The following is a 59,254-nucleotide window of genomic DNA, read 5'->3' as shown; positions in this document are numbered from 1 at the left end:
CTGGAAAAGGGATTCTTGCATTGCAATCATGAAAATCGTATCAAGCATATGCAACTACTAACGAGTCATACCAGTGATCATAGAGTTCACATTAAATGCTGCTTTTATTGTCTCAGAAACAATCAATGAATCAAAAGACCTAAAGAAACCACTGATAATGATGCCATTAGACGCTCAAAAAGCCTTTGACGTAGTTTGGTTAGACTCGCTCTTTGTGAAATTAAACAACTATCAAATCAACGGTCAGCTGCTCGCTGCAATTATGAACTTTTATGATAATGCAACCTGCTCGGTTAAATTCGACAACCACGTATCCAAACCATTTGACATACAGCAAGGAGTCCGACAAGGTGGAGTAACCTCTGCAACCCTATACAAAGTATTCAATAACCAGCTACTAGAGTCCTTTGGTTTGGTTTGGTTTGTTTTTGTTTAACGTCCTATTAACAGCCAGGGTCATTTAAGGACGAGCCAGGTTTTGGAGGTGGAGGAAAGCCAGAGTACCCGGAGAAAAACCACCGGCCTACGGTCAGTACCTGGCAACTGCCCCACGTAGGTTTTGAACTCGCAACCCAGTGGTGGAGGGCTAGTGTTAAAGTGTCGGTACACCTTAACCACTCGGCCACCGCGGCCCCTAGAGTCCTTCTCCAGTAATAACCTTGGCGCAAAAATAGGGCATATTCAGTGTGCTGCACCAACATTTGCAGATGACACAATACTATTGAGTCACTCTCCATCAGAAGCCCAGACAATGCTCAACGTAGTAGATGATTACACGACAGAAAATAGATATAAGATCAACCTCCAGAAAAGTGGTGTAGTCCCAATAGGCCACCCCGTAGACGAAATACAGCTCAATATGTACTGTGAACCGCTCAACATCCAAGAATCAATATCACATCTCTGAATTACTAGAAACTCCACAAACAAGAACCGTACTGATGAACATATCTCAAATGCACGTCGATCAACATATGCTCTCCTTGGTGCGGGTATGCATGGAAAGAATGGGTTATGTCCAAAAGTAACAATTAGAATGTGGAATGTCTACACCATACCAAAACTTATATATGGCATGGAAGTACTTCATATTGCAAGAACTGAGATAAATAAGCTAGAGCTCTATCAAAAATCTGTCCTACGTGCACTACTAATTAACCCTGCCAGACAACACTGCTGAGGAGGCACTCTATATACTTTCTGGCTGTCGTCCTATTCAAGCCACCTTAGACATCAAACGCCTAATCCTATTTCATCAACTTATCTTAGACAAAACCTCACTGGAGTCTCAAATCATCGAAAGACAGATAGCAATAAAAAAAGAGAAAAGCAGCAGTTGGACTATCCTTATAAAAGAAATACTGAAGAAGTATAACATCTGCACCATCTATGATGCTTTTCACCACTACATGTCAAAAAACGCCTGCTAGTTCATGACACCATCAACACATGGTGGAAAAATACCATCACCGATTCAGCATTAAGAAAATCATCCCTTAAGTACCTACACAGCACTGATTGGTCATTTGGAATGATCCACCCACTAATAACTGCACCTAAATCGACAGTCAGTGAAGGGAAAAAAGTCATCATTTAAACTAGACTACTAACCGGAACATACAGACTGCAGACAACTAAAGACATTTTTAATCAACATGGAATCAACTCAACCTGTCCACTATGCGGTAAACAGCCTGAAACTAGACAGCACTTTATCGCAGAATGCGAACAACCAATGTCAATTAGGAGCAAGTACAAAGACAAAATAGAGCACATTTTAAACATCAAAATAAACAACGCTGAAGACTTCACATGGCTGATAATCAACCATAGACTATGGCTAAAGAACAGGAAAATATGTGTCAAGAGCCTAGAAGACCATGAACTGTGTGAAACAAGCTTGAACTTTGTACACGCACTGCACATGAACAGGATGTTGATCACTGAGCATGGTATTCCGGACAGAAAAGCAACTAATCACTAAATCTACCTTCCTATAGAAGTTTTTAATCAATAATTTTTTAGAGGGAACACTAGTAATAGGGTCAAACCACAACGAAATTACTCCAAAGAGCAGAAGAGCCCTACGGAGGTGAGCCGATCTTCAACGGCTGGAAAATACAACAGAACAGAACAGAACAGAATGGCTGCCGCCTGTGTTGGCATGCTGCAAACTAGGCCTGCTTATGATCTCATTCTTGTTATGTACATACTTAGAAGTTATCAAAAACATATGTTACATTTATTTGTTGGGATGGGAATCTTCTATAGCTTACTTATTTCAATTATTTAAATGTTATTGCTTAGAACAAAGTGCAGATTGGCCACTACAGGTAGGTACGGTGGATACTTCACCTGTGCCCCAATTTGGCAATCGGCAGCGACAGTTGGATTAGTCACAGTTGAGTGGCTCTTTTAATTGGCTCCTAGGGGTATTCTACTAATTAGTGTCACTGACCATAGCAAATATACCCTTTGTTGAGCCTGGGTATTGGACAACACATAGACTAATTACAGTGGTGGTCAAAATGTGAAGCGTCAGAGGATCACGTGATATGGTGGACAGGTAAAGTCGCACAGGTATGGAGCTCCACTGAAATTCTGTCCATTACGCCTTATCTCAAGACTTTTTTTGGCTGATTGCTATGATATTTAGGATGGTAAGGAAATTCAGTGATGTATGAACTGTCCTTTAGACGATAACATACCATTCTATGGGTAAAAACAGTTGAAAACGTAAACAACGTAATTCCGGTGTTCAGCCACCCGTGACCGTGACCAAAGTGAGTATGTCAAACGTACCCGGTGCCACGTATTCAACGAGTAGTGCTATGGCTAATGCACACAATGTACTTTATAATCTGTGTTATCAGCCCAGCTACCCAAATACTACCAGTATGACACCTTCATTGCCTCCCACACTCCCACAGCAAAATATGTCTGGAAACTACGCTCCAATCCAAACCGGGAATGTGACTCTGTCTCCACAACCGGTACCCTCATCTCCCGTCCCACCACACTACAGCCCCCCACCTGCCCCGAACTCAGACCCTGCAATAGCCGATATTTACAACCGACTCACCAAACTTGAACTTTTACCCAAAATATATGATAGACTGAACTCAATTGAGAATAGATTTGCGCAGGTTGACAAATCAATAAATGAAATCAGGAGTGAATTAAAGGAACACAGGGAGAAGTTGACTGGAATTGACTTTCACCAAACACTTGTCGAGGAGAGAGTGAGTCACATAGAGCAAATTCGCAATGATCAAGTGTGGGAGTGTCAGGAGATGAGCAAATCCTAGCTCTCCAGTGTAGATCCTAGCTCTCCAGTGTAGATCCTAGCTCTCCAGTGTAGATCCTAGCTCTGCAGTGTAGATCCTAGCTCTGCAGTGTAGATCCTAGCTCTCCAGTGTAGATCCTAGCTCTCCAGTGTAGATCCTAGCTCTCCCGTGTAGATCCTAGCTCTCCAGTGTAGATCCTAGCTCTCCAGTGTAGATCCTAGCTCTCCAGTGTATATCCTAGCTCTCCAGTGTAGATCCTAGCTCTCCAGTGTAGATCCTAGCTCTCCAGTGTAGATCCTAGCTCTCCAGTGTAGATCCTAGCTCTCCAGTGTAGATCCATGAAGGATAATTTGTTATTCGGGGTTTACCGGAGCAGCCAGGGGAGGAAAACACGGAGGGGGTTGTAAAAAACTTTATCCAGAGTCAGCTAGGGATCGAGTCTGATATGAAATTCAGTGTTGTACACAGGTTACGGCCCAGATCCGACGGGAAACCGAGAACGATTGTAGCCAAATTCGAGAGCAGAAAAGACCGTGAGATAGTTATGAAGTCGGCCCCAGATAAACTAAGGGGCAAAAATGAGTTCACCGTCAATGAACAGTTTCCCGCCGAGATTAACGAGAGGGGTAGAGAGCTCATTCCGATCATGAAGGAAGCGAAACGCCATGGAAAAAGGGCTTCGTTGAGAGTGGATAAGTTATATATCGACGGGCAACTCTACACTCAAACGTTACATCCCCAATCGCAGTCACAGCAGCGTCGGCCGCCATCCCAGCATCGTTTTCCATCTCATCATCAGGACCAAACGCGCAATACCGTTCCGCCGGGAGCAACAGGCCATCGTTACTAGGGACGCGTCACAAGAGGTCCTGGTGTAAGTCACCATGGTAACCATGGTGATGTGTATTCTGACTTAAGACTCACTTGTCTGAATGTTTTTGGTATGAAATCAAAGTTGCTTCTGCCTGAGTTTAATGATATAATTACAGCTCATGATATTCTTGTATTTGTCTAAAACTAAAACTGATAATTTTGATATTCTTGAAATGCCTGAAAACTACACATATTTCATGAAAAACAGATATGATTTTAAGAAGAAATCTGGTGGAATTATAATTGTTTACAAAAACAAGAGGCCCAGAGGGCCTGTATCGCTCACCTGGATTTCACGAGATATGAAACAAGAATGATGATTAAATAAATTTGTCACTGGTATTGCTATGTCAATATATCATATGCATTTTATATGGGAACGTGAGGTTTTTATGCCAAAAACTACATTAATTCATGAAATGAAATTGACTTTTGGCGCAACCTAATAGGGAATCTGCTACCACACAAATGTGAGTTATATCCATTGCTTTGTTTCAGAAAAGAAGTTGTTTAAACCAATTGACCCCTTTTGACCCTGCCCTCTGCACCCCTGGGGGGTCAGTTCCTTCCTTTATAAAATTTTGAATCCTTACCAAAAAGGATGCTACCAGTCAAACATGAGCAGTTTATGAGAAGTTGATCATATCAATTTAGCCAAATTGACCCCTTTTAGCCCCACCCCTCAGTCCCCTGGTGGGGTCAACCCTAAGATTTGTACAATTTTGAATCCGCACCCCATGACCATGCTACCACACAAATGTGAGTGATATCCATTGCTTAGTTTCAGAGAAGAAGTAGTTTATATCAATTTAACCAAATTGACCCCTTTTGGCCCCGCCTCTCAGCCCCGAGGGAGGTCGGTTCAACTATTTGTACAATTTTGAATCCCGATCCCAAAGGGATGCCCACAGTCAAATATGAGCAATATCTTTTGCTTGGTTTCAGAGAAGAAGTTGTTTATATTAATATAGCCAAATTAACCCCTTTTGGCCCCGCCCCACAAGACCCATGGTGGGTCAGCCCCATCAATTGTACAATTTTGAATCCCCACCCAATAGTGAAGTTACTAGGCAAATATGAGCAATATCCTTTGCTCGGTTTCAGAAAAGAAGTTGTTTATATGAATATAGCCCAATTGACCACATTTGGCCCCACCGCTCAGGCCCCTGGGGTGTCAGCCCCACCATTTGTACAATTTTGAATCACCACCCCATAGTGATGCTACCAGGCAAATATGAGCGATATCTATTGATCGGATTTAGATAATAAGTTGTTTATATCAATAAAGCTATATTGACCCATTTTGGCCCCACCCCTCAGGCCCCTGGGGGGTCAGCCCCACCATTTGTATAATTTTGAATCCCCACTCAATAGTGAAGTTACTAGGCAAATATGAGCAATATCCTTTGCTCGGTTTCAGAGAAGAAGTTGTTTATATAAATATAGCCCAATTGACCACATTTGGCCCCACCCCTCAGGCCCCTGGGGGGTCAGCCCCACCATTTGTACAATTTTGAATCCCCACCCCATAGTGATGTTACCAGGCAAATATGAGCGATATCCATTGATCGGATTTAGATAATAAGTTGTTTATATCAATATAGCCCAATTGACCACATTTGGCCCCGCCCCTCAGGCCCCTGGGGGGTCAGCCCCATCATTTGTACAATTTTGAATCACCACCCCATAGTGATGCTACCAGGCAAATATGAGCGATATCCATTGCTTGGTTTTAGAGAAGAAGTTGTTAATATCAATATAGCTATATTGACCCATTTTGGCCCCGCCCCTCAGGCCCCTGGGGGGTCAGCCCCACCATTTGTACAATTTTGAATCCCCATCCCATAGGACTAGTGATGCTACCAGGCAAATAGGAGCAATATCAATTGCTTGGTTTCAGAGAAGAAGTCGTTTATATTAATAGAGCCAAATTGACCCCTTTTGGCCCCGCCCCTCAGACCCCTGGGGGGTCAGCCCCACCATTTGTACAATTTTTAGTTGCCACCCCATAGGGATGCTTCTGACCAAATTTGGTCGAATTCTGATTAGTAGTATAGTTATGAAGAAGAAGTCAATTGTTGACAGACGGACGGACGACGGACGACGGACGCAACAGTATGGCATAAGCTCACCTTGGTCCTTCGGACCAGGTGAGCTAAAAAACTAAAACAATTTTTGAAGTTCTACTCTACAGACTCTGAATGCGTTCAATGGGTCAAATTATCTGAAAAAGTAACAAATACTGAGGGCGACTTACTTTTAGGCTGTACTTATATACCACCCGAAAACTCTCGGTACTCGTCTCCAGATTAATGAGATTGAAAATGAGTTACACGAACTTCAAGATATTAATGTAAGTAACACTATACTGGTTGGTGATTTCAATGCCAAAACTGGACAACGTCCAGACTATGAAATACCTGACGACGACTTTGTAGATATTATAGATATAGATAATAGTGATGAGTTACATTATTATCTTCATGATTATGAAACTTTATCTGTCTTTAATATTCCACTGCAACAACATAGCCAGTGCTCATCCAGACTAAATACCTATGGATTTAAACTACTTGACCTGTGTAAGAATAACAATTTGTATATTGTAGATGGTCGGTAAAGATAAACACCTCGGTAAGAAAACCTGTGGTGACGTCAGTGTTGTTGACTACCTAATCGTATCGTCAGGGACATTCCCCTATATAAATGATATTGAAGTTGCTGAATTTGATCCGACAATATCCGATGTGCATTGTATGTTACGTTTTACACTCAGTGGGCTTTTGATGACTCTGATAATATGTTTATTGGTCAAGGTCAAGGCTAAGGCCAAGGTCAAGGTCAAAATCGATACAGAACATGGAAGAATGATAAGAAAAATGAATTTATTCATCATGTACAAAATTGTTCTGTCGATAAAGTAAATCATATAAACGATGCACTTAATGTTTTGTCTGATAAAACTTCGGTCAGTAAGTCTGAAGTAAATGATATGATATTTCCAAGTTGTTCCGAAGCTCGGCTTCCGATACTTTCGGATTAAAACAAAACAATAGAACATGCAATACATACAAAGATCCTAAGAATAAACCATGGTTTACAGCTGACTGTCAAAGAAAAAGGCGTGCATTTTTTAATGCAAAACATAAATATGAAAATCAGAAAACGAATAATAACCGAGTAAACATGAACAAAACGTCTAGAGATTATAAAAAAGTCCTTAAAAAGAGCTATAACTCATATAGACATAACATTGAAAATAAGATACGAACCACGTCAAAAACAAATCCCAAAGAGTTTTGGAATATTTTAAATTCATTCAACAAATCTAATTATGATAACAATGATGCTGATATATCCTTAGATCAGTTTTATGAATATTTTAAGAAATTAAATAGTTCTGATGAAGATGAGGATGATGATGTATTCATTATTCCAGATATGAACGTAAATATGTTTGACTTTATACTAAATAGTGATGTAACCCAAAATGAAGTTAGACAGGCTATAGTTAACCTTCGTAATAATAAAGCGCCTGGTATTGATAATATATTAAATGAGTATATAAAAAGTACACAGTCTATACTACTTCACATATATGTGAAACTTTTTAATATTATACTGAACTCTGGCTGTGTACCAGAAGCATGGACAATTGGCGTGATAAAACCTATATACAAAAAGAAGGGTGATGCTAAAAATCTTGATAACTATAGAGCTATTACACTAGTCTCATGTCTTGGCAAAGTATTTACTTCTATTTTAAACTCTAGACTAAACAGACTTTCAGAAGAAATCGATCTAATTTCTAATGTTCAAGCTGGATTTAGGAAAGGCTACTCTACAACTGAAAATATATTTATCCTTCATGCCTTGATATCTATATACTTTTCAAAGAATAAAAAACTGTTTTGTTCATTTATTGATTTTAGGAAGGCGTTTGATACTGTTTGGAGGGTATACGTAGGTTTATGGAAGAAATTACTAAAGAATAATATTACAGGAAAAATATTTAAAGTTATGATTAATTTATATGCAAATACTAAATCTTGCGTAAAAACTAGAAATGGTATGACCAATTTTTTCATGTGTTATGTCGGAGTAAAACAAGGCGAAAATTTCTCCCCATTTTTGTTTTCAATATATTTAAATGATTAAGAAGAATTTTTCATGCAAAATAATGTTGACCAACTCAATCATATTGATTATTTATTTCAAGAGCGCATGGGTGTATTTGTTAAATTGTTTATCTTACTCTATGCAGATGACACGGTTGTTATGTCAGAAACAGCTGAAGGTCTAAAGAATGCTTTCCATGAATTTGAAACTTACTGTACTATATGGGAACTTAAAGTTAATCTCAATAAAACCAAAGTGGTTATCTTTGAAAAAAGAAAAAGTAATGCACAAAATATTCGTTTTACTCTTTTTGGTGATCAGAGCTTGATACACAGGATAGTCACTCTTTTCTAGGATTGTTATTTCATTATAACAGCAACTTCTGTAAAGCAAGAAAAAACTCGTTGAACAGGCTCAAAAAGCAATGTATGCATTATATAAGAAAATTAGAAATATCATTTTATCAATTGACCTTCAATTAAAATTGTTTGATGTATTAATATCCCCTATCCTTTTGTACTCCTCTGAAATATGGGGATTTGAAAATACCAATATGATTGAGAAATTACATGTACAGTTTTGTAAAAAAGTTTTAAACATACGTAGATCTACACCAAATATGATGATTTATGGGGAAACCGGCAGGTATCCTCTAAATATTGAAATTAAATCAAGGATGCTAATGTTTTGGTATAAACTGATTACAAGTGAAAATAAATTGTCTAGTTTAATGTACAAGCTTATGCTTAATTTACACGAGATGATTTTGTTGATTTTAAATGGATTTCCCATATCAAGAATCTACTCAATTACACGGGACTAAGTTATGTATGGTTACAGCAAAAAACTTGCACTGTGAATAAAAATTACCTTAGAGTAAACTTTAAAGCTATTTTACATGACCAGTTTATACAACAATGGTATAACGACATTGAAAGTTCCAAACATATATTATATTTAAAAATCAATTTCAGTTTGAAAAATACTTAATTAGGCTCAAACCAAAAGATAGAGTAACTATATGTAAACTAGGAACCAGTAATACATCTCTGCCCATAGAGACTTGGCGATGGACTAGAATCCTACGTGAAAACAGAATCTGTTCGCTATGTTTAAATGGAATTGGAAACGAATATCATTATCTGTTTACATGTTTAAATACTTATGTCAGTCAAATTCGTAGAAAATATATACCTATTTATTATACCTCAAACCCATCGGTTCACAAAATGAAAGGATTGATATCAATATGCAACATCAAAATATTATCAAATCTGTCCCTGTTTATACAACTACTAGAAAGGCATTTAAAAAATAATATATGAATTTACACATCATATTGTAAACTTTTTTATGCATATACTATTGATCATTTTTGCTAAATATAACATTATTGTAGTGTATATGATGGTTTGATTGTTATATCATGATTGAAGGTATCTGCATGTTAGTTGAATTTGTATGTTAAAATATATGATAGCACTAAGATGGAATTGTAATATTGTGGTAGTAAATGGTATGTTGTATATGATAGTGTACGAATTATTGGCTATGAATAGTGAAATGTCGCGTCTATCGTTGTACGAGGAGTTGAGGAGTGTAGAAGATGAATAGTGAAATGTCGCGTCTATCGTTGTACGAGGAGTTGAGGAGTGTAGAAGATGAATAGTGAAATGTCTCGTCTATCGTTGTACGAGGAGTTGAGGAGTGTAGAAGATGAATAGTGAAATGTCGCGTCTATCGTTGTACGAGGAGTTGAGGAGTGTAGAAGATGAATATGTGTGCTTTACTGTCAATCATATCATTGTATTATTGCATTTCTTATCGACCTCTTGTCGCGCACAATATAAAGTGCGCCTGAGTGAAATGAATTGAATTGAATTGATTGACGCACGGCATGCAAAAGTCGTGCGTCAAATTAAATTTTGCTGCGTCATTGACCCGAGGTCTCGGGTTAATGGATGCCCTGAGTAAACCGTTAATTAAAAACTGAATATGTCTTCCACTCTCGCCAGCCGCCCTTTTGTGATCGAACTACACCTGATGGAGGCTTGATTTTTAAGAACTTAGTACAGAACTGAAGATCTAGCCTGGTGTAAAATGTTGCATTACATATGATCATATAGGGACGAATTCTAAAGGTAAGTGGATCTAATTTACATCATTGTTAATAATAAAAAAATAAGGACACGTTGCAGTTTAGATGTTAAAATGTAGATTGTAGCTCTATAAAAAGTACATGTTTAGTGAAATGTGATTAGCATGAGTGGCCTATTGTCAATCGTGTAACTGTAAGGCTTCTTATATAGTACTTAGTACATAGTCCGAATTTTCTGACGATCTTACTACGTAGATACGTCAGAACTTCTTACATACAGAAAATGAGCAATTTTTCCGACCTACCCTCAGGTCGGCGTTTGAACAACATTTACTCCATTTCCCCTCAATCTGACACATACAAGGTATACATCAATTAAAAGGTAAGATAAAGGCAGCTTGAAAGGCGATATTAACATCAGAACCCTTCGGATTACTTATAGTACTTAGTAACGTTACTGCTCGATAGCTAGGCCTTTTGCCTCATTACCTTGTATCGCCCTGTCCTCCATCAATATAGCTTTGCACTTCACTTTCGGTTAGACTAAGACTACACCGTGAGCGGGTGCGTACCGACCGTACTGCCCCGGGGGTAACAATTTCTGTCCGGGGGACGAGTAGCGGTGCATCCTCTGAATCAGCCATCACGCTAGTGTTTACCTTACATTGCGCATGCTCGTTTTACCGGATGTTGATAAGCACAACACAAGGTTAGGATGTTTGCGATGTAGGATGCGATTGAGATAAGGACATTGTAAACATTTGACCATCTCCAAGTTACACTGATCCTACAGTGACTTATGTATAAACAGTCCGTTCGTGGAGATCCCCTGAACGAAAATATTTGTATGAATAAAAACAGGAATGGGCTATCTACATCAGTAAAAACCAAACTGAAAGTAAACAAATCGAAAGTAAACCAGGAACGTATTAATTAGAATATATGTGCTGGTAGAATGTATAACTATTGAAGATATATACAAGTTTTAAAACCATGAATTGTCTACCAAAATACTGACGGAATACCACTGTCGCTACTATCAGTAGCATACATACCAAATATACTGCTCACGTAGCTATGTACCTGATAATGGGTTATTCTCCCAAAACATGGCAGTTTGAGAAATTTTGTCCCAGCTTTCGTATGAAAGCATTTTTTTCGAAAATGATACTGAATTTCAGTGTGTGCAATTACTTATCATTCTCACTCTGACGAAAGTGACGCAATACATATAGTAATAAAATTAATTTGACAAAATGAAACAAAATTACACTCCTGGATTAGTATAATGTTTTGTTGTTTGTAATTAATGTAATTAAGCACGTCAAAATATTGATGTGAATACTTATATGAAAAAGGGAGAAACTCGGTCTTACGGTTAATGTTTCATAGCGTCAAAGGCTGAATTTTGTCACTTATGATTGAAGCGTGATACATTCCAATTCTTTATTAATCTTGAGAATTACATCTCATCGACATAATATAATTACAAGAATACAAAAATAGTACAAGTCAGCTCGGGTAGAGCAATGCACATATGACATTATAGCATGCACATGTTTATATATATTGTAATATACTGTAATATATGTGTGTGTGACTCAATAAGGAAATGAATAGTATGGATCAAACTACTAGTTACTAGAAGCCATCAGAGTAGAACGTAGTAGCGATGCTTGGTATAAAAACTTGCCCAGATTACTTAATTCTTTAACATTACCCGTTGCTAGTAAATTGATTAATTTATAGACAGAGGGATTAACCCGATAATGAAGCTTTATATATTTTATTCTGAGACCGTTAAAGGAGGGACATTTTAAAATGAAATGGTATTCATCTTCTATGTCATTTCTACAGAGGACAAAATCTTAAATTGTGAGGAATTTTTCTATGTCGTCCAGTTTCAATTAACAGGTTATGTGAGACAAACGTATTTTGACAATTGCCTTTTTATATTTAACAGGAAAAGGCTTGCTTAAGTAAGGTTGCAGACATACATAGTCAATAATATGTTTATACAATGTGCATTTGGACGAGGTTAAAAAGAAAGACTCACAATCTTGCTTAAAAATGTCTAATAGCCGTTGTTTTACTAAGGCCAAAAATGTTCTAGTATTAAAATTACCCTGCGAGTACTGCCAGTACTCGGCCAAACCAATGGCACATAGTTCCTGTTTAACTGAAGCTACCCAATTTTTACAATGTGGATTTGATTCACAGCCTAGATAACATGCACTTAATATACAGTTATTGGACCTCAACAATTTACACCAGTACTTGAAGATTCGTATTATACGCAAAATGAGAAGAGGAAATCTACCAAGTTCAGAATAGATCATTGCGTTTGCTGTAGATTTACGAACTCCTAAAATATTTTTACAAAAGTCTAAGTGAATTTGTTCGATATCAGGCGCTTTGTGAAAACCCCACACCTCGCACGCATAGTTGGCTACACTGCCAACGTACGTGTCAAAAAGAGACAGCAAGGTACAGAAATTTAATAACATTGAATTACATGATCTTTTAAGAGAAAAAAAGTGCTTTCCTACACTGTGAAGCTAACTGTTTCTGTGTTACATTGAAATTTCCACTGTAGTTAAGTTCAACACCTAAATACGAAAAAGAATTTACGCACTCAAGTTTGGCACCATCATACTGCCATGTTTCGTTTTCCTGTAATACAGAAGATTTTCTGAAAACAACTATTTTAGTGTTTTTTTTTAACATTTACTTGAAGCGACCACCTTCTAGTGTATAGCAACAATTCATCTAACATGCGTTGGAGACCTTCTACACTTTCAGAAAGGAGCACCATGTCGTCGGCGTACATTAGTAAAAAGAGCGATAACTCTTGTAACCCTAAATACAAGTTCATTAAGTTTTTGACGCCAAACAAACTAGCGATGATGTATCAATCTAATTAAAATTAGTCTTGCTCCTTTACGATACACTGCAATGCAATGTATTGCAGTGTCTTAGAGGAATGGAAATTATAAGTCTGATCTTAATTAGATTGGATGACGTATGTAAGTGGCAGCCATATTTTCGACACGCTAAGGCTGTTATAGATTTTATAGATAGAAGACTACTGTAACCATTCGGCTAACCTCGACCGATTCCGGTACCCTTCATCTATAGATGGAGTTACGGAATCGGCCGAGATGTGACGAGTGTACTGTAACGTCAATCTCGGGGTTTCCGGCAACACTCGGAAATTTCCCCGAGATGTTGCGATTGCTGCATCATAAGTACTGTCTCGACACTTTGTACCTTTATTACCTATCCGTAACGTTCATCAGTTAAATTTTAGAATAGCCACGGTATGATGGCATCATCAATATCATATCTTCGAATTATTTTTAATTTTGAAAACAGTAATGCATAATTTCTCCCACATGTTCTGTATATGTATATAAATGAATCATAAGTTCAAAATTGTCTGTACCGTCACATTCCATACGGTAACAAACTCTGATATAATTTACCGTCACGGTATATACCAGGGTGTGACGGCACGGAACTTTGTTATAGATGCAAATTGAGACTTCGTTTCAGTAATTGGGGGAAAAAAAACCTACTGTAACGGGACTTCAACTATTTCGCGGATATTTATTTTCGCGTATCTTAATCGTTTGAAAAATACCCGAAAATTAATCGCACGTACAAATGAATTGTTTATTAAAATCATTATTTCGTATGCATTAGAAAAGACATTAAAAACATTTACAGGTATTCACCAAATGGAACAGAACATTCTTAAGCAAAAATCATTTTGGAAACGGAAAAAAGGCGGAAGAGAGTTAAAAAAGAAAGATTAAACAGACGTAACTCTCTCTCTCTCTCTCTCTCTCTCTCTCTCTCTCTCTCTCTCTCTCTCTCAAGAGAAATCGGAAAAGGGGAAACAAGTTATATCTGATATGGTTCAATTTTGAAGAATTACAGACTTTTGAAGTATACTCAGACTGACCTCGGAATTTCGCGATCGCGTCTTCGATCGAACAATTGCCGTTCACGCCCGACTTCATACGAACATGCAAAAAAAGAAAGAAAAAACTAGTGTCAGTGTTGAATTGAAGTAGCAGATTCAGGCCTTTCTTGAAGAAGACTGTAACAGTACGCTTATGCCGGGATTGAAGAAACAGAAACGTCTTTTGTGTGACAATTTGATTAATTTGCACAAGAAATTTCTAACAGAGCATCCATTAATGGTGATTTCCTATCAAACATTCTGCAGGATGAGACCCTTTTGGGTTACCGTGCAGCATTGTTCAGGAAGGGACACGTGTTCCTGTAAAATTCACAAAAATATGAAGTTTGTGGTAGCGGGATTGGTGGATTGCAAAGTTCTGGATACAAGTAATCTGAATGAGGTATGTATGTTGTAATGTAAATACCAAAGCATGTTTGCATGGGGAGTGTAGAGAATGTTCAGTCAGTCGCTTGCCGTTCCCAAAGGATTCTGGTATAAATGAGAACATGCAAGTGTGGGTGCACAAGTGCGTCAATTCAACTGAAGAGAGAGATATTGAAAAATCCAATGGCGATGTCCAGAAAATTCATCAAAGTTCAGGTAACCGTAAAAACGAAGGACCAAATGCTTCTTCATCAGTTACTAGATGAGGCATCTCAAAGTTTGAATGGTAAGTTCTGTAGACATGTGTACAATATTAACCATCGATACCATGTACTTAAGAACCTTAAGGATGACACGTGTGAAAACGAAACCATCATTCATATAGATTTCTCTGAAAATTATGCATTCAAGCTTGCTTAGGAAGTTCATTCAATGGTTTTGGGAGCATCACGACATCAAGCATCACTTCCTACAGATGTGTATTATACTTAAGCAAGAACCCGCACATTTTGAGCTGTTTCAAAAAGTAATCGGCACGATCCCGCCGTCATCAGGGTACATGAAGAAGCTTAAGGGCTCCAATCCGCATGTTGACACGATTCATGTTGTCAGTGATGGACCAACTTCTCAATATCGATATAGAAAAAAAAATCATTTGTTGATTTAAGTAAGCCAGCTGGAACTTTTCAGAATGAGGTCACGGTAAAGGTGCCCCTGACGACTTCGGCGCAGCCGTTAAGTGTTCTACTGATAAACTGGTAAGTTATGGTACAGATATCACTGACGCAGATGTTATTTTTAAAGAACTATTGAAGCTTGACCTTGCAGTGAAATTGTACCTAATCCCCGGAGATGCGATACATGAATGCCACGGTGTGCGCACGATGTTTTTGGAACGTTGTGCGATCACACAACTGTAATAATAGCAAGAACAAAGAATCATAACAACTTTGTATTTTTTCTGTCAAGAATATGGCCCTCATACGTACATGTAGCTCATGTGCTATATGCGAGCTCTTCGACCATAAAAAGGTGTCTTATTTATTGTTCATTTATGCTGAGAACTTTCCGTATGATATATATATATCTACTCTCCGTAAACACCACACACACTATCTATTTTATTTTCTTGATCCATCTTCTTTTTCACTCCCATATGTTATCTCCAGTATTGTTTACATTCCTCCTTTTACAAACTATTCTCTCCCAACTCTGTACATTGCCCGAACCCTTCCCCTGCATTCTCCTCCCATGCCCTATCTCTTTAGCCCAATGCCCTGCCTTTTTGTCCGGCGTGCCCTTGACTAAGTATATTCTCATGACACCTCTTCGGATACAAGCTTATCTCTTTGCTCTGTCTTGGATTAAATAATGCCTTTTGATGTATCTCTCTATCGTTAAATAGATAAATATCTGTCAGATCCAATGAACCACCTTGGCTATCAAATGAAATTAAGATATGTATTCTTAAACGTTAACGTGGTCATAACAACGCCAAACGTTACCATACAAATGCTCACTACCATTTTTAAAGACTCTGGTATGTCTCTGCCAGGGGACAGAACCCAAAGCCTTCCTCACTTGGGCGAACGGCCAAAAGTGAGGCATTGTCAAGGGAGACATTAGGAAGAAGAAAGTTGTTAAGAAAGAAGAGAAAAGATAAGATCATGCAATGGGGGCAGCAGGTACAATTCTCACGCCCTACCTGCAGGGGAACGAGGAGCTGTCCGTTGATAAATATGTTGCACTCACTTAATGTTTGCAATCTTTTATTTTTAACCTTAAACGATTTAACTGAGGTCTTTCTTTCAGCCAACCTTATTCTATTCCAGTTATTTTCTATTCTCATCGGCACGGGCTTTCACATCCATCCAACCCATTCACTCATACACCCGCCCTCTCATTCATCAACACCCCAACCTCGTCGTAATCTCACATTCCTTCCCCACCATACACAACCTCTCAAACTGCGTTTAAAATATTTCGAAGCGTTCCAAACCTATATCATGTCTAAAGTTTAAGTATTTCATGGATGAATGTGTGTAAAAGTGTGCTGATGAATGGATGTGTGCATAGGTGTGCTGATGAATGAATGTGTATATAGATGAGCTGATGAATGAATGTGTGTATATGTGTGTTCATGAATGAATGTGTGTTAAGGTGTGCTGGTGAATGAATGTGTATATAGATGAGCTGATGAATGAATGTGTGTATATGTGTGTTCATGAATGAATGTGTGTTAAGGTGTGCTGGTGAATGAATGTGTATATAGCTGTGTCGATGAATGAATGTGTGTATATATAGGTGTGCTGATAAATGAATGTGTATATGTGTGCTGAAAACTGAATGTGCACTCGTGAAAATATCGATATTCTGACATACTCGTGAAATATATAAATTGTATGTTATATTAAACAGGAAACCATTCAATATCCTCTATATATTCTCGACAGTAAAAAATCATATTAAACTAAGTAAATGTTTTAGTTAATGTTTTGTACCTTTTAATTAATATATCAAATGTATTATTACATAGATTATACGTAGCTCTATAAGGTAACTTTACCGGCATCACAGACGTCAATTTAACTATTAATTCTATTCACCAAATGTACAGATGTCAAATGATGTAACATGTTATATTATTATTTCATTTCATATTGATGTAATGTGTTCCAGTTCCGAAAATTTATATTTACATTTACCATGGGAAATGAATTGATATAATCTCTAAGCTTGTTTTACCATGCCATACAAAATATTAGTATGTGTATTTTGAGCATTTACTAGATATTGTGTCAGCTCGTCTCGAATGTGATGTTAGCCTTACGTTACTACAGTACCTCGTCTAGCTTGGATACGGACGTATTTACGTACCTCACTATCGTTATCCTAGACTACACTTGTCATTATCGGCATGTTTTACCCTGTTGTACATTGTATCGGCCTCTGGTATAATTTACAAAATTACGTATATGAGGACTGGAATCTTGATTGTTGTACATTGTATCGGCCTCTGGTATAATTTACAAAATTACGTATATGAGGACTGGAATCTTGATTGTTGTACATTGTATCGGCCTCTGGTATAATTTACAAAATTACGTATATGAGGACTGGAATCTTGATTGTTGTACATTGTATCGGCCTCTGGTATAATTTACAAAATTACGTATATGAGGACTGGAATCTTGATTGGACAAACCAGCCTTTCAATGTACTAGAAATAAGTTTTAGTATCAACCTGGTGGCAATGCCTGACCTAAACTTTGTACAGAGCCAAACTTAATGAAATTAATAATTCTCTAAAACACTGGCATAAAAGAAGAATAAGTGTATTAGGTAAACTTACTGTGATAAAGTCACTTATCATTCCCAAACTAACACATTTATTTGCAAGCATTCCAAAACCTGACGATAATTTTTTGAAAGAATTGGAAAATATTAGCTTTCAATTTGTATGGAATTCTAGAGATAGAGTTGCCAGGAGTCAAATTGTACAGGACTACAAAGATGGTGGATGTAGAATGACACATTTTTCTTCATTTATAAAATCCTTGAAATTAACTTGGATACGTAGAAATGTCAACTCGGATGCCAGAAGAAAAACATTGCTGTTAGATGTATGTGGCTCAAATATTAACAAGTTGTTAGTGTTGGGAGACAAATATTATATAAACCTTTCACGGAAATACAAAAATCCATTCTGGAAAGAAATATTTTCAACCTATGTGGAGTATATTAGAAACATTGAGATTAAGCCACATGACCTAATGAAAATGCCAATCTGGTATAATACCATTATCAAAGTGAATACTACTCCAGTAAGTTTGATAAAGGAGTAAGATATCTGTCGGACTTGATTTGTAAAAATAACTGTGTTTATACGATTTTCCCCACCTCATACACTCTTTTACGGGCTGAGACAAGCTATTAGAAATATATGGTCTGAGTTTAGTCAAAACCACTCCATAGCCGACTTTGTACATCCTTTTATTCTAATTTATTTGGAAGCTATTATAAAAAAAAAACCAAGAAAGGCTGTAGAGATATGTACGACATTTTTATTTCTAGACTCGGTTTAATACAAAGTACATTGAAAAATGGTCCAATATATTAGAAACTAGTGAAATTGAACTAAAAATAACAGTGTTTAAAACAACGAATGATGTCTCGTTGAGATGGCTCCAATACAGGCTTATACATAGAATATTGGCAACAAATGACCACCTTACTGTGATAAATATATATGATGATCCATCTTGTTCATTTTGTAAAGAAGAAGTTTAAACACTTTTACATATGTTTTATGAATGTGAACACGTTGAGAGGCTGCGTATATTACTTGAAAATTGGATATTTGAAAACACTTCTATATATTTAAATCTGTCAAAAAACAAATATTGTTTGGAAAAATAGGTAAACAATATGACATACATAACCTGATTATACTCATTGTTAAACAATATATCTATAAACAGCGTGTTAAAGGGGAACAACTCATTTTTGAAAGTGTAAAGAGAATACTATTACAATATGGGAAAATATACATCAACCATAAATGGTAGGTTCACTTTATTCACTCACAAATGGAGGCTTTTTCGTAACATTTTTGATCAAAAGACAGAAAGAATTGATTCATGCATTTTGTCATCACCTCTGTCATATATTTTATACGATATGCTGCCTTCTATGAAAGTTTTTTTTTTCATGTATTATTCACCTGTTAGTTATAGCTAAGGTACATACTCTGTATTCAAGTTATATATATATATAGTTTGTGTATGTAAGTGTGTATGGAAGTTGTCTTTGTTTCTTTCTGTATCATGTAATAACTTTATGTGGAAAATCTGAATAAAAATGTCAAAATTAAAAATAATTATGTACAAGCTTCACGAATATTACACAATATTAAAGTAATACTTGGTAACTCAGAAATGAATTACTTATGGATCAAGAAACATGTACTGTAAGCAAAACAGTAAAAAAAAACTCACTTAAATCAACGTTACACGATCAATTCATCCAAAGATGGAATAATGACAACAATATCTTCTAGAGGTGCCAACTACTTTATCCTTAAGAATAATTTCGGACAAGAAGAATATTTGAAACGGCTCGGGAAGAAGGAGAGAGAGGTGTTATCTAAACTAATTGAAACCGGAAGGTGGGCAGGTATAATAAGGGAAAATAGAGTATGCCCTCTCTGTAGCATAGATGTTAGGGACGATTTTCATTATCTATTCATTTGTAACAACACATAGATATGTAAGCTGTGTAGAAAATCGTTTTATGATACTATAAGACATTTTGTTACATACTGTACCAATACCTTTACGCTAAGAGATACATTTCTAACAAAAGTGGTTGATTATTATGGGGTGCAGCCTTATCTGATAATCTCTAACCTGTCAGAAGATCTCCTGCTTCAGACAATATTCAAAGGGAAAATTTTGAATTTGACAGTGATGTTTTAACTGAAAAGTTTACCAAAGACTGTGCGTACCTACTAAAGAAACCAGCTGAAATCTAATTCCGCGCCGAAGTGATGTGGACTACGACATGCTACTTATAATGAGTCAAATGGAACAGATCAGATGTGATTCTTAATCACAATGTGCATTTAACGTCATAATTCAATGTAATTATGTCCATTTCAATTTAATTTCTTTTCTTCCTTTTGTACCCTCAAATTTGAGGAATAAAGAATGATGATGATGCACCGAGGAAAAATATTTATCAATTTATTACTGTAATCACCCGACACCTTGAAAATAAAAGGAATGTTTCGAATATGCAATTCTGTTCTTCTTGGGAAAAGTGAGCACATTTAGATTAAATACATTGAAATTATTAGATATGTCGTAAACTCTAATAACTGTCTAAATATGCCACAAACACGAATTAAGATGGTTTTTGATAGAAATGTGTATAATGATGGTACTTTTGATAGTGAACATTGTGTATCCGGGAAGACAGCCGGCACGCGCTATATGGCGCTGCTCACAATATCGTAACGTCATCATTTTACGTTGAGTAACCAAGTCTTAAATGATGACGTCATCAATTTTGACGCACATTTCAAGGAACATTGAAAATGGCGCGATGAAAAACTTTCATAAAAACTTACGTTTGGTTGCAAGTACTAGTATGTGAGAAAAATAATCAATCATGGGTCTGTTCAACGAACAAGGATATCTCAACCCTTGTGTAAAAGTTTGGCTGGCCAGCACTCGGCAAGCCTTGTGCTAACTGGCCAAACTCTTACACTCGGGTTGAGATATCCATGTTCATTGAACAGACCCATGAATATTAATCTTTTCCCTAGCAACCCTGTGAAGTATGGGAGAAAATGTCTAAGAACATGTGAATCACTGCTTTTAGCATCTATATAAGATAATGTTGAGCAATATGTGAATCACTGCATTTGGATGTAGATACTCGTACTCGAGGATGCAGGTACTGGTAGATGCTGGTACTAGTGGGTATTGGTACTGATAGATGTTGGTACTGTTGGGTGTTGGTACTGTTGGATGTTGGTACTGTTGGATGTAGGTAATGTTGGCTCTGTTGGTACTGTTGGATGTTGGTACTGTTGGATGTAGGTACTGTTGGTGCTGTTGGTACTGTTGGATATTGGTACTGTTGGATGTTGGTACTGTTGGATGTTGGTACTTTTAGATGTAGGTAATGTTGGCTCTGTTGGTATTGTTGAATATTGGTACTGGTGGATGTAGGTACTGTTGGCTCTGTTGGTATTGTTGGATATTGTTACGGACGATGTAGGTACTGTTGGATATTGGTACTGGACGATGTAGGTACTTTTGGTGCTGTTTGATGTAGGAACTGTTGGATGTAGGTACTGGTGGATATTGGTACTGAAGGTTTCGTTTGGTTTTATTTGTTTAACGTCCTATCAACAGCTAAGGTCATTTAAGGACGGCTTCCCATGCATGCATGTGGGGAGTGCGTATGTGTGTTTTGGGAGGTTGTGGTATGTCTGTGTTAAGTCTCCTTGTGAAAGGCTGGATCCTTTTCCGATTTATAGTGCTACCTCACTGAAGCATACTGCAGATGACACCCAGCAGGACACCCCACCCGGTCACATTATACTGACAACGGGCGAACCAGTCGTCCCATTCCCAAAATGATGAGCGCTAAGCAGGAGTAGCAACTACTATTTTTCAAGAATCTGGTATGTCTCGGCAAGGGGGCAAAAAGGATGTTGTCACTTAGTGACTAGGCCTAGTGACCTAGATGGCTGGGGGCAAATCCCAATATCGGAACCTTCCTTACTGCTGTTACCAAGGAGGTAATCAAGCGTTTGGTTGCTGGTGAATCATGGCATCTTTCGGATTTTTGTAGCTGTTGGTTGTAATTTCCTGCCGAGTCCCTCGATCCTTTTCGGTATTGTATCCGGAATGTATCTACACAGTGTTTTGAACTAATGTTTTCCTTGCGTTTACTTCTTTGTCGGACTGTAAGGTCCCGTGCTAATATCATCTTTTTTGTTCATGTTCCAATTCATTCTTGATATGGATTGCATAATCTAAGATCCGTCTACGCTTGGGCTCACTTCGTAGTAGTGTTACTAACGGTATATTTACCGTTATACACCTGTCCTAGTCTACTCCTTTAACATCCGGATCTTGGTTTCCAAGGCTTTTGCTGATGCGTTGAACTGTTCATCTTGATCTCATGTTTCCATCCCCTGGTACCTTAAAATATATATTATTGACTTGTTTTGATAATCTTTCGTCCAGTTTCTCTGGCCTTTCATCCACAATTGTCTCTGTATTTTGCTTATGGTCCTAGACTATTTCACCTTTGTTTTGACGTTCCTCGATTCTCTTGGTGTATATATCTAACCTATCCATTCTGGTCTCTGGGCGTCAATTCTTACCGAGCTGGTTTTGTCTATTTCTTTGAGAGATGTTTTTAATAGTTTTTCTTTAAAATAATAGAATAGTGCAACAGCTGGTGCTTCGGGTCCAGAGAACATCAGGGAGTTCTCCTTCGGAGTTACATTCCACGACTCTTTGTGTTATCGCTGCACAATCAAGGCAGAAAAGAAGGTTACAATTATCACATGAAATACATATCAACTGAACTGTTGGTTTATGACGTTTGCTACACTCTTCCTCTATTTCGCTCATCCGGAGAGTGGACCTATCCTTTAACGAAATAATGTTGCTAGCCATTAGGACTATTACAAGTACAAGTGCTATAATAAATACTAGGAGATAAAAGTCAGATAAATTTGCACATTATCATCAACTAGAAAGTCCGTGATGATAATTGTTTGGTTTGGTCGGGTCATTCTAACCACTCAGCCACAGCGGTCCGTCATAACAAAGCTTTTTGGGAATAAGGAATAATTCAATAGTGAAAGCCTTATGGCTCATAAGTATGTACGTAAAAACATCAATTTCAACAACATATACAATTTGTAAGCTAGGAAATGGACAAAACAATAGGCGTAACTGGTGATAAATACATAGAAACGTTATTTTAAATAGCAAATACACAATTTGCAAGAATAGTTAGGGGACGGGCCAAACAATAGTTATAACTTGAGATCAACACATACAAATGTGATCTATATCAAAGGTTGTAATCTCAATCGTGTTAACCAGTTTGATTGCAAGATTGCATAGCTGCTCTTTTTTTATTACGTACAGATAGAGGTTGGATTAGTTTGAATGAAGAAGGGCGGTTCCAGTAATATTTTTAATGAGCCTTTTACGAATATCAACATATACTTGACATATAAGAACAAAATGGAACTCGTCTTGGTTTTGGTTACAATAACGACATAACCTATTCGCCCTTGTGATATTACGATACCAGCCATCTTCTTTATAAAGCCTATGCGATGAAAGTCTTAATTTCAAAATAAATTTACGATTCACATCACGAAAAGACATTGTCATGTAAAATTGCATTGTATAGCTGTCTACAATGAATTTATGTAAATGACATTTAGATGAACTTTCAATAAATTTATTTCTTGCTTGAATAAAAACATCTGTCTACTCTGCTTGAATTAATGTGAACATTCTCTTTCATTATCAACATAATGAGTCAACCAGACACTACCAAAACCAGAATATAACAATTTTTTTAACTTGACAATGCCTATTACAATTTCTATTATTCTCCAAGAATAAGTACAATAGTTAACAAGCACGGTCAGATTGATTTTCCTCAACCAGTAAAGGCCAAGGTCGGTCATGGGTGAATTCCATCTGCTAGTAGGCTGTAGGAGACGAGACAACTTTCTTATTGCTTTTCTTTCACTTTGAACATCAAATAACGGCTAAAACGTGGGACTGTTACATGTAATCGTTCTCTTAGTCTAATGATTCCTGTTAAGCTCATCTATTTTTTATTTCAAATTTTAAGTATCGTCGCGGAAAATAACTCTGGCTCTTGGTTTTGTTGTTGATGGGCAAGGAATAAAAGAGACATTCCAATATCACTGTCTCTTCTTTCTTTTTTTCCTTTAGTGATGTCAGTCTTTACCAATGAGGCAGAATGTTGCTGCTAAGGTATGTTTGTCGATTAAATTGGTCACAGGTTTCAAACCACATGACAAACACAACATTACCATGGTCTCTAAATAGTCAATCAGTTACATGTCTTATACAACTACACAATGTACCTCCCTTTTTTGTCAGATACAACAAGCAGGCGTGCATCTAAATCGGCAGGGTTGATACAGATAACGTTCGTCTCTCCAAGCTATTTGTTTTTCATTTATGCCGCATTCACATACAACGTTAGTTTTTTACCAAGTAAGTGTGGATTCTTACTTACGGTATTTATTTTCATCATTAAAATGACTTTAAGGATGCTTGACACCATTTCTGTAATCTCTAGTGAATATCCAATGTGCATCATCCGTGTCGGTTTGTGTTTTCCGTGAAAATTTGACTGGTCTATGATGTCTTGTGTATCCTTTGGCAAACCATTTTACCCTAATTGCTCTGTATGCCATTCGACGGACCCATATGGTGTTCAGTGAGGTAGTCACCAACTGCTACAAAGGGAACCCCGCTCCAAAATGACATCGGTTGTTTAAGGGACGATAAACACAACAAATCATTTATGTAACTACATTCTAACTATGTTCATAATGCTAGTAAAAGATTTTCCAGAATTTGGTTTTATTTTTCTGAAATTACTTGTGAGTAAAGAGGATGCATATAACCTATTTTTGAAAGTATTTTAATGCTTGGCAAACGTTATGACATTATGGTTTAATGACTTAACTTCCAAATAGAGATTTCAAAATTCAAAAATAATTTAAAAAAAAACATCATAAATGAAGTAACAAATGTGTTCAACAAATCTGATAAAGTAAAAGTATTTCCCAAAACGGCAGGCAAGGGCTATCTTTGCAGAACTTAAAGATATGTAGTGTAAGAAGTGAATTGCAGGCCCTGCAGACCTTTTTAATTTTACAACTGAAAATTGTATGATGTATTCACGTATGTTTAAGTGTACTCTGATAATACTGCAAAGTTAAAAAAAAAATCAGAGTGTGTGTGGGTGTTGGAAACCACCTTTGATATCTTTCAATGTATATCAAATTTTTCAATATTTTCATTTCTAAAAATGTGTATATTATTAACCGTGTCACTTCTCAACAGAATTAAAATGTCAAAAACAGATTACGATAAACCTCGGGGACTGAAAAATCAACCAACAGTGTCTACCACCCGCAACCTCAAGGGATTATAATGTAACAAAAATAAGGTAAAAAGGACAAAAAATGTCAGCATCTTTATAAATAGATACAGTAGAGTAAAAATAATTAGATTGCACCATACAGCTGTTTTGTCCTTTGTTACGTATAATCTGAAAATTTCTGATATTGTATACGCGGCCTTAAAAATCTGATATGGGCCGACTAACACCATAACTATTGCCATAGTAAGAAGGTTGGGTAGGGGTGGGGGCACTTTATCTCGTTTGTTTTCAACTATTTACCGTCATGCTGAGAGTTTGATTATGAAATGAGTGGATTGACCTGTTTATGTTCTGTTTGGTCATTTTCTTTTCTAGTTCCGAAATACCTACGGGGCTTATGATGATTATTTGTTTTTGACTTTCATTAATAAACATGTTGTGTATGAAATTATGTGTCCTGTATACATGTTCCCCAAATTCGACATAAAACTAGAGATATCTGACTTTGATGGTACAATTGTTGTGATATTTTTAATTAAAATAGTGTAACATGTCGACGAAGGAACAAAAGTGATGAAAAAACGGATCCATTAAAGTGAGTACAGCTGTAAATATCACTATTAAAATCATGTCGGAAATGTTGATAGCGATTACATTCAGATCCAAACCAAAAACGTAAACCTTCATCACGGCGCAATAAGTTCGTAAGTTGTTTACAAATCACCTAATTGTCTTATAATCAATGAGTGACACCACAGAATATGATATATTATCTTTACATGATTACATTAGCTTAATGTATCCAAACTTTGCAATCTTCAAAACTACATATTTGCGACAAAAACGTCAATAGTTTTCCAAAATTTGACAGAATTACAAGTTGTCCTTGCATTGAGTTGCAATAATTCTAATTTTGTTGGTGAAGTTCTTCAATGACAGTACTGACCCCTACGTGTTTTTCTGTCGATAAAATACAAGATATTAGGTGTATAACATTAAACGAAGAAAATCAACGTCTGTTTTTCCTCGCTTCGTTCTGTAACGGAAACCAAAGCCATACCACATGTGTCAGATTCATGACAGTGAAGCTGTGATCTCGACTGCTGGTGGATGCATTTGGAATTCACAAATGTTAACAATTTCCCCGAACTCTTATTTTCGTTGGGGAAAAAACGAGGTTTCGAAAAATCACATGATTACAAAGCTATCTTTGTCAAAATATTGAATGCTTACCGGCGAAGCTCACAATCTTTGTCAAGTTTTCACACAAAAGAGTCAATTGTCTAATTCCACGGATTGGAACGCTTGCCTGAAAGCAAATATTCGGCAAAAAAGGAGTAAAAATATATGTTCATATGGTAGGTTATAATCCCTTTAAGCATTTAAAATGATATAAAACTGTCTTGCTATCTCGTGTTTATTTTGTGAAAACGTATACCTCATTCATAAGGTTGTATATGGTGCAACTAATCTCAGCGAACGTATCACGTTATCAATTCATTAGGGCGTTATTATAATTATGCAGTGGTCCATGCCATGGCAGACGAATTATGTACAGAATGTACATTCAACGATTGTTAGATTGTTAAGTAACATACCTAATAGCACACGGGTCATGAAGACTTCCGTCATCGTCGTGTAGGTTTTAGGCACTTTTGATCATTCAATATGAGAAAACAAAAACTCACGGCCTCGAGTCGAGTTCAACATTTCGACCAAAGGATTCATAGTGGTTTATGAACTAAGCAACATCATATAAACGTTGTACATTGTAATATAAATTTTGACTATTTGGACTTTTTAACTTTGTCAGAGTGTACTTATAAATAAAATAATTTGTAGCTTAAAATGCACAGCCACTTTTTGGTGATCGACTTGCCCGCCATCCTGATAAGGCCATCCCCTAGCGGGTTCACGCGACAGTGTTCTTAGAAATAGCGTAAGTCTACACAGGTAGGTACGCATCTTTATAGTGTTAACGCAATTTAACGTTTACATTTAATTTTCTGTAAAGTATTACTCGGATTAAAAAGTAGCATCTTCGCATCATTATCGCTTCCAGGAAAAGGCCCTTACGTATCCAGAATGCAACCATTTTCTTGAAGAAAATGTAAAAAATGTAATATCAAAAGAACAAAGAGATTGGGGTATGTGGGGTATATGGGGTAAATTGTTGCAAGATTGTTTTGTCAATATCGGTAATGTCATATATATCGTAATTGATGTCCTAAATAGGGTTCGGAGTGTTTCAGGATGGTCCGTTATGTCCACTATCGTTTATCAAGTCCTTTGGGCGACACTCGTCAAAACCAATAGTCATGACTTTACACAAATGACAAAGTTTTGATCTTTGGGCAGGATTAGTGTAAGTAATAAAGCTCTATATGCTAAACAATTTTAAATGGACTGAATATGGAACACATTTACAATGTCATTTTTTTCACAAAATACTTAGTAATAAATATTACCGACAGTATTAAGTTTATGGTTCAAACTTTCCTTTTTCGTTAAAATAAATATTTATTTTACTTTGTTTTGTGACATTCTCCGTTTTTAGTTTAGTAATTAAGTTACGCAATCAGTTAATTAGGCAAGTGCATCATCGATTAATTTGGATTAAATGAATAGCCAAGGGGACCAACTTTGATGGCACAAAACCCCACCCCTCGACATTACCCACCACTCTGATATCTTACAAATCGACTATGTGCTTCCTTAAGGGCTAGATAGTGATAAAAAGAAACTATCCAAACATATTTGAGAGCTCATATTCGAGCCACCTGTTCAGACACCAATATTTGAACGGTCTAAACATTTTTGCGTCACAGTCTACAGTACGGCGAACACAGACCACGTGGATGCCGACGATAAGCTGTACTTCCCTTTCCCGGCTTTACCCATAGCCGCTCTTTCGCCTGATTTATTACCGCTGTCACATGTTTCTTGAAGAATATGCTATCTACGAATACGGCTTTTTATTACAAAAAACTGTAAACATGTCTTTGTACGTCTTTAAGTTAATGTATACATTATAGATATGTATGTCATCTTCGTTAACTTATGAAAATGCAATTTACTCTGCATTTCTTATTTATTCCAGAAACAGGCGATTCGTTTTAAGGAATCCACCCTCTAGATGAGTTTTATGAAAATGCATGATAAAGCATTACGCAACAATTATTCTTTCATGTGAAACGTTGTGACCTACATAACGTGCGGCTTGAAATATTTCATTTCTTAACTATGAATAAATCTCAGATAATCAAAAACATTTTGTTGTCGTAATTTCCTAGTATTCTGCAGTAATTATGAGTCATTTTCAGACAATTAGTTTTGCTAGTCAAAGTAAGGGAATGTGGTCCGTATGGCAAGCCAAGTTGTCATTTATTCACAGAGCAATGTTGATCCAGGAATTTTCCAAATTATATTAGATATCTGATATAATTGTATAAGATATCTGATATGTTTCTGAGATATCTTATATAGTATATAAAGCTATCTCATTAACTTATAAGATATCTTATATGATAAACGAGATATCTAAATATATAAACGAGATATCTTATATAATTTATCTCGGCCATGAACTCCAACAAAAAACGGAAGTGACCTAACAGATCAGGAACAGTCATTCTCGGACTTATTTTTTGCCGGTCTCACGAGAGTCTCGTTCTTTATAAGCTATCTCATAAGCTTTACTTTATAAGGTATCTTATATATTTTATAATATATCCTCTATCTTATATATCATATGCGATATGGTATATCTTTAATGAGATATATTATGTAATATATGACATATCTCATAAAGAAAAGTTTATAAAATATATAAGATATCTCATAAAATATATAAGATATCTCATAAAATATATAAGATTATCTTATAAACATATCAGATATCTCATTAACATATTTTATATAATATGGTAAAATACTGGATCAACACTGCTCCATGAATAAATGACAACTTGGCTCGCTATACGGAACTAGTTCTAAATTTGAAGTGCTACTTCACTGAAATATACTACCGAAGATATTTTTAGAGACTCTGGAATGTCTCGGTCAGGGGACGTTAAACAAGTAAAAAAAAAAGTACTGCAGTAACATTAAATGGAAGTATTAGGAAGAGGAAAGTTGTTTATAAGGAAGAGTAAAGATAAGATCTCAAACTTAGTCTCTAATGAATCACACGCCACGGGGGCTGCACGAGTATTGTAAAATAACTTGCGTCCCACCTGCAGAACATTAAAAAACATATGTTTTTGTGGCAAGTTGAGGTTACCTTGGTAGGTAGGAGGCGGATTCTCGCATATAAAATGTACTTTTTAAATGACACCATTTCCCGTTTTTTGGACATTGAGATTTTTACATAAATGTACGTCAGATAAAGCATCATACTTCTATAGTTACTCCATAAATATCGTATATCTTATTTAATCTTCATATACATATTGATATATTGTATGTTGTAGAAAAGAAGTCGTGTGCCTTTAACAGCCCGTGTAAACACAACAGACTCTCTGTTAGCATGTGATCCACCCGTATATATGATAATTCGTACTATCTTTTGTTATTGAGCGTAGTGGACCGATTTTTCATCGAGACGTAGCCGTTTACGAAAGGCAATGGCAGATAATTTAACGTTACGGTATCTCGACGAAGCACCTTTATGACAGAATGACTTTTATAAGAGATGAATTTAAATGGATTTTACAAAGGAAGAACACTTTAAAACAAATCTAAAGTTAGATAGCGTAAAGCCGAAATGACAGAAACTGCTGTTGCGTTCTAGGACTTGTCAATGATGTTAATGGCTGAAAGTGGTTATAAGAGTCGATCAAAGAGCTAGTAATGGATCAAAAGAAATATTAGTTTCCATCTTCTCGATAAATAAGAACTGTGGACAATGGGCTACTCTTCTACATCATCATGTTTTTGATTCAAACAATATATCACAACCTCCCAATACACGTTCATAGTTAAATACAGTGGATCCATTTAAACTCTATCAACAGCTGTTTTATGAATTCACTGGATCACTATGACTTCGAGATTTTGTTAATTTTGTTAATTGTGTTAAATTGACATTCATATATATTTTTTTCCAAGCGTTTCATTACGCAGCATATACCTTTCACAATGTACGGAATAATGTTGATAATTCTCAAAAGGTAATTTCCGGTGATTTCAAACTTGAACCGAGTTTTTTAATGAAGGTATTAGGTCTAAGATAGGCAAATGCGTTTATATATGGCAGGATGAAGATGATGGAATTGAACTAAATGTAAATTTATACTGAACCAGAGACTTGTATATCTGGTATATACGTCTCTGACTGAACGGACCGGTCCGCCTACATCAGTATTACTAAAGGGGCCGCTTACATCATTATTACTAAACGGGCCACTTACATCATTATTACTAAACGGGCCGCTTACATCATTATTACTAAACGGGCCGCTTACATCATTATTACTAAACGGGCCACTTACATCATTATTACTAAACGGGCCGCTTACATCGTTATTACTAACTGGGCCACTTCCATCGTTACATGCATTACAAAAGGGCCACTTACGTCGTTATTACTTGTACGTGATGAGAATACAGTGTAGAAGGTGTACATCTATACGAGTAAACGTACATACATACATATATACATATCTTCAAAATATGCCATAGACAAAATACAGGTGGATAATGACATATTAATTAATTAATTGACATATTAATCAATTAATTCATTCATTCATTCATTCATTCCTCTTAAAGAGATACAGAAAAAAATCAAGATAGATACAAAGCAATTATATTTAGGTATTACAGTTAATGATTTTCAAAAGGGAAGGAAATATTAGTTCATCACGTCACGTCGTGAAGTGTTTTTCCTGTGTTTTAAAACCTGTCCTTAGCTGTAATATATACACGTGATGCAGCTCTCACGAATCGAGTGGCCATCGTCTGGAGGGTTTTGATATCTCCAATTCTGTCGTTGGCTTTTCCAAATAAGATCTGGACTAACTCTTCGTTGGTAGTATTGTCCAACACTAGAAAAGTGTTTATATCGCAGAGATCTAGGGCATTGTATCATGGCATTGTCATGAATTTGTCTCTCATAAGATGTATTGCATCGTACTGCCTCACGTAATGTCGTATGATGTAAGTTCGTGTTTTCCCACATTTTCTACATGTACATCTCTGTTCAATATTCTGTGGAGAGTATGTAAGAAATTTCGACACGAATCGCTGTGTTATTTTCGTAATCCCATTTGGAAGTTTCACATAAAATAGTATTATAAGGGATTATTTCATGAAAGTATTGAAAGATCTTGGCTGGGACGCACTTGTTCATAAATTGAAAAACATTTTTGCACTATCTCACACAAAGATGAGACCATCCTTAAATGACTGGCTATTGATAGGACTTTAAAAAAAACAAAAACAAAAAAACTTAACCTATCTTACATTTACACAATAATATTTTAACACCAAATTCTTTTCTTGATTTAAGTAAAGCTAGTCATTTATCAAAGTTTAAGAGTTCATGGAAACACGTGACCCATTTGTTCTCTATTTTTCAAACGAGTAAGTGGTAGCCCATTAAACCGTGTATTTAATCACGTAATCAAATAAGACAAGCAAATAACGTGTTTTTCGCAGACATTATGACACCAAAGTATGTGTAATATTTCGTGCAGGTAAGTGTTCGTCTGTTACTGTAGCACAAATCGATTATTGTATTAAGTTCACAGCATTTTCTCGAGTTTTGATCTCACGTCCTAGCATAGTTTTATCCCTATAATCCAGGGTGACCTGGTTCAATTCCCTTATTGAACGTTCGTACCATTGAGGTCGCCGTTAAAACGAGGGCAAACTATTAACATATAGATTTACATTGGGTTCTACGAAGTGTCTAAAGTAAAAGATACCAAGCGACCAGGTGTTCCGGAGGATAAGCGTCCTCTGTCTCATTCACTTCATTATGTCTTTTTTTAACAGTGCGTTAAGTTCGCACCTGAAGCTCGCCAGGGCAAACGTCAGTCTTTTGAACACTAATTAACACTAATTACAATATATAGAGATGCCAATAGCCTCATGGTCACGTGCATACGTACAGTTATCCAATCGCTTAATGAAATCGGAATTGCCAACTTTTTATCTTGTACATTCATATGCATTTTTTTCATTTTGTACAATCATATGCAAATCTTTTCATCACGTACATTCATATGCAAATATTTCCATCGTGTACATTCGTATGTAAATCTGTGCATTCACTTGCAAATCTTTTCATCATGTACATTCTCATGATATTCGTTTCATCATGTAAATTCTTATGCAAATATTTTCATTATGTAAATTCTTATGCAAATATTTTCATCATGTAAATTCTTATCCAAATATTTTTATTATGTAAATTCTTTATAGAAATAGTTTAATTTTATACATTCTTATGCAAATATTTACTTTACGTACAATCATATGCAAATCTTTGCATCATGTTCATTCATATGCAAATCTTTTCATCTTTTACATTTTATGATATTCGTTTAATCATGTACATTCTTATGCAAATCTTTTTATCATGTACATTCATATGCAAATATTTCCATCATGTACATTGATGTACACGGTGAAAAGACGTCCACGGTCCTACACCAATTCCACAGTAATCAAGCTCTAAGCGTTTTTTTTTTGGTATTCTGTTGTAAACTATTCCCCATGGATATACGTCTAAGGCATGTCTGATCCACCATCATCCAGCCGACCCCCAAGTGTTGCACAGAATTTTTGCAAGGTCATAATACTACAATTTACCTAGACACGTAATGCTGAAGGTCCGTGCAGAATTGTGGAGATTCTTATCATCGTTAACATTCAATATGAAATTAATTGAATTTTATGATACTTGCTTTCACTCACTAGAAAATGGCCCCTTGTTAACCCATCAAATAGTCAGCATACACCTTGTTACATTGAGGAAGGCGAATTCCGCAGACAACGATTAAAATAAGAACTGATCATGGTCAAAAGCTTAACGAGCTGTTAAAAGTGAAAAATAAAACAATATTTCCATATAAGATATAGTGATAGATATGTGAGTTTCTTCGAATTGACGGGACAGTGAACTGACGAATGAAACATTATATATACTACTTTATCGTAGAACGATTTTGAGACCGTATTCGGTTTATTCCCATGGGAAACATATTAAATACATCTAAATGTTTATCAATTTTCGTTACAGATACAGTCTAAGATGTGACGGCATTAACTATTAAACTATCACTTACGAATCTCCTGGCTGCATGTTGAAGTTAGATCGAGCCTTCTTTGAAACTACCAACTCCATGGTGACGTATTAGGGGACTTCTGTCCGGAAATTTATCCTGGTTCGGAATTCTGTTCTGATCAATGATACACATGAAATGTATTCCACGATGTGTTAACGCCGGATAAGCGACGAGTCACGCTACCAGGAAAAAAACGGACTAAATATGTAGACAGGTATATCGTTGTTTTAATTTGAATATGAATAGGGATACAAAAAAGTACACTAAACATCAAATTTACATCTATATAGTTGCATCCGACTGTATCAGGAGACAGCAAGGCAAAATCGTAGATAGTGTACATTGTAGAAAGATTTTTGTAAATGTTTGTGATGTATAGATTGGATCATCGATTTAATGAATTTCTGACGACATTCAGTATTTTTATGAATATACACCTAAATCATTTACAGAGGGATATGAGAATGTGTTAGCTTATAATGTTTAGAGCGACTATTATACGTATATTAACCAGCATTGTGTATATACTACATATACACATAGAAACACATAGAAAATGTCAAATAATGATATAACATTTAATGCCAACTTTCAGGTATAGGATCACACATCCCCTACATCAGACTGAAATATAATCAATTTAATTAACAGTAACACGAGGGTGTTGTCTTAGTACAGTTAATATCTATATTGCTACACATACATGTGTTTAATATTTTTCTTAATCCAGTTATTGTCAGGCAACAGCTGGGTATATCAACGTAGGTATCACATATTGAAATCATAATGCTAAATATCAAAAATGAAAATGAAAAGACAATACTCAAATACTCTACATTCTAGTGTAAAACCATTGATTTCATTCCGATACTCGATATTTCAGTATAAAACCAGACTTTTAATTCCACTCCGATGATAACTAGTGTTACCTCACTTCAGTGTTTGTCTCCGTTATAGAACAAGTGTTACATCACTTCAGTGTTTGTCTCCGTTATAGAACTAGTGTTACCTCACTTCAGTGTTTGTCTCCGTTATAGAACTAGTGTTACCTCACTTCAGTGTTTGTCTCCGTTATAGAACTAGTGTTACCTCACTTCAGTATCCATTCTGTCGCCTGTGAAAATTTCATCCATGTACATTTTCTGTAACTTTGTCAAATGTCAGGTTTTTACATACGACAAAACGGTTCTCTGATTTTCAATTACAGCATTATAACATTTTATAACACTTGTTGATATCCCGGAGTCAGCTGGGCAATTTCTAATCGCCTTTTTCGTGTTCCCTTCAGTGTATGTACATTGTATATGGTAATAACAATAGATTGAATAGCGAGTTTTGTGGCAATAAGTTTGATAACACTGTTAGTTTTTTCCACTTTTTTTTTGCATTTGTAGGTAATAACTGGATGTTTTTTGATGCATTTTTATGACAATCAGTGTATACGATGTCGATGGTTTAGAATATTTAAGCAATCTGCTGAACAGGAGCGACGGAGCATCCGGAAGAATACGAGCCACAGGATAATGAACCTCCAACTGCCGCCCTGAGACAGCTAAAACAAAACACGTGACCACAGGAACATGTCATAGTTTTACAACCTTTTCTGTGTTCTATAAACTGAAAGCACTTCGGGCATGCGCGTATATTTGGAACATTCGGAATATTACTGTAACCCATGGTTACTCTTCCGCAGTTTCGTAAAAGGTCATTTGTTGCCCCTTTGTCAACAGGCTGTCTTCCTTCCAAAGATATGATGCTTGTGATCTCGTCAATTCGATGTTTGAAGAATATCCTTTCATCATCAGACAAACCAGCCTTGTGGATGATTTCCTCTAGTGACCACACAGTTTGGCATAGTATGCATCTAAATGTCGCATTGCTGTCTTTGAGTGTGGTGAGACAAAAACGATAAATGTTTTCTGGTGCTGAAAAAAAAATACACTCATTTACAATAATATATTTCGGAAGCATTTGTACAGTATTAATGTAGTGTAGTGCCGAACTTCACATTAGAGGCAGTACATGGGATAAAAAGAGGATCGTACATTATTCGCTATACCATGTGAGATTTTAAAAAAAGGGATTAAATAATTTGATATGCACAAGTCTAGTCGACAGGCATATTGCATTACCATATATGACGTAGCAACAAGTGTAAGATACTGTTTTTCACATTATATAATAAAATGGTAAGAATATACGTGTAAAGTCTGGAATAAAATTAATTTCTATATAAGACAGACGAATTTCTACTAGGGTGATTGAAACACATAGTTGTGAGAGAAAGATAATTCCTTACTAGCGGCGTGACCACAAGACATCCCGACACGCGCTCCGTCTGCCATGCAACCCTCGAACATGTCAGGTGACCGACTTTCCCAGAAGCCATTTATGGGTCTTTCTTTAGGATGAATAATAAACGCCATCTCGTTCTGTGACGTCATATCCTCTTCGCTCTCCACGATAAATGGACCCCTCACAATGTCGATACGGTCGAACGTCACTGAGGCCAGGTTAGCAAGGAAACGCTTGATTTCTATATATGATTTATTCTGTAATGAGAAAGAAAAATGTTATAAATACATCATAGACACTACCGTGTACCCGATATAGAGGGGACATACCAAGATGGCGGCCGGAACAGATCAACAAAGGTAGGTGTCTGCTGTCAATGCCCAGTTCTCCTTATTACCAAGCCTTTGTTGGTTATATTGTAATATAAGTAATTCAGGAGATTACTCTCAAATACACTCGTGTAGAGTTTAGATGCACAAACTGCAAGAAATTCGTCGCGTATTTGCAATTTCAAGTTAAAGTTCATCGTACTTTCGTATTTGAAGCGCACATGCTTCATTTAATTGTATTGTTTCTGAACCTTATCGAGCTGCTTTGTTATAAATAGCGTAACACATGTTGGGTATGGGCTGTGGTAAAGATTTCTGTGTGTCAGTAATTTATTAGTAATTGACAAAATAAGAAAACGACATGGCAGCGGTTAGAACTCGTTTTTCTGTTTTCTTCTAATAAATCGGCGGCGGCGAACCAAACACAAGGGTAGGGAGGGGATTTTTTTTTGGCGATATAAACTATAATGTAATACTACCTTTTCGATTATAACTACTATAACTGTATATAATATGATTCAATGGAATAAGCTATTCAATACATGTACATTTATGTCAAATTCATAACCAATACAATAAATAGACTTCTTTGTTATTTACTTCTATGCAATTATTTAGAAATAATCAATAGAAAGTTTCTGTTTTGCCATGTGTTCCGTGACCTACACGATGTTAATTGAGGTAGTGACGTTGATATTAACCTACACGATGCTAATTGAGATATTGACGTTGAATTGACCTACAAGATGCTAATTGAGATATTGACGTTGATATTGACATACAAGATGCTAATTGAGATATTGACGTTGAATTGACATACAAGATGATAATTGAGATATTGACGTTGATATTGACATACAAGATGCTAATTGAGATATTGACGTTGAATTGACATACAAGATGATAATTGAGATATTGACGTTGATATTGACATACAAGATGCTAATTGAGATATTGACGTTGAATTGACCTACAAGATGCTAATTGAGATATTGGCTTTGATATTGACATACAAGATGCTAATTGAGATATTGACGTTGAAATGACCTACAAGATGCTAATTGAGATATTGACTTTGATATTGACATACAAGATGCTAATTGAGATATTGACGTTGAAATGACCTACAAGATGCTAATTGAGATATTGACGTTGAATTGACTAACAAGATGCTTATTGAGATATTGACGTTGAAATGACCTACAAGATGCTAATTGAGATATTGACGTTGAATTGACTAACAAGATGCTTATTGAGATATTGACAATGTGAAAGGTTTATAATATCTTTACCTCAGTTAAGTATCTAGCGAAACTTGTAATAGCATGCCAGTACTTAATTAATTCACCATTCAGAAATAAATCACATGAAAATCCTGAATTTTGTCAAAAACAATTATTAAATTTTCGGCACTTTTTATTGTTTATTTTTGGAAGCAAATGCACGCATTTTGGTAAGAATATTACTAATGCGATGATCTTGAGCTTGTACATATACTTTTTTACTAGACTGACCACCAGACCCTCAGCTTTTGTTTGTTCAGAATTGCCAAGCTATATTATAATACTAGATTAACTGCCCCTAGTTTGAAACTTAGAATCAGACTTATCCTAGGGACCGAACTCGTAACACTCAATTTTATTTATAAGTTTAGGGCGCTAGTCTAACTACTTTCTGTACACACAATATGATATGTTAAATATGTAATAGATACATAATGGGTACGAGTGATGTATCGGATATATCACACGAGTGCGTATATATGCGATACGTCACGAGTACCCATTTTGTATCTGTTTTATCCAATGACAGCCGAGGTTTTGTCACCCACTTGCCTAGGGGTGGAGCTATAAAATTGATCAGAACCTGTCACTGTGATATGTTTCCCGCCAATTTCTGACACGTTTTGTTTTCTGTCACAGTAGCCCATTCATTTCTAGTGAGACTGTCAACCATGACGGATCAGGTACTGATCACTGATGTCGATGTGTTCACTGACCTCGACGATATAACATTATCACAGGCCGTAGACAAGTATGAGTATGAACTGGAAGATAGTGACACGGCAGCTACTGACATTGGAATATTTGATACCAAGGAATTAACTCAACCAATTAGTGTAAATAAACTGAATGGTAATGTATAAAACATGTGAAAGGCTGCAGGATTCGAGGGAAATTACACAAACGGTAACCGCTCCGGAAAGAGGACTTGCGCTACTTCCCTTTACCAAGCAGGTAAGTCTAAAATCATATCGTTTGAACAAACTGTGAAATGAAATATTTTTCGTAAATTTCGACGTTCATAATGTCACAAAATCCTTTCAAAATCTGTGAAATTATTAAATACATCGATGAATCGGTTAATCGGTATTTTTAGCCACGCGTCCTGTTATCATTTTCATCACTATTTTGTTTATGATAGGATTTTTGTGCAACGTAAGTATATTGTTACATTTGGCGTTATCTGTATAACCATTTTTTTAAATGACTGAAATTTTATAATATGTATCATGTAATGTATGCGTTTTTTTACTGATCTGTTAAAATATAATATATATTCTACTTAATAAAATATGAACAGGGTTTTATATTCTGTTTGGTCAGGTTTTGATGAACAACTCATTATGGACAGAACGGTACATCGCAGCAGGGCTGTACGTGCATACAAGGTGAAGAAAGAAGACAGAACATTTTTAAACGGCACTCGTATTTCATTAAATTTTGTTTGAAATGCATTTCCTGTCTTTGTTCGATCATTTGTCACGCCTACATTTGAAATTGGCCCCGCCTCAAGACTGAGGCATGGACCAATCAGAAATGCCATGTGATATTTCAGATATCACATATGTGATATTTGAAATATCACATAGTATGCAATATATCGACAACAAAAGATCAAAGAAAAACCGAGGGGTCATTGGATAAATAGTATAATCAGTTCACATGCAGTGAGCAAAAAAGATATATTTATGTTCATGTTTCCATATTCCATGTACATTGTATACTGTTATCCATCAAAACTAACAATGTAAACAACAGAAATTACTTTTTGCGAGTCTAAAAACGAAAAAAGAAAACTTGTGCCAAGTCTGAGTCTCATTATCTTCAATATCCGTATACCAATTAACTGTGCATCATAAGACTTTTGAAGATCACATTAATAAATAAAAAATGTTTATCAGTCTGTTTGTCCTCAGATTAAACTGAATGAAGAAATGTACATGTTTATGTGTGTGTATAGACAGTCTGCACAAGTCTGTAATGTAAATATGTGAAAAATTATACGTTATCTTTGTGTCAATTTTGTTTTCTCACTGACATTAAAATTACTACATGTACATGTAAAAGATGTAGAATGGAACATATTATTTCTATGTCCCAAGTTGGTATACCAAATGTACATATGTGTTACATACATATGTTTGTAGTAATCACTGTATAAAATATAATTTAAAATTATATGTAATACAACTGTATTTATTTTGATTATTCTAACCTGCTTAATGAATACAAACTGCAGTATGAGTATATCATTACAATGTATATAGCATATCCCCATTGACAATCTGTCATATATATATATATTTTAAATCACTATACTAGAGTACGTGTATAACTGCATCATGTAATTAACTCCCATGTATATATACATTGTATAAGAGTGTATCATTTTGTTGATGACGTCGATATACATATTATATATATAATTATATATATCCATGTATATTACACGTTATTATATACCTGTACCATCATGTGCACGGTACATTGTACATATTTAATTACTCTACATAAATGTAAACTAAGGGTATGTGAATGATTACCCTGAATCCATGCATATCAATAAGTATACATATATGCACATATATATAGAGATGTCATGTTAAGGGTATCATGAGTGTCATTTATTTAGTCATTAAAATTCAAACTAATAGTACATATCATGAACTTGTATCCCCGTGTTTTCAAATATGCTGTATAAGGACATCTATGGCAAATTAAAAAATTTAAAATATGTTTCTTTCTTATCTTTTGTCCCACAAATTATCAGGAAATACATAATTAATGGAAAATGACCTTACAGGTAAGGCACTGAAAATTGGTATATCATGTTAATTAAACTTACAAACTATATAATCAGATGCAGTTGGAAGGCTATAATAAACAGACAGGAGTGACATGTTTCATGTGAAAAAACGGAAGTACATTTATAGTACATGATTGAAGAGCAATTGTAAAATGGCGGATTACGAGACATGTTGAATTTTGCATCAGCAATTAAAAAATAAGAGCGATCGAAGCCTAAACACTCCGTATATAGTAAAAACAGATCATAGGCAGACTTGCCTGTGTGTGTAATTTTACATCGGCGCTTAATTTATTACACACACACTTACAACATATCGGATGACATCCATGTAAACAATCTTGTCAAGGATGATGGGCGACACGGCGTAGGAATATTCCAAGTGAAAGTAGGTAAAATAATCTTTTACATGATTTTAAGCATTAAATTTGTATCCGTTTTATTGGTCTACAACAATTTGAATCGTTATACAATAAGTGTGTGTTTAGTTTGGTTGACGAACATTTATATTTTTTGCTGTATGCTCAGTCCTTTTTTTATGCGTAACAATATCCGTTTTGTGTACAGGATAGCAGTCATTCGGTCCCGGTAGTTGCCATTGCTTCGAAGTTCACCTAGTTTTCATTGAGTTTGTAAGTATTATATCGTTGATCATTTATTTGTTATACGCTATCCTTTAGCTTAATTTCATATCAACAGATAGACAATCGTCCGGTTTTCCGATCTTTCAATATATAGGTTAAATTTGTGAAATATTGTAAGAGTGTGAACACAACTTACTTAGTTTCCACGATTCGGGGAACTTCGTCTACGAAGGTAAGATGCTTTTTTATCATAATTATTTTTGGAATACACAGGCACTGGAACAAATTAAATGTTTATATATGAAAATAGGTGAGTATAGAATATATTTTTATGCACGTTTTGTTGTAATTATTTGCATGACACACGTCACAAAAAATTATGGAGGCACACAGAGGTAGTGCGAGATGTTTTTCGTACGCGTGTTACAACTATGTAATTAGCCATGGCTAACAAGTCAATATCAAAAAAGAAAAGATTTGGACTTCCAGGAGGATCCAAGGGTGCACAAAGGAAGGTTTTATATGGTTTACGAAAGCAAACATACAAAGTGAAGGTCAATACCAAATCAAATTTATCAGTCATATTAAAGGTGTTCAGAAATTCTGCGTAAATACAAAATAGCCAAAAATGTTACACCACACAGAACCCGGACACCATGTGAGAGTAGTTTGAAGTTCAAATTTACCAGAGTTTCTAATGTTGCAAATGAAGGATATAGACTCATCAATTTGCAAATGTTGTAAAATCACATTGCTGACATCACAAAACACACTGTTCTATGCCAAGAAGCTGGCAGATTAGTATCCCAAGATGTATCTCCCATTCGTTTAGTCAAAGAGATTGCTACATTTGGCCTTGCAAGCCAAATATTGGTGGAATGTCAGGGATGTAAAAAGAAATTTGATTTCAAAACTAGCCCCGTGTTACACACCCCAACCAGTCACCATTATGACATTAATATGAGAGCTGTGTGGGCCAACATGGGAACTGGTGGAGGTTTGTCTAGGCTCAATGAGATGATGGGTACCCTTGATAGTCCAGGAATGACACAGAAGACTTTCAGTAAACTTGAGCAAGAAATTGGAGATATGTGGCAGAATGTGGCCATCCAAGACTTGTTAGAGGCCGGAGCAGAAGAAAGGCGGATTGCGATGGAAAAGGGCCATTATAGCAATGGGATACCGTGCATTACTGTCATATGTGATGGCGGGTGGAGTAAAAGGACACATAAGCACACATACAATGCTATGGGAGGTTGTGCCGTTATAATTGGGGCAGAGACCGGTAAACTGTTGTATTTAGGTGTTAGGAACAAGCATTGTTCTATTTGCAGTATGGCATCCACATCCAATACCGTTCCAAAACCTCATCGGTGTTTCAGAAATTGGACTGAATCCTCACAAGCCATGGAGTCTGATATGATTCTGGAAGGTTTTATGAAAGCTGAAAGCTTGCACGGGGTCAGATACACCAAGGTAATAGCAGATGGTGATAGTTCTGTTTTTCAAAAACTTCAAGAAAATGTGCTGGTTTGGGGTAAAGACATTACTAAATTAGAATGTGCTAATCATATCTGTAAATGTCTGCGTTCAAATCTTGAAAAACTGGTTGATGAAAACCCCCAATACAAAGGGAAAGACAAACTGACAAAACGTGTGAGAGTTTGTCTTACAAGTTCAGTCAGATGTGCCATCAGACTAAGGTCAAATGACAATACAATGAGCCACAATCAGAAAGTGAAGCTATTGAAGCATGACATTATTAATTCAGTACACCATATCTTTGGGGATCACTCAAATTGTACTGATTTTTGTAATTCCAAAAATCCAACTTCATGTCTTACTTCTACGTCTTCTACTTCAACCGCGCCTTCATCTTCAACTGCGCCTTCAAATTCGCCTTCAACTTCAGCTGCACCTTTATCTCCATCTCCATCTTCAAATTCATCTTCATCACCATCTGATGTATTGGAAACTACCAAAATTTTGCAGGAGCTGTCAGATATATGGCATGACACTACATCCTTGGAAGCAGAGGAAGAGTCGCGTGGTGACGTGCCCTATTCATCATTCCTTGACAAATTAATGTTGCATGACATTTCTCGTCTGCTTAACAGAATAGCTGCCAAGAGTAGTCAACTGATAGGAAATTTTACTACCAACCTTGCGGAATCCTTCATGTCCATTCGAGCGAAGTTTGATGGTGGAAAATACGTCAACAGATGTAATAGGGGATCATGGAATACCAGATGTTTTGGAGGGTGTTTAAGGAAAAACTTCGGTCCACAGTGGTCTCCTATTGTATGGGAAAAGTGCACAACCTCCAAACCAGGAATCACTTCAAAAGAGTGTACCAAAGTAGGGAGAATGCTTTGAATTCAACTAAAAGATCCAAAGAAAAACCAGAAAATAAAGCAAAGAGATATAAAAGAAAATATGAAAATGGCAAGCAATCGTCATCAAAAAGGGCCAAAAGAGAATATGGACCAGATGTCCTTGAATGTGTATCCGATATTACGCAAGAAGAACTTCACAATAAAGTGTACGGATTATTTCCAGAAACATGTAGATTTGCCGCTCCAATAGATAGCTCTTATTGAGAAAGAAACCAAATCGCAATCAGAATCACAAGTCAGGAAATCCGAACGAAGTAAAAGGATCACATCGTCCAACTTCGGTTTGATTACGAAGAAAGACCCCACTAAACCGGTTACTAAAGCTGTGGAAAGGCTTGTTCATGGGCAACCATTTAGTAATTGTCACACCAGACGCGGAATTCGAGAAGAAGGAATTACCATATTGGAATATAAGAATTGCATGAAAACAAGCCATAACAAAATTGTAACCCATGAACCAGTAGGGTTAGTAATCAGTAAGGAACACCCATATTTAGCAACCAGTCCAGATGGAAAAGTTACAGAGAAAAATGGTGAGACTGGATTGATTGAGATCAAAAACTTGCTTCATCAAAAGCCAATAAATCTAAATGAAGCAAGTAAGGAAATGAAATCATTTTGCTTAGAGACTGTGAATTCAAAACTTACCTTAAAAGAAAACCACAACTACTACTACCAGATACAGGGACAAATGAATATAGCAAACTACTCTTGGGTAGATTTTGTTGTACGCACGACAAATCCATACCAACTTCACGTGGAAAGGATTTACGTCGACAAACAATTATGGACCAATACAATGGTGCCAAAACTGAAAAGTTTTTACTTTAAAGCCATATTACCAGAATTGGCATCTCCAAGGCATACAACTAATACAGGAATTAGAGAACCTGGACTATGGGTAGGTTTATTAGTCATTATAGCTACCGATAGAAAACTTTATAAACTGTTTGTTATCATATTTATGAAACTCTTGTTACTTAATTTACAAAGTCGAAAAAACACTTAGCTAAATGTCCATCTTTTGAAAGTTTGTAAATTAATTTCATCAAGTTTGATAAATATGGTAACCAACAACCACTTGTCAATGGAACCTGTATACTATACCAGTATCATTTATTAAGGTAAGGTAAGCTACACATTTTCATATTCATGAATGAAAAACAAAATAATTTGGCATTGGATATATTTCTCATAATTATGGGGAACAGAAAAGAATTTCAGACAAGAGTAGAAATTCATAGGTAAGGTAAGTGTACTTATTTTTGTTTTAAATTGATACAATGCAAGTCTGTCATGAAAATGTAACAAGATTGATTGCAACAAATTTATGATGATAATTTTCAGTATAATATAATATATATTGACTTTTTTTACAGTTTGAAAAGAAAGAAACTATCAAGAGCAAAGGAGGAAAACACAGACGGCCAACAAGACAAAAAAAGACATGCGACAGAAGTGACAAGCATTCCCCAGTAAGTCCTGGTCCTTCCTCTTCCAACAGCAGTACAAGGTTTCGTATTAAACATTTATGTATTTATAAGTATTTCAACACTGCACATTTACATATTGTTTAATAGAATGTGGCATGTTTATGTGGCATTTACCTGAGTTATCATAATTATCATAATTTTAATGTTAATTATTTTTTTTATTCAGACAAAGACGTAATACCAAGGTGAAGACATGCGACAGAAGTGAGAAGCATTCCCCAGCAAGTCCTGGTCCTTCCTCTTCCAACAGCAGTGCAAGGTACAACACGTTTTCGTATTAAACATTTATGTATTTATAAGTATTTCAACACTGCACATTTACATATTGTTTAATAGAATGTGGCATGTTTATGTGGCATTTACCTGAGTTATCATAATTATCATAATTTTAATTTTAATTATTTTTTTTATTCAGACAAAGACGTAATACCAAGGTGAAGACATGCGACAGAAGTGAGAAGCATTCCCCAGCAAGTCCTGGTCCTTCCTCTTCCAACAGCAGTGCAAGGTACAACACGTTTTCATATTAAACATTTATGTAGTTTTAAGTATTTCAACACTGCACATTTACATATTGTTTAATAGAATGTGGCATGTTTATGTGGCATTTACCTGAGTTATCATAATTATCATAATTTTAATGTTAATTATTTTTTTTATTCAGACAAAGACGTAATACCAAGGTGAAGACATGCGATAGAAGTGAAAAGCATTCCCCAGCAAGTCCTGGTCCTTCCTCTTCCAACAGCAGTGCAAGGTTTCGTATTAAACATTTATGTATTTTTAAGTATTTCAACACTGCACATTTAAATCTTGTTTAACAGAATGTGGCATGTTTATGTGCCCTTTAACAGAGTTATCATAATTATCATTTAATTATTTTTTTATTCAGACAAAGACGTAATACCAACGTGAAGTTCGTAGGGCGAACTATCTTACATGAGTGGGTGGTTGATGATAGTGGCACTAAAAAGTGGTATACTGGAAGCGTGACGGATGTGTTGAAAGGAAAAGACGGCGCAAAGAATGCAGTGTATGAGGTGTTATACGAGGGGGAGGAGGAAGCTTATGAAGTAGACAACCTTTATGGTGACTTCATGGCTTCAGCAGTGAAATTCATTGATTTATAAGTAATAAATCAATGAATGTAAAGGTACAAATATAAGCAAGATTTAAAATTGACACACATATTTAAAAAACACACCTTATACATGATAATTGTGATGTTTATGTTTCAATTTTAAACTATTGTATTGTCAATTATGTGGACATTATTACATAGTACATGTATTAAAGAAATGGTTAAGTATGATATTACAATAGTGAAGAAATATACCAGAAATATGATAATAAGTATAAGAAAAATTTTGCAATAGGATAACACAAGAGGTTATGGCTAAATTGGTCTTCTTGTAAAATATATTTTATATCAATAATCAATTTATATCAATCGTGACTCTCCATACTTATTTTTAAAAAAAAGTAGTTCATAAGAGTTATTTCCCTTCAATTAAAGTAAATGTCTACTTGGAAACAATGTGGTTACCTAAATTGATACCGTTTTATAATTGTTTCTTGTTATTTGAATATTTTATATAGCCTTATGGTTTTAATAGCCTCTGAAATATAATATCAACTTTTTTATTTTCACAGTTCCAACACTTTACAATTTCGTATGCTTCAATCCTATTCAAGACACAAAAAGTAAGTATTTTCAATTTCCCACCATATTTTTTACTATTTCATTTAATATTTGTGTACAGCTTCAATTAACAATCGTTTTGATATATAAAATGTGTATGTTATATAATCATGCAACAAATTATCATTTTTTAAAACTTTCAATGTTACACCACTACCTATTACCCTTAAGAAAGAAACTTGTACGTACATCAAACATTATTTTATTATTACCATATCGTAAGAGTACAAAATATTATGTAACATACTACTCAACTTACCGTAAACAAGTGAATTATAAAATCCTATCACTTCTATATAATCCATAGCAAATATTTGTGTGCAAATATATATAATTTGTGGCTGTATGTTATGCCATGCTACAAAAGTCAAGATACATGTATATACGGTACACTATTATTAACACGATATCAACATCGTGTTTTGCGTGCGCAATTGTTTTCGGCTTGAATTATTTTACACGGGCTGACCGTTCTTTCTATTTTTCCTATATAATAACATGGCTCTAATTTAGAAGTACGAATTATTTCGATCAGCTAAGTCTATATGCAAGCGATCGGGTAAATACTTGTTGAGTCCACCGTTGCTTTTGACATATTTCTTATTGCTGTCCAGTTGTTTATATCCCTATCAAGTCGATACAACTATTATGCTTATCTACTCCCTATATTTATGGATTGTTTTGATTTTTTATTGTGTGCAACAAGTAACTATGAAGTTTTAGATGTATTATGTTTCGTTATTCGAAGATCCTGTGATAATTTCAAGCGTCTCAGGCACATTGATGAGTCATTATCACTTCCGCTCCCGTTATTGTAGTATCGTGTTTATTATGTGTTTTGAGAGTGTGTGTGAAAGATGTGCTGTCCCACATGTGTTTTTGTTCCTTTCCATTGGTGCTCAGTGATTATTCATATGTCTTGTCTGAAGAAGCCTCCTGTAGCTGTATGATCGACCGAAACCACCATTTCCGACCTTTTCTGATCACCGACAATGGGTGGACCTAGAACAGATGCCTGGGTGCACGTGGTAACGGTTGATCATTTATATTTCCTCAAACGATTTCTTTTCAGGGAATTTTGTCATAGCTTGTACTATTCTTACCTACAACTACGATGTTTCTTTACTAATATATCATATTTTCTTGTTTCACATTTCTTAGTCTTATCATGTTGTCATGACATTGAGAGTAACCCTGGTCCCATAGCAAATCTAAACTTGGTTCACGTTAATGTCCGTTCTCTTAGAAACAAAATCTCACTTATAGAAGCTGAATTAGAAAATAACGATATTATATGCATCACTGAAACTCACTTACATCCCCAAATACCTGATCATGACATTCAATTACAACATTTTAATCCTATTCCTCTAAGAAAAGACAGAACTACTGGCCCGGGGGGGGGGGGGGGGGGGGGGGGGGGGTTATAATTTATCATAAAGATACAGTTGTAACAAAAAGAAGATTTGAATTAGAAAGAGATGACGTTGAATTGATTTGGTTAGAGGTATTGTTAAATATTCATAAATTTCTTCTCGGATGTATTTATAGACCAGAGAGCAACATTGAATATTGGACTAAACTAGACGATACACTAACCAGAGCCACTGATACATCATTAGATGTGGTACTAACAGGTGATATTAATATTGATATGTTAACTATACCACTTAATGAACATTTATCAAGACTCATAATAAAGCATAATTTAACTAGTCTTATTAAAGAACCTACTAGAATAACACCTGATAGTGCCACTTCTATTGATATTATATTCACTAATAATAATAACTTAATTAAAAGCACATATGTATCACCACCCTTCTGTAGTGACCATTCATCAGTTAATGCTCAAATTTCCTTTTCTGTGCACAAACAAGCAAGCTATAAGAAAACTATTTTAAAATATAATGAAGCTGATTTTGATAGTATGAATAATGTTCTCTGTAATATTGATTGGTTAGACTTGTCCTTAACTTTAGACTCTGATTCATTCAACTCTTTCATAATTAATTCAATCACCGAACAAGTCAATAGTTTCATTCCCACCAAAACTTTTACTTTACATCCAAATGATAAACCATGGATGAATAGCACTATACGACTAAAAATGAGACAACGTAATAGAATTCATAGAAAGGCAAAAGCAACTAATAATCCCCACTACTGGGAAAGATTTAGGACACTTAGGAATGAAGCTATTGACTTGATTCGGGAATCAAAGGCAAACTGTATTTTGAAACTTGAAAATAGTATAAATGAAAATCTGGTCCCCCCTGATAAATGGTGGAAAATTGCAAAATCTATCACTAACCTCACTAATAAACCATCTTCTATTCGAATTCCTCCTCTTGGACACCGAGACCAACTTATCCACCATCCTCTTGACAAGGCAGAAATCCTTAACAATCACTTTGCTAATATCTCTACCACCACACCTGGTCTCGAATTACCCCAAACAGCACAACCCTACACTCCCTACTCACTAACTAACATTCATATTACAGAACAAGATGTGTCTGACCAACTCAACACTCTTAATGTAAATAAACCCTCTGGTCCTGATGGTATAATCCCTAAAGTTGTTAAAAAATTGAGTAACTCCCTTGCACTACCCCTCTGTCTTTTATTTAATAAATCACTTAACACAGGAATATTACCAGTTAGCTGGAATCAGTCAAACATAAATGCTATATATAAAGGGAATGGTTCAACAAATGATATTTCTAACTATAGACCAATCTCAATAACCTCCTGTTTCAGTAAAATAATGGAAAAATTGTATTTAAATATCTCTATAACTACTTAACTGAAAACTCTATTATAACTAAGCATCAGTCTGGATTCATACCTGGTGATTCTACTGTCAATCAACTACTTTTTATCTATAATGAAATTGTTAGTAATATGGACCGGGGAAAAGAGCTTAGATTTATCTTTTGCGACATAAGTAAAGCTTTCGATAGAGTCTGGCATAAAGGTCTCCTGCATAAATTGAAAACATATTGAATTAATGGGAATCTGCTTTTATGGTTTGAAAATTATCTTTCTGATAGATTACAAAGAGTAGTCACTGAAGGCTATCATTCACAGTTTAAGGTAATAAATGCAGGAGTACCTCAGGGATCAGTTCTTGGACCATTCCTTTTCCTTCTTTATATAAATGATGTAACTGACAACATTACTACTAATATCAAATTATTTGCAGATGACACATCATTATATGTTATAATAGATGAAAATCCAGTACAAGCAGCACAAAGTCTAACTAATGATCTCTCTAACATTGGGGAATGGGCAGCCACGTGGGACATCAAATTTAACCCTAATAAAACCAAATCTGTAATTTTCTCTAGAAAACATAACAAAAATCACCCCTCAATAACATTCCAAGACAGCCCAATCATTGACACACCAGACCATAAACACTTGGGATTGACTTTTAAAGATGACGCATCCTGGAAATAACACATTTTAAATATTTATGAAAAAGCTTATAGTAGATTAAACATTCTCCGATACATTAAAACTAAAGTAAGCCGTAAAACACTAATCAAAATTTATATAGCATTTATTAGGCCAATTTTGGAATATGCAGACATAGTATGGGATAACTGCACTCAACAATCTGAGGAACTCCTAGAATCCGTCCAGTTAGAAGCAGCCAGAATCATAACAGGGCTAAGATCAGGGACTTCACACAATACACTTTATAATGAACTTGGTTGGGAAACTCTATCATCAAGAAGAAATAAACATAAACACATAATGATGTACAAAATAATGAATGGGCTGTCACCTGACTACTTACAGAATGTCCTAATTCCTTTTATTAACAATCAAAATAACAATCCTCACAATCTCAGACAAACAAGGCTCTTTAATCCACCAATCTGCAGGACTAACAACTATTTTGACAGTTTCTTTCCTCTAATGTGTCGCACTGCAAACACTGAAAATGATCTATTTAACTCCCCCTCTATTACAACCTTCAAACACAAACTAAACAACAATACTGTTACTGATAGTGAATCAGCTTTAATTTTTAAGTCTGATGGTGATAGAAGAGCAGATATTATCTTATGCCAACTTGATCTGTTTAACGACCACTTAACTAACAACCCTAATTGTACTTGTTCCTTTGAATATGAATCAGTTCATCATTATTTTCTTGAGTGTCCAAAATATATCGATCTTAGACGTACACTTTTAAATTCTGTCAATACTTATGAAAATCATGATCATACTGATGTAAATATCTTTCTCAGAGGTTGTCCTGGTTGTGATGGAGTTATAAACAAGCAGATACTTAAAGATGTATATTTATTTATTGGTAAATCCAGGCGTTTTAATCTTTACATGATCTAACTACATCAATATAGTCTTGACTTATATCTTTTAAAGTCCTATTCTTCATGTAATAATTAGGGTACTTTTTTTTTTCTTTTTTTTTTCATTTTGCACCTGTTCGCCCCGTGTTATATGACTAAGACATTGAATGTCTCTGGCTGAGCATGTTTGGTTTTGTCTAGATGTCTTTTGTCTGTCTTTGTTTTCTGTGTTTGTTTACCAGTCTGTCTTGTCTTGTTCTCACAGTGTAAATACATATATGCAAGCTATCATATTTATATATTGGTACCAGCTATTGGTAACACTACGTATACCCTGTGCATAATAGCACATGGACTTTTGGGTCAGTGTTTACTTTATGGCTTATAGTACATAATAAACTTCCTTGTATATTTATGTATATATGAAATATGAATATCATTATCTTTATGTGTCCTGGATGTGTGTGAAGTGTGGATGAATATTTATGTTATTCCTTTTAATTAAACACTGAGTTGCCTCCCTTTATTCATATAATAATGTATATATATGTTATAATTATATGTTCTTTCTTTTTTCTTTCCTTGTAATTTTTCATTTCAAATATACCGGTAAATATAAAATAATGAACATATATAATTGATATCTTTAAATTTCATAAAATTACATCGTCCATTTATCCTGCCATCTACATTATGGAGAGAATTTACATAGGCAAAGCCTGTTATTCAATCCAATTGACTATATTCCATCATTTTTGTCAATAAAATTTGTTGAAATGAAATGATCACATTGGAGCGACAACTAAGTTCAAAGCTAGTCAATTCAACGGTGTGATGACGGCGAGATTCGTTTGATGCTCCGTCATGTGGCGATGACAGAGCCTTCAATTATGTCATTACGTATTCCAGGAATGCAGAAAGCGAAAGTAAACGTAATCCCTAGAGTGTTGCGGATAGGGAGAGCTCTACATCCGTGTCCCCGACATGACCGTTCAGTAAAATGGTTCTATAAAACGGTAATTAGTTGATCCCATTCATGAACACGTCGTTATTAAACCTGTGTTAATGTCGGAAAATACTACTAGGGAAATTCCACCAGTAAATTGTTTGATATTAATGCCCATCCTATTGTTGACGTACTATTTTATCAAGCCACGAGTGACTGGTAACTTTACCTAAGCGTTATCTAAAACAATGGCAAACACGTCAGCAACAGTATCTCTATGTGGCTGACCCAGAACATCATCTGTGATTCACTGCCACCAAGAGAACATCAAAAGATAAAAAAAAATAGGACAAACACAACGACAACAACGAAGACGACGACGATGAGAATATTGAAGCTGTCTTACCTGTTCTACTGTAAAAACCTGCTGGTTTGAGATCCTTCGGAAAGTAAAATAGCTAGTCATCTTGAAACTTTAAATAAAACAAATTAAAATTACAAATGAATCAATATTCTCTGATATTATAAACCTGTCAATGACACACTTCTAAAATATACTTTTTACATACATATTACATGTTGATATACATAATACATAATGGAATTAGGGAAAAACTGAGAAAACATTCCCCAGACGTCATTTTATAGAAACGAAAATGATATGATATCTGCAGTCCTATATATAGCCCTGATATGAAAATAAAATAAAAGTACGCTAAGGAAGTTCCTACGAAGACTGCAAAACCTTCATTTATATTACTCGGATCATGTAGATGTCAACTACTAATTAGAACTTTACTTACCTATACCGGAACAATGTTTCCCAGTTTCCCGCTTTGAAATCCCCTCGAAAAGTATTTTTAGCACCTTGGGTTTACATTTATTAAAATCCAATGCCGAATAACCTGCACGCTTCTACTTTCACTTTCGATATGTGATGTGTGTTCATTGCCACAGCTCTATTTTCTCTTTCGATTGATAGTTAAATGATATACTTCAAACTCTAACACGTGATAAGCATAATATTCTCTGAAATCATCTGGTTGCGTATTTCTTTAATAAAGAATGGAGTGTAGTAAGGGGCGATAACTCGTTATCGTTCCTTACGGAACGTAATGATAGTATGAGCTAATTCGCGATTTTTGCCGGCTATTGTAGCGATTTGGGAGCGGAAAAAATGGCACATACAATTTTGATGGGCTTTTGAACCATTGTAAAACTCGGCTCGATCTAGGTCTGGATGTATCTGGTATCCCTGTGGAAATTCGTATTTATGAGATATTTTGGGTCAAACATGCCAAAATCGTCACTTTGACTAAGAGGTTCTGTTTAAATCGCCCTCAAAATTCAGAAAAAAATCCAGAGATATATACAATGCACATACAAAGAGATAAATGTTTCCTGAAGAAAACAGTCTGTTTAGTTTTTCGATATCTTTAGCAGAACGGTTACAAGATTGTTTTGAAAATGGCCTATTTTTTCGACCTTCTCAGTATTTTTCCATTCGACTGGGGTATTTTCCTGCCTGTTTTGATGACGCAAGACCGGGTGTTTCCTTTCCGTTTAGCACGGTAGAACAGATGGACCGGGTCTGCATACATAGTTATCAGCATTACATTCATTACGAATCAACTGGTTTTATATTTGTTTTGCGCGAGTCATCTTGATGATGTGTTTTAAAGCCTGCATTAACATCAACAGGTCCGTTAAAATTAACGTATGAAGTTTATATTTAATAGAAATTATTAACACACTTGGTTTGGTCGGCTTGACCGCATATATAAAGGACAACTATAGATATAACGCCATCCTGAACTCATCGGGTATTATCGCTGAAATGATTCTCCGAGGAGTTCCGGATGGAACAACACTGGGGACTTCACGCCGCTTACTCGTTCAACTCCAAGCAGTATAAGTGAGTTGTATTACATTTTCCCGTCAGGACCAGGACTTTTTAATATTATGTCATATTAAAAGTGACATTGGAGATTATAGTTGTTCTTCTATGACCATATTTGTTGCTTTCCAGGATCAGTATTCATCGTCAACCCAGACCAGCGTTCAATTCTTTTCGATAACAAATCTAAACTCGTAGCCTACCGAGTCGTAGGCTTCCAGTACTGGCAGTAGGCCTAGTGTAAATGTTACGTGTTCATTAATGTTTTAGAGACAGGCGACGTTCAAATATGTAATATTTAATTTTTTTTATTGTTTGTTTGTTTAATGAAATTACTGTGTCGTTAGTTGATGCTTTGATGTCTTGATCAGCTGATATTTGTTTATGTTGAGGAGCAACGACGTTTCGAGAATTATACCACATACATATTAACTTACAATGACACGAACTTTCAAGGAACTACTGTACACGTACTTCAGTACACACTAGCAGTATATTGAACAATTCTTTTTCAGTAATAGAAGTTTTTTTTCAAATTTCTAATGAAATATTTATATTCTAATGCTTTAAATTTTGAAATTTAAGTCTCTGACCTGCCCTTTATTGAGATGGTTCTTAGGACAGTGTCAAATTATATCATCTTTTGCATTAATAAATATATGAAATAAGTTTTCAAATATATTTAAACCCTTCACTTTTATGCACCAAAGAAAACAATATGCAAGAAAGCTGTTCTGACAAATTTAAGCTAAAATATTGTCAATTATTATGTTGCATTAAGTAAAAATTATGTTGCTTTGGGTGTCATGCATTTTTTTTTTATCTTTTAAAATTAAATTAATTTCTTAACTTATTACAAAAAAAAGTATAAGATGGAAACTTATTTGACAAAATCAAAGAGCTACCAGGTTTTAGCTATCACAATTTTACAAAATAGTTGACTTTGAAATTTCATGAATTAGTCAATATTCAAATATCTATAAGTTGCTTTATTATCAATTCCATATCAACATATTTCAACTCTTTGCTTACATGTACATGTGCCAAAGAAAACCATGTGCGAGAAACCTGTTCTGACAAAATTTTACTAAAATTATGTCAATTGTTATATCACATTAATTTAATTAACTAATTTAGGGTGTGGGACCATGTTGTATTTTTGTTTTATCTTTTGAATTTTTTAATCTGTTTCAACTTATTACAAAAGGTATTATAGAAAACTACTTGTCAAAATTAAAGAATTACCAATATTTTGTTATCACTATTTTACAAAATAGTTTTTCTCCCAAATTTCATCTGCACACAGGTAGCAATTAGTAAAATCATACCTTTATATAAACTTTAATTATATAAAGGTATTATAGAAAATTATTCGACAAATTCAAACAATGACCAGAATTTTAATTTATAACCATTCTACAAAATAGGCTTCTTCATAATGTCATCTCCACACAGGCAAAATACTGTAACACAGGGACTAGTGTACATGTAAATAGTTTATATGTTTCTTTTTTCAGGCCAACACCACCATATGTATATATTTACATTAGAAGGGGTGTTCTAAATTGTTGGCCAAAGACCGCACTTAATTTCCCTCTATATTCTACTGAAGAAACAAATTCAGAATTTTGAAACTTTACATAAAATCTGATTTTAATTTCATATTGTAGAACTATTCTTTCAATATCAAATATTTTGATATTGGGATAACACCATTTTCTTTAATTATCACATCTTTTACAATAGCAACTGTGACAAATAAGAATTAAAAAGTTTTAAACAGTTACTGTAATTGCAAGCCTTATACCGCAAGTAATTACCCTCTATGTTATACTTAAAAAAACTTCATTAAAATGTTTTTGAGACTTTGTATGAAATATGGTTTTCATTTCATTTAGTAGAACTATTCTCTCAATTTCAAGCCATTTAGATATTAAGAAACAATTTTCCACAATTTTTACTGTAAGATAGTTTATTAATTATTTATTATTGAGGGGCCGCGATGGCCGAGTGGTTAAGATATGTCATGACACTTTATCACTAGCCCTCCACCTCTGGGTTGCTAGTTCGAAACCTACGTGGGGAAGTTAACTGGTACTGATCGTAGGCCGGTAGTGTTTCTCCTGGTACTCCCGGCTTTCCTCCACCTCTAAACCTGGCACGTCCTCAAATGAACTTGGCTGTTAACAGGACGTTAAACCAAATACACAAAGTTTATTAGTATTATATATATAGAAGAAGTATAGAAAAGTTTGAACAGTTATCCTGCAGAAGAAAAGGGAAGCTGACAATCAGGCCGGTATGTGCTGTCGTGGTTGTGTCTTTGGGCAAGACCATTTTACCCTTATTGCTCTGGATGGCATGCAATGGGCCTCTTATATGTTGTTCAGTCAGGTAGTCACCAACTACTACAAGGAGACCCAGCCTCAGACTTAAAGATGCTACTTATTTTTCAGAAACCGGACAAGCTGGTCTACACTGCTACCTTACAAGAAGTTTAAATCATTTATTTGAAAAGAAAATATTATTTATTTTGCTTGGTAAGCTTCATTTTCATAAATTATTGCACCATTTCCTGGATGGCATGTGGACAGACAGGTCTCCTGCATGTTGTTCAGAGGTAGTCACTAACTTCTACAAGGAGACCCTGCCTCAAACTGACTCAGCTGGCTATTCAAAGGGTGATAAACAAAGCTAACAAAGCAAATATATATAAGAGTAAGAGATAATTGCCACTTAATTTTCAGAAACTGGGCAAACTGGTGTACACTGCTACCTGATAAAAGGTTGAAAAAAGATATTTAAAAATAAAAACATGTTTAATTATGCATGGTTAAGCTTCCTTTACATGAATTATTGTTCAAATTCACATATGACAATTTAAAAACTTGCTAATTTCCTAATTTTCATCTGTGATAGAAAAAGGGAGATAACTTGCTCACCTGTTCTTGATATAAAATTACCTGGGTAATTATAATGTACCATTCATATTAATGCTGTTTTAGATATTTCCCTAAAGTTCTATTCATGATCGATCAATTATCGATATGATGATGATTGATCATGAACTTATTAGTGATTCCCAACACTACTGAAGAAGTTGCAAAATTTTTAAAAAAAAATAGATACCTGGTAATCTCCCAATTTGCTCGACATGGACCACTGACAAAGACACTGATACTGACTTTAAACTATGGGGAAAGTCTCGAAATATCAATTTAAAGAAATGGCTATGTCAAACAAACAAACAATTTTCCTTCTCTCATTTGTATCATTGTGTTCCACTGGGGAATTCATACAAAAATGGGATTTTCCTCGTGCAAGTGTGATTTATTAACAATTTTCTCGAAGATTAATATTGGGGCGAGCCAATTCCCATAAAATCTTGGATATTCCTATCTGAAAGAGTTAATCCTATCTTTTTCGAGGAAATTTGTCCAAATTTAGATATTGTCTGATTGCAATGAAATTTGGTACAGTATATAGGTACATCATGGGACACCGGTTACTCTTGTAACCTCACTTTAACTTTTTTTTAAACAGAATGACTGCTATTTCCCAGCCTCTGATTGGTCCAAAATAAGATATTGTCCAATTTTGATGAAATTTGATATGTATGTACATCATGGGACACCGGTCCCTCTGGTCACCTCATTTTCACATTTTACCAAAATGGTCGCCATTTCCTGGCCTCTGATTGGTCCAAATTTAGATATTGTCTGATTTCAATGAAATAGGGGTATTATGGGACAGCAAATTCAACTTTATGGGTTTCATTTCCTTGGCAATAAGACAGTTTTACTTATTTTTGTTTAACCACTGACCTACGGTCAGTACCAGGTAACTGCCCCACGTCGGTTTCGAACTCGCATCCCTGAGATGGACAGCTAGTGATAAAATGTTGGGACACCTTAACCACTCGGCCCCGCGGCCCAACCTTTAACACAGTCTTCTCATTGGTTGAAATTTAGATATTGAGCGATTTTTGATGAAAACTGCTGAAACAGAGTTATCGCCCCTCACTACGCTTCATTCTTTCTGTGACATCCTTCAGGTGTCACCCAACTAGTAAAGAATGAAGTGTAGTAAGGGGCGATAACGGAGTTATCGTTCCTTACGGAACGTAATGTATTACGAGCTAATTCGCCTATTTTGCCGGATATAATAGCGATTTGAGGACAGAAAAATTGGCTCATACAATTTGGTTGATACTTTGAACGATTGTAAAACTCGGCTCGATCTAGGTCTGGATGTATCTGGTATCCCTGTGGGAAATCGTATTTATGAGATATTTTGGGTCAAACATGCCAAAATCGTCATTTTGACCGGTAGCTTCTGTTTAACCGGTCCTTAAAAATCAGCGCTTTAATGAAAAATTCTGAAACTCAAAACATAACAAGAAGAGAGGATTCTAAAGAAAATGGAATCTTTAGTTTTTCTATATCTTTAATAGAACGGCCACAATAGGGTTTTGAAAAAGGGTCGTATTTTATCGAGAGTTGGCGGATGTTACGTCACCAGTGACGTAACCAAGTATGTGTGGAATGTAGTGTATTGAAGGACGGAACGTAATGTACATGCGGCTAATTCAGACCACTTTGCCGGAGCTAACTGAAAAGCGACTCTATACATTTTGATAAAACTTTCCACACTTATAAAACTCGGTGTGATCTACATGTATGTCCAGGCATATCCCGTATATCTGGGAATAATCTAGTTATGGAGATATTTTGGGTACAAACACGCCAAAATCGACACTTTGACTGCTGGTTTCTGCACAACTCTGCCTAGAGAACTCACGCATAAAGCCATCTTATTGAAACTCCACACATCACAAGAACATGTAATTCCGAAGAAAACAGTATCTTTAGTTTTTCTATATCTATCACAGAACGGTCACAATAGGGTTTTAAACATAGGTACTATGTACCGCGACGTCACACATTCCGGAGAGTCTATTACATGTACGGACGTACGTCACGAGTGACGTTACTAAGTCTGTTCTGCTTGTTTGATTGAACTTATAGCGCTCGATGAGCTGGTTGTATTTTACTGTCACTGCCAATATTTCTAACAATTTTACGATATCAGAGAAAATACGAACGACACAATTCTCTGCACATTTTTTTTTTTTTTTTTTTTACATATTTTTCACAAATATCTCCATCCAAAAGACAGGATTAATCTTGCTTTGTCATATATGGTAGACACATTAAGTTCATTTTTCTGTCTTGTCCGTTTGTACATTTTGATAAAACTTTCCACACTTATAAAACTCGGTGTGATCTACATGTATGTCCAGGCATATCCCGTATATCTGGGAATAATCTAGTTATGGAGATATTTTGGGTACAAACACGCCAAAATCGACACTTTGACTGCTGGTTTAAGTTATTTTTCTCTGTCGTGTCCGTGATGCAACAGTTTCCGCTTAGGTCACACGGGTACTGCACTGGGGAACCCCCGCCTGGG

At 35.5% G+C, this 59,254-nt stretch overlaps 2 protein-coding genes across 2 annotated transcripts in view; both read right to left on the bottom strand.

Moving 5' to 3' along the window:
• The window catches only part of LOC117316150 (zinc transporter 2-like), a 56,661-nt gene extending 45,639 nt beyond the window's left edge, over nt 1–11,022 (bottom strand). The window contains exon 1 of the mRNA XM_033870659.1: nt 10,867–11,022. Within this exon, the coding sequence (XP_033726550.1) occupies nt 10,867–11,021 (155 nt within the window). The 5' untranslated portion in view covers nt 11,022. The remainder of the gene's footprint in view (nt 1–10,866) is intronic.
• Nucleotides 11,023–33,930: 22,908 nt separating this feature from the next.
• LOC117316896 lies at nt 33,931–52,673 on the bottom strand. Its single transcript, XM_033871679.1, has 3 exons — nt 52,292–52,673; nt 36,020–36,272; nt 33,931–35,645 (listed from the first exon to the last, which is right to left on the bottom strand). Exons 1-3 carry the CDS (start codon nt 52,349–52,351, stop codon nt 35,185–35,187), a joined length of 774 nt encoding a protein of 257 aa, XP_033727570.1. The 5' UTR covers nt 52,352–52,673; the 3' UTR covers nt 33,931–35,184.
• Nucleotides 52,674–59,254: the final 6,581 nt, after the last annotated feature.

Source organism: Pecten maximus, chromosome 18 (genome assembly GCF_902652985.1).
Source record: "Pecten maximus chromosome 18, xPecMax1.1, whole genome shotgun sequence".
NCBI lineage: Eukaryota > Metazoa > Mollusca > Bivalvia > Pectinida > Pectinidae > Pecten > Pecten maximus.
This window is presented reverse-complemented; position numbering and strand designations above follow the sequence as displayed.

Bases quoted from the DNA above. Each gene is read 5' to 3' on its own strand.
- LOC117316896 (XM_033871679.1), bottom strand. From the start codon at position 52,351: ATGACTAGCTATTTTACTTTCCGAAGGATCTCAAACCAGCAGGTTTTT. The intron at 36,273-52,291 runs GTAAGACAGCTT...TTCTCATTACAG, and splicing joins AGGTTTTTACAGTAGAACAG to AATAAATCATATATAGAAAT. The intron at 35,646-36,019 runs GTAAGGAATTAT...TTTTTTTTTCAG, and splicing joins GTCTTGTGGTCACGCCGCTA to CACCAGAAAACATTTATCGT.